The 72,089-nt window shown below is 43.9% G+C and overlaps 1 protein-coding gene and 2 pseudogenes across 2 annotated transcripts in view; 2 read left to right on the top strand and 1 right to left on the bottom strand.

The window, feature by feature from the left end:
- LOC147452916 (LEAF RUST 10 DISEASE-RESISTANCE LOCUS RECEPTOR-LIKE PROTEIN KINASE-like 2.1) overlaps positions 1-21,683 on the top strand; it is a 31,907-nt gene extending 10,224 nt beyond the window's left edge. The window contains exon 2 of the mRNA XM_086518470.1: positions 20,061-21,683. Within this exon, the coding sequence (XP_086374596.1) occupies positions 20,061-21,265 (1,205 nt within the window). The 3' untranslated portion in view covers positions 21,266-21,683. The remainder of the gene's footprint in view (positions 1-20,060) is intronic.
- A 29,888-nt stretch (positions 21,684-51,571) lies between these two features.
- On the bottom strand, positions 51,572-55,247 carry LOC147452915 (uncharacterized; annotated as a pseudogene). Its single transcript, XR_015188935.1, has 2 exons — positions 53,999-55,247; positions 51,572-53,807 (listed from the first exon to the last, which is right to left on the bottom strand). The product of XR_015188935.1 is annotated as an uncharacterized LOC147452915 (transcript).
- Positions 55,248-66,169: 10,922 nt separating this feature from the next.
- Positions 66,170-68,074, top strand: LOC147452914 (histone H3.3-like; annotated as a pseudogene).
- Positions 68,075-72,089: the final 4,015 nt, after the last annotated feature.

Below are 72,089 nucleotides of genomic sequence, written 5' to 3'. Positions count from 1 at the left end.
ACTTTGTCGAAGCCGAACGGTGACCGAGATGACCTCAGAATGAAATTCTGAGAATACCAAGCCCTATGGGCTTGCCCACAAGATTTGGGGCCGTGTCTTTGCCTGTCGAATTTCACTCCAATCTGAGCTGGTGACTCTAGCCTCCTGCAGTGCTGCCCCGAGCCTCGATCTGAGCTCTGATACCAGTTGAAGGAGTACGAGCGGAAGTGCGACGCGAGAGAGAGTGCGAGAAGAAGAGCACGACGATACGGTGAACTCGCTCTAGTGTAATGTGTAGAGCATAGTGAGTTCTTATTAGGTTTTTACAAAAGAATATGTGTACATACCTAGCGGCCCGCCCACTTACCTGGGCGACCACATTGGGCTTTATACCCCAACAAAAGTAATCCCCAAAATCTGCCCCTTCATTTACGTAGGAAAATCAGTCTTGCCATGCGTAGCCAAAAAGCAAAAGTGCCGTACGATGTTGACACGTCAGCAACCCGCAAATCGCGCTGCAAATCCGGGTATGCCACGTCAGCAGCCAGTCCGTACCGTAGTCCACGTCAGCATTTTTCCAGGCTCTCCGCGGGGCTGCTTTCAGTAGCAGGCAGCCACGTCATCATTTCTGCATCCTTGCCAGAGGTTGTGTGTGTACTAGGTAGCCACTTCACCAGTTTGTGACATACCCCTCTCTTGAAAGCATTGTAATCGCCCTCAATTACGTCTGCAAAACATACAGAAGCCATAAACTGTCTTAGCAGACACTGACTGTTAGTACCGACGCACTAGGAACACACATCTAGCACATGTACCAATCGACAATCACATCACACGTATATCACTTGACATCACAAGACATCACATGACAAATCACATTCAACATTCATTCGGATCTCAGACCATGATTTATCGTCAATGCAATTAGCAACCGCATCTAGATCCACTCTGGACCTCGTAGATGCCCGATTGACTAATCCCTATTGCAACCATGTCTATCGAGATCGTTCAAATCAAAATGCTGCAGTCATTTCGTCTATCTGTGCACTTAAAAACAAGTCAAGAACAAATCAGTTTCATTTTTTGGAATTCCAAAGTCATCCAGCAGAATAATGTTAGCTCTTAGTATCCTTGAAGCTCAAAGAGACATCAGTGACTCTAGTATTCAAAAATCGAGGCATCTGTTGACAAAGGAGCGGAGTAACTCCCCTCTTGTGCATACCCACTGCACCAAATCTCTGGCCAAGGTGAATTCGGGGTTCCATTTGGAATAGACTATGCTAAACCAAAAGCTTCAAGATAAAGTTTCAGATTCCGAGGAGTATCTGCTAGGTCCTCCTCTTCCATTCACTTCGCATCCAATCCGGAGTAGGTCTTGAATTTAACCAAGAACCGTCATTTCGCTTTCCACCATCCGGTTTTTTTGGTAAACTCTATCTCTTTTGTTTTCTTTCTGTGCGAATGTCTGTTCTGGAACGAGTATCTGCTCGTTTTCGTCCATTTCCGGTTGCTCATCATCAGGCACATCGCCTTCAAAAGGCTTCAAGAGGCTCACATGAAAAACATTGTGAATCCTCCAAGTATTCTAGCAACTTCAGTCCGAAGGAGACATCATTTATCTTTTCAGAAAATTTGGAAAGGTCCACACTGTCTCATGCTAAGCTTTCAAGAAAGCCGCTCCTTTCCCTTTTTTCTTTCTCTGGCGTGCCTTCTCAAAACGTAAGAGCACCCAATCATTCTCCTTCAATTTTAAATCGCGACGATGGCGATCTGCTACCTTTTCTGAGATTTCTCAAAAGCCTTCCGGACCAAGTCCCTCGTGGACTGGTCGGCTTCAAAGAAAAATCTTATCTTTCGTGCTAAGGAAGGGTGGAACCTTCGTAGCAAATTCAATAATGTCAAATGGCACCTTCCCCATTAAAGAGTTAATCGTGTTTTTGTAGGCATATTCCACCAAAGGTAAACACCTTTTTCATGTAGTCTTTGGATCCAACAAAGAAGACTTCAACAAATCCAGTACCATTGAATTAGCAATCGTTGATTGTCCATCAGTCTGCGGGTGGAATGATGACGAGAATTGCAACCACGTGCCTATGTTCTCCCAAATAGCCGTCCAAACAAACTTGTGAACCTGGGGTCCCTGTCGGAGACAATCGTCTCAGGCATGCCATATAATCTAAAGATCTGGGCCACAAACAGTCTCGCTAAATGATCCGGCTTGACTGTTTTCTTCATTGGAATTATCACGTGACACATCCCAACCCTATGTGTTCGTGGACAAGCTACACCACAACAAAGTTCAGTCAAGTTTAGATTAGCAGTGATCTGACACTTTTGTGAGTCTATTCGTAGACCGTGCATGCTCAGTCACTTAGCATAGATGCATATCCTCCGGTTGCACACAGCATGATCATCGGAATTCCCATAAGAATCCATTAGCATCAGTTAGGGGAATTTTCCAGTGCATTTAGCCTATTTCCCTATTTATTGGTATTTTCACTTATTATTTTTAAGTGACTTTCCTACAAAAGTAAGTAGGGAAATTTTGCTAAGTTTCTATATAAGCAAACCCAAGTTAGCACTTTCTGGCAGAAGAGGTAGCAGGAGCACCTTGCTCAACAGGCGACTTCTCAGCAAGACCAACCCCCGCGACTACTCTGGCGTTTTCTCCACAGAAGACCTAGCGTTTTTACATCAGATCAGCCTTGGCGATTTGTGCACAGCAGATCAGCCCCGGCGTCATCACGACACAGCAGATCAGCCTAGCGTTTTTGCATTTGCAGAACCCCGGCGACAGAAGGACCAATTTCAGCCCCTGGCGTTTTTGGATTTCAGCAGCAAATTAAGACCGGCAATATTCACCTAAAGTGTAGCAGATTCAGCCCGTAAAGACCATCAGTTTTCAGCCCTAAGAAACCTCTTTTTTCAGCCAAGAAAACGCAGCCAAAACAGTCATTTTCAGCCACCGAAACTGTCCCGAAATTCAACGATTAGAAGATCTCAGATTTCAGCCATCGTCGTCGTCGTCGTCGTCATCGTCATCGTCGTCGTCGTCGGCATAGACCAAGTTGCATAGTCCATTGCATACGCATTGTACACCTTGTGCAATCAAAGAATAGACCACTCTCGCCGACGAGAGTGGGGCCTTCGGAGGAGGGTTTTACAACCTCTCGGTGTCGTATCTCTTCTCTCTCCTTCTCTTGGTCTCATTCACTTACACGCACAAGATCCACTCACTTTGTTCGTGATCACAACACTCTCCATAAGACGGAAAGCTCTCTCTTTCCCTAAGAACTAAAAGGAACCTTGAGCAATAAAGATCACTAATTTTGAGAAAATACAACATTCATTCCGTTGCATTTAACAGGAATGAAATGAGCCTGCTTGCTAAATCTGTCAATAACAGTCCAAATACCATCGTGACCACTTTGTGTTCTTGGGAGATCAAAAATGAAATCCATTTCAATACTTTCCCAGGCGCTGGTGGGTATGGGTAAAGGTTGTAACAATCCATGTGCTTTATGCCTATCAAACTTGACCTTCTGGTAACCAAGCAACTGCGCACAAACTCGTCCACATCCTTCTTGAGTCTCAGCCAAAAGAAGTATCTCGCTACCCCTTTCAAGGTGGTAGCAATGCCACGGTGACCCGTAAAAGGCGGACAATGGCATCCAGTTAGAACCTTTTCCCTCAACGGCTATGTAACGCACAACATGGTTTTCTTCATCAAGTAGCCATCCCGAATGGAATAGTCCGCTACCATCTCTCCTTTCTGTATTCAACTGAATACATCTGCAAAATCTGTATCTGTGGCGTACTGATCGACCATATCCTCGAAGTTTCTATGATGTATTGCAGAAATAGCCAAAACCAACGGCTTTTGGGACAAAGTATTTGCCACCAATTTCTTTTCTTCCTGCACATGGACAATTTGGAGTAGAGTGTGACAAGATGTTTGCCCACCGCATCTGCTTTTCTGATAGCTGCTTCTGTGACAAGAAGTAACATAAACTCCCATCATTTGTGAAAACCGTAAAATCGGCTCCGAGTAGGTAATGTCGCCACTGAATAAAAGCATGGGTAGTCGCCAAAAGCTCTCTCACACATATATGTACTGTCAATTCCGGCCTTGAAAACAATCGGCTTTCATAGGCAATGCCATAGGCCTTCTTGCATTAAGACTGCATCCAGACTACGATCACAAGTATCACAATACACTTCAAACGACTTCTACAAATCCGGCAAAGTCAAAAACTGGTCTTGTAGTAAAATTTTGTTTCAATTCCTGAAAGGCGGTCACTTGTGTGGATCCCCACGAGAAAAGGACTCCTTTTTATTCGACAAATGCAAAGGGGTAAGCAACCTCTGCAAAACCGCCGGAAGTAAGAACATAAGCCCAAGAAGCTTCCAACTTCATGGACATTCTTCAAATCGAGCCAATCATGGATAATCTCTATCTTGGTCGGGTCCATCTACGCTCCTGCTGCTAAGACAATGTGTTTTGAACAGGTGTATTTCTGGGCTCGGCTCACACGGTAAGGTGGCCGGTTCGGTGATGTGATTCCAAGTATCAGATCAATGGTATAATCCTCAGGACGAGCTAGTGGCAACTCGCCTAGTAGGCCCTCTGAAAAGCAATCGGCATGAGTGTGGAGAAAATCTTGACGTTCTTTGTGTAGGTCAAAACATATTCGACCTTCATTCATCGTTCAGTTCTCTCCCCAAAAAAGTGACTAAAGAAATTGAAGTTCATCAAGTACAATCTCTGAGCCCTTCTTTGTCAAAGTCGTTATCTCGGCCAGGTAGTCAACCACGGCGTTGTTCTTGTGGTACCAAGGGATTTCAAGTAAAACGTCACAATCTCCCAAGAAAATTACGTAGAAATCCTCGTGCCTTAAACACCCCTGTCATTGCAAACGAAGTTTTCCAATGATCTGTGTCGTCCGGGTGCCACTCGAACTACCTCCTCCTATGGCCTCAGCTTGTCGGGCGTATTTTCAGATCGAGCCGCCAATTCCAAGTGAAAAGAAGTTGGCCTTGGCTCCTTCATCAAAGAAAAAGAGGGCATCCTGATCCTTTACTTTGCCCTAACAGCGGCAAAGTTTGTACTCATTCATTTGATTCGGTTCAGGTCCCACGCAATGTGGTACCAGTTTTTTTTTTTTTAAATTGCCTTTACGGCCACGTCCCTCAGTTGCTTTAGAACTTTCTGGCCTTTCTTCGTCCTGTTCATTCGGTGCCTTGTTAGGGCACTTCGCGGAGGTATGCCTAGTTTCCCCGCATTCAAAACACTTCTCCTCTTTGATATAGCTGATCCTCTCTCGACGAGTGAGTTGGGGTCGTGTATCCTTTCCTTTCGTTTCTGGGGTGCTCTTCTTCTTTCTACTTTCTTTTACCGAAGTCTGTTCAGTTCTTTGTATCACGATCTCATCTATGGGGTAGGTCAAACTGCTTGAGTGAATGGTAAAACCCCGTTTCACATGACTCATCAACTCCTGAATGGAAGCTGACTTTTGTTCTAAGCAGTGATCTCGGATCTCTGTAGGAAGACCCAAGGTAAACCGCTCAACCTGTTCTTTGAACGAGATCTTCTTAAATGAAGAGGTTGGTAGAAAAGTGCTCTAGAATCTCTCGCAATAAGCGTCCACTGTATCCTTCTTGGTCATCCGAAGATGGTTCCAAGCAGTTCGTATGTCGCGTTCATACTCTCGAGTCAGCCAAGAAGAAATAAAAGCCTTTTGAATCAAAGCATTTAACTAGCGCTGTCTTGTTTAATAGAAGCGTGGACCACCAAGTTCGAGCATTCCCCTTAAAGTAAGAGGCAGCTCTCCGAATCTTAGAGTGCTTTGAGTAACACCCTCCGAAGAAAGCGATGTCAAACTGCTGTATAAACGACAAAGCCTTCGAAGCACCTCTATAACCAGAAAACGTGTCAAATTTAATTGACTATTCACTTTCCTTAAACTCTTGAACTTTCTTGCTTTTGTCTTCCAGAAAGTCTTATTGGTTGGCTTTGTAAAAATTCTTCTTCTTTGCATAAAAGCTGCTATCATTCGAGTCCGAACTAGACGAGTCCTTTGTAGAACTGTCAACCACGGGGCGAGATTTAGGCTTCTTTGCCTTTTTCTTGCCCTTTCCAAAGCTTTGCTTTTTGCTTCACTTTTTTTTCCTTTTCTGTCTTCTTCGCTCGAGTCAGATGAGAAGAAGAACAGGGTACTCCTTCAAATCGAACACGCTTCTTCTCCTTTCTTGCCTTTTCAAATGTAGAGTGACAACCCAAATAACCCGGGAAGTCAGTGCCTTTCTTTTGCTTTTTGTCGTGCTTTTTAGCTTTGTTCTGCTTGTCAAAAAGCTAGGCAATTCGTGCATCAACTACCTCTTCTAATTCTTTCTCTGTATACTTCCTAGGAGTAGGAGGTTTCTTGAGAGCGGGTTTGCGGGGTGGTTTTGTGGTCTTTTGCCACTGTGTGTGCACCTCATCCAAAAAAGTATGGCTCATATATTTTGCCAATTTTAGGTCCTTCGTAAAATTAAGCATCATCTTTGTTGCATCGCCAATCAATTGTCGACGCCGCATCTCTTGACACTTTGCCGGAGTAGGCCGCCGAGGCGGCCGGACTCCTTGCATGAATCTTCATTGTGATCCCTTCCCGCATCTCCGGATGCAGAGGGCGTCGATTGATCTTTGCTTAAAGCCATAGGTGCTGTGTAAAAAGGATCGGATTTCCCGTAGGAGAAAAATCGGCCGTGCTTTGATACCACTGTAGCAAACTTGGACACTCCAAGTCGAGAATCTACCATGACACCACGAATAATCACTTTAAACAGTTCACAGTTCACAATTGATTCGACACTGGCCCGGCGGAGTTCTGTGCCTAGAGATATTGGCCCCAAAGACTGGCGCCCCTTTAGGTATTTCTTTTTGTATTAATTTGTGTTCAAAGTACAAGCGAGTAGCCAGGACTCACTCTCAGACTCTGCGTCCAGATGCTATGAGAAGTGAAAGCCCAAACCACTAATATAAAGGTTTAGGTTTACAAGGGATGCTAAAAGCAGAGCCCAAAAGCTAAAAATCAAAAGGTTTTAAAATAAAGCAAAAGCCCTCTGTCTCTCACAAGCTCTCTCTCTCTCTCTCTCTCTCTGTGTCTCTCTCTTGAGAGGAAAATAAAGCAAAAGAGTTCTCTATCTCTCTCTTTCCAATTTGCGTGGAATAAAGCAAAAGCAATCCCCAAAATCTGCCCCTTCATTTGCATAGGAAAATCAGCCTTGCCATGCGTAGCCAAAAAGCAAAAGTGCCGTACGCTGCTGCCACATCAGCAGCCCGCAAATTGCGCCACAAATTCCGGGTACGCCACGTTAGCAGCCAGTACGTACTGCAAGCCACGTCAGCATTTTTCCAAGCTCTCCGCGGGGCTGTCTTCAGCAGCAGGCAGCCACGTCATCATTTTTGCATCCTTTGCCAGAGGGTGTGTGTGTACTAGGCAGCCACGTCACCAGTTTGTGACAATCATTGGTAGGTTTGGTTATGGACAATGTGGTGTTAGGTCTACGGCTCTGGAGCAACTTGAATTGGTGCAGGAAAGGGAAGCGTGTGTGGGTGTCCAACTAGACTTTGTCAAAAGCATACAAGCCAAAGGGAGTAAACTTTCTTGTTGTGTATTGCCTTCACCCAAATTTCCACCTATTGAAATGAGCTCCTCAGATACGCATAATGTCACAAATTGGTGACGTGGCACCCTAGTAAGTTGTCCCAACTTATGGCCAGAGGACGAGGGCCCCCGGGGACACTAAATTAAAAGCCAGAGACTTGATGACGTGGCTGTCGTACGGATTTTCGCGATTCACGCTGGCTGTACGGACTTTCGCGTTTTACGTTGGCTATAAGGAATTCTGCGATTTCCGCTAGCTGGATTTTTACTGGCAGATTTTGGAGATGTTTGCTTTTGAGTTTGAAGCTTTTGGGGGACTTTGCTTTTAGAAACCCTATGTAATCTTTATAAGTGGCCTTAGGGGCTTCTCAGAGCATCTGGACGCAGAGTCTGAGAGTGAGCATTCGCGGGCTGAGTTGTACTATGCACGCAGATTAATATATAAAGAAATATTGAAAGGGGCGCGAGTCTTGACGCCAATACCTCTTGGCACGGAACTAAGCTGGGCTGTGTCGTCTTTTCTAAACTGTTTTGAAGTGAATCTTTGTTGTGTCGCGGTAGAATCTTGACTTGGGGTGTCCAAGTTTGTTACACGTAACATTTGTAGTGCTTGTGGATTGGTCATGTGCGATGAGGATGGTCTTTGCATGTTTGTGCTACCTTATGTTCATGCTTGTGCTACCTTATGTCCGTGCGTGCAATATTTAGTGTTTTGCTCACCTAGCTACAAGCAAGGAGACTTACGTGGCTATGGGATGCATGCAAACCATCTCACATTTTACATGGTCTTTGGTAATGCTTGGCCATATTGGTGCCCCTAGTTATGGAATGGAATCATGCACTACATCAGTACTTGTACTGCTAACTAGTGTTTCTCGAAAACTACCATTGAGTTTGATATGCATTCTATCTCTATGCTATAAGCTTGATGCATCTTACTTTTTCTTGTGCTGGGTACCTGAGTATATGCTGATAGGGTGGAAAGATGTATGTAGCATGGTACCAGCATTATGTTAGTCCTTGCTCTAATTGGTTACAGATAATAGATGTGCTTCCTGTGGCATCCTAGTAGCTTTTATGTGTAGCCTAGGATAGCTCCCAATGTTAGGCATGGAGTTCAAAGTTACCAGGAGCGCGGAATGGGAACCCCGAGGGGTCCGGAATGGAAACGGCGTGGAACGGGAGGCATAAAAACACCCAAATAATGCATTTTGTAGATCTGTGTGATTGAATAGAAGTAGTATGAGAGTCATTTGACTCTAATACTCACAAAAAACTTGATTTGAAGACCAGCATTCAACCTTACTATGGCAAACGTGTGTTGTGTAGACTTGAGAGCTTGAGAGAGGGAGAGAGGGAGGGGAAGAGCTTGAAAGTCGAGAGAGAGAGAGAGAGAGAGAGAGAGAGAGAGAGAGAGAGAGAGAGAGAGAGAGAGAGAGAGGGTTGTAGAGTCTAGTCTTGAAAGCTTGAAAGCAACTAGAGCTTGAAGAGTCGAGACTCAAGAGGGTAGAGCTTGAGCCTTGGCCCTTGAAAGCTTGTGTGCATTGTGAAGGTAAGGGGTGGGGAGATGGGCATTTAATAAGGGCGAGGCTCACATGATAAAACACCCAAATCTGAAAATCTGCCCATTCGGGGCCGTTCCGGTATCACATGCGTGCCCGTTCCGGGCCAATCCAGGCAATGAACACCCCTCGGAATGCCATTCCGGCATTCCATGCCTATGAGATGACATTCCGTGATAACATTGATGGAGCTACCTACTAACCTAGTATAAGAGATAGTAGTGTTGATAGTGTACTTACAAGTACACCTTGTGTACTTACAAGTACACCTTGGTAGCTAACAATGCCACCATGCTATCTACCACTAGGAGCTTGATAGATGGAGTTGATATCTTGGTAGCCACCAGTGGTACCTTGGTGCTTGGTAGCTATAAAGGTAGTTGGTAGCTAGCACTAGTATGACTTTTGTGCTCAATTGGTGATTAACAATGCTGGCTTGGTTGTGTTAGGTGTAGCGAAATTGAAATGGTGACAAGGTCTAGACTTTACACTTCCGCAAATCTTAACTTCTTTCCTTGCGGATTCGCTCGCTGCTGCTGTCCCGCCCCCACCCCCTGTGTTGCCTCGTGCCCCCTCCTCCCCCCCCCCCCCCCCCCCGCGCTCCGTCTCCCTCGCTGCAGCCCCGCCCTGCGCTGCCCCTCCCTGCCCGTGCTCAGCCCCCGCTGCCCCTCAATCCGCTGGCCCCACCCGCTGCCCTCTCCTCTGCTCGCTGCGATGCCTATCCCGCCCTCCCCCGCCTCTCTGCATTTACTGACCCCCCCCCCCCCCCCCCCCCCCCCCTTTCGTTTTCTTTTTCGCACGCCAGGATTTCTCCAGTCGATTGGCTATGGCAATGCTAGTTCTTTTACAATGTCTGCCGGGGTCCCTTTGCCGAAGATTTGCTTTACCCACTCTTTCTCCGCCACACCAGTAGACACAGATGGAGGCTCAAGCTCCGCCACAGAAGGACTCCACTGAAGCCCCTTTGCCTGACCCCGCTGAGTCCACCATTCGACTTGCTCTATCATCGACAGAGCAAGCGAGCCTAGCCACAGAGGTAGAGCGCTTGCAGGCGACTTCTGTCATCTGCAAGATCCTCGGTACCAGACCCAGCAGAGGAGAGCTGCGTGATCTTCTCCAGGCCTGCCCCCTTGCAGAGGTGGGCAAGATCTTGGATGTTCAGTTCCTCGGATGAGGCTACTACCAGATCGAGTTCGAGACCCCCGAGATGGCGTCCAAGGTCATCGCCATGAGTCCATTGACCATCCGAGCAGCTCGAGCCCACTTTCGACAGTGGAGACATGGTTTTGACCTTGCTTCGGATATTCTAGTAGAGGAGGCAGACATCCCCATCTCCGTCTGCTTTCTTGGTTTACGAAGGGAGTACCTATCACTTTTGTCCAAGATAGGCTCAGCGATTGGGAGTGTCCTAGAGACACCTTGCACGGTAGCCTCAGTAGCTGCCAAGGCGGCCGGCATTCCCTCACGTTTTGGTTAGGGACACTCACTCTCTCCCGAAGGTCATTCTTCTTCCTCGGGTGAGTGGGGGTTGGTTTCGACAGAGCGTGGAGTATTCGGGCCTCCCCGAACCAGTGCTTCATTTGTCGACAGGTGGACCATCTTGCGAAGGCCTGTCCATGGAGGAGGCCTCGACCTACGCCACAGACTCAGTCCAAGCCTGCAAGGGCTGGCCAACAGCCACAGACAGAGACACAGAGCACACATGCAGAGCCACCTTCCGAGCCTGGGGCTCCAGCGGAGAAGGGATGGCAGCAGGTTCGTGGTCGATGATGGGAGGGGCCACAGCAACAGCTTGGCACTCAGAGTGGTTCTCAGGCGCCTGCCCTGCAGCAGTGGGTTCTCACAGGGAACCCTTTCGATCCTCTTGAGCAAGATGAGGTCCCTGCTCCAGCCCCCACCTTAGCTTCACTCTTGACAGCCCCTGCTCCCCCAGAGTTCCCCTCCTCCTCATCATCCCCCCCTCCCCCCTGCCTCCTGCTCCCGCCGCCTCTCCCCCTCGTCCCTCTACCTCTGCCGCTCCCCCCGGCCCCTCCTCCCCCTGCTCCTACACCCCCCCCCCCCCCCCCCCCCCCCCCCCCCCCCTCCCGCTTCAGTTCCACAATCGACCCAGGGGGCAGGGCCATCTCCGGCTGCTAGGAGATCTCTTGGTAGCACCTTTGCCACGAGTCGCTTGGCGAGAGAAGCACAACCTTTCTTGCGACCCCCTCTACAGGTACAGACGTCTCCCTTTGTAGCAGTCCCTCGTGGTCTGACGAGCTTCGACATTCGGCGCCGATGGCACTTCTTTGACTACGACTTTACTCGTTTTCTCGGCGACCCCTCAACAGACCATGAGGCAACCTGCTTTAGTGGCTCACGCCTCTCGAGTCAGTAGCGCCCATATGGATGGGAGCCTTCACGCGACTGGAGGTTCTCATCTCTGTTCGGGCTTGCTTAGAGATTGTTCCTTCCCTATTTTTTGAGCTACAGAGTGAGGGACGCTTACAACGAGTTGCAATAGAGGCCCCGCAGGTGGAAGAGTGTTGTTTTCAGAGGATCCGAGTGGTGGGCATCTGTGGGAGGACTTGTGTCATCGATCTTGACCTAGCTGCTCTTGAGACTGGACATTGGAGACTGTGGGCTTGGGAGTGTTGTCCACTGGCACGAGTACAGTGGGATCCTGGAGAGTGGCTTTGGAGGGACCCCGTCTCTTCTGCAGACCACCCAGGTTCCCTTTCTTTCAGTAAACTGTTCGACTGGAACGTCACATACTTGCAGCACAGAGAGAGGCTGCAACACCTCATTGGCAGGAGGAGGGTCTCACAACTGAGTTCTTGGCAGCTTTTTGGGAGAGGTTATGGGACTCCAGACTGCCGAGGCGAGTCACTTTGTTACAGTGGCACACAAAGCTACAGTAGTTGGGACTGGCTTGTGCATAGTGGTCTCTTGTCCGCATGCACAGCTTGTGACCATCTTGTGGAGAGTCAGTGTCACTGTCTTTGGGACTGTCCCTTGGCACAGCAGGTGTGGTTGCATAGAGCAGTAACACTCAGCACAACGGCCCTTTTCATTTGGGTGGCCCTCCTTTAACTTAAATTCGGGTGGCCTTAATGCTCAAGACTTTGCCTAGCTAGCACGGCATCGTACTCGGCCTTTATGTGTTGACCGGCCTTACTTAATGGGCGACCACTGTAGTTTTTGGGCGGCTAGCTCCACTTAGGAGGCCATTGGATGTTTATGGAGCGGCCATCAATTTCCATCATAATTGGCATATATATGACCAAGGCATTGCCTTGAAGTTTTAGCAGCCCATGACTCACAGTACCATAGTGAATTTTATTGCCCAATTAATGTCTTGCACGCTTGCCTCCAAGATACAAGCTTACGTGATTGCATTTGGAGAGTTGTCCTCTCTTTGCATCTGCTGAAAATAGCCAGCTTCTTGGCCCTGCCTCTGTTGGTTATATCCCGTGATCATTGCATTCCAAGAGACGACATTCCAAATACGAAGCTCTTCAAGCACTTATTTCCCTCTAGGCATTGCCAAGAATAACCTTTAGGGTACATCTTGGCCAAGCATTGCCAAATTACCATTTTTCGCATACATATCGTCCATCGTAGTGCTGAGCACAACTCTGGAAGCATACCCCGTTATCACTGCACTGCAGGAGATGACATTTCGGGCAAAATGCTACTTATTGGCCTATTATGAGTACCACATTCCAGATCCTGTCGAAGTCCGAAATCACCAGATTGCACACTCCCTGATGCGACCAAATTGGTACGGAATTGGCCCCTGAGGAAACTTAAACTGCCAATATCTTGGCAACCAGAGCTTCGATTGCCAATTTGAAAAGACCGACCTCCTCCACAAGACGAGCACTTCAAGCCCATGCATTCACTTCATCCCTAGTCCCTCATCTGTAATTGTTCAATCTGGTATAGATCTGCAACCAATCCCAACTTCAAACTGGCATAACTTCCTCATCGTAGCTCCAATTGATGAGCCGTAAAGACAAGCCCGTAGAGCACCTTAGAACCACAATTTTAATTGTAGACTTCCATTTTTAGTCACCTCAGATATACCCACTTTAGCATAAAAAACATAGGTTCTTGCCCTTTAAAGCCGCATCTGGCATACATTTAGTATCAAACCTTGCCTGTTATCAAGTCTTAGCCACTGCTCAATATACATATAGGCTTCAAAGAAGATAAACTTGCATCCCCTTGCCCTTTTTCCTATCATGGAAGCGGAGCGGCACGACATCGGAACGGAAGCATTTTTTTTTATTGCTTCTAATGGTGATTTTGGGAGCCCCAAAGGGGTGCACGAGGGCCACGACTCTCCAGATGAGTATGTACATGATAGAATCGCAATAGCCGCTTCAACATATATCACAATATGTACATGATTGCTTCTATTTCCATGTATCAAAAGGTGTCAAATGTGAAGTGAATGTTTTTATTTCACATTGTGCACGTGCCACGGCACGACATCCACCCCCTTTGAACCTGCACAACCTTCGGTATGTGCCACAATAGTATTTGTTATGCACTAAAACTCATGGTCAGACACCACATGTTCGATTTCTCCCTCAATCTGCATATAGTAGACCCGTCATCCTTTCACTATGTTGTGCATCAAATGGATCAGCATCCCCTCTTCTTTTGAACAATTTAACCCTTTTTCCTACAATGGAATTTTCATTTATGTCCCATCCAACTCAAGCAAGGTTTAAGTTGCATTTTTATGCACATGCTTGACAACATAAGGGTCAAACCATCTTTTTGCAAGCTTCCTTATTGTAGAGTCGTGGTTTTCAAGGCTACTATCATACACCAACACCGATCACCTTCTTCAATGGCTTTTGGTGAGCCTATGTCTCTTGTCAAATCTGTCTTTTTTTTTCAACCTTGCATCTTTAAGTCGAGCTTTTGCAAGCTCAATGTCTTCAGGCCTTCTTTCCAATTGACACAAGACTCCACAAAACCTACTACATCCGTATACATGCCTTTCCACCAATATCGTCTTTTCACTTTGGCAAAAGTAGCCCATACACCTGGATGCCCAACATATAGGCTTTCATGAAGCTCTTTGATAATTTTGAGCTGAGTAGGCTTTTCACATACTACTCACAATGGAGTCCCGTCTCTCTTCTTTTAGGATGTTTCCATAAGTAGCCATACCTTAAGAAAGTATCCATATGCTTTCTTTCTGATCCTTTTGAATTGTGCTTCAGTCCAACCAGCCCGTCCTTGTAAAATACTCAGGTAGCGACATATGAGCAAGTATTCATCCTTGTAAAACTCCTCTGAGAAGGACTCAAGTGAAGATACAATGCATATATCATCACACTTTGCATGAGAAGTTGTGTAGAATTTTGTACCTACATTTTCTCCTTCATCAATCATACCATCCTCATCTTCATACCTTGCCGTTGAAAGCATATCTGCCATTGAATTATCTTCTCCTGCTATGTGACTAAATTCTGGGTTCAAGGACTTTATATAAGCAATTCACCTAAGCATAGCTATGTCAGGAGTAGAACAACTTGCAATCATCCCTAGAGGTGGTAAGCAATCAGTCTCCACAACTATGGATGCTCCAATCAAGTACTCTATGTCACACCTTAATGTTGTAACCACTACCCATAACTCCCTTCTTACGTGTGGATATGCTCTTTGGCGAGAGCTTAAAACCTTGGTCCCAAAACTCACCGCATACATTTGTTTCTCTTCATTATCTTGTCTTAGTGCCCATCCTATCCTTGTTGGACGAGTGTCCACTGTCACAATCATTGGTCTTCCACACTCATAGTTGACCTTCCTCAAAGTTGGTGAAGACAACATCATTTGCTTCAACTTCCTCATAGCGTTTACATATACATCGTTCTATTGGAACCTTTGGATTTTTCTTAGCAATTAATAAAGAGGATCTGCGACATGTGCATAATGTGGAATCCATATGAGATAGAAGACACATGCGCCTAAAAATCTTCTCAACTCCATGATATTTATGCACGATTCTTTCATCCTTTGTATTGCATCCACTTTAGTTGGACAAGGTCGATGGCCATGAGGACTACAAAGATGCCCCACAATCAATATTTCTTCAACCCCAAACATTGACTTTTGTTTAGATAAGGTAAGGTTTACTTCTTCCAGCTTTGTTAAAATTCTGTCACAATCATTAATGTGGTTTGCCACATATTTATGGCACCCCCTTGAATCTAGAGCCTTATCTTCTTTTGGCTATGTCGCATCCTTTTCTTTTTTCGGAGAAAAAAGATCCTTCATTAGTTCATGAAACTGCCTATAGGGCTACAACCACCTCTACAACAGAGGGCTACAACAATCATGATGGGGAGACTCTCCCAATGAAAAAACAACATATGTACAATGAGGCTAAATCAAGAGATGGGAGGAGGGAAAAGCCACACAGGTGGACGGTAATGCCATCTGAGCACACCTTGGACCATCGTGAAAAAAGGCCGAGGGCGTCAGAGTCGAAGGAAAGCCTCTGTGCGCTCCCGCATGCGGTCGGAGCTGCCCTGGAGTCTCTCGAACTGTCCTCTGAGAGTATGGATCAGCTCTAGCTAAAGATCCCGAACAGTCTATGCTGGTGGTACAGCGCGAGCCTCGAAGATGAGGAAGCAGCGGGCCCGCAAGATGAACCAGAGTGTCAGGCCGCATATGAGCTCCCAACACTCCTCTCTCTCACTGCATCACTCCTGTGGAGTAAGCTATGTAGCAGGTTGGAGTGTAGGTCGATCCCCCTGCATCACTATCCTGCTGGTGCAGGATAGCTCAAACTGAAGTGCGGGGTCCGTGAGAGTGGACCAAGCACCTGCCCCCCAAGTGTACTACTGAGCTGTGGAAAGAGCTGGCATCAGCCGAAGAACACGAAGCCAAACTTGTTGTGCCAAAGGACAGTCCCCCAAAGATAGTGACACTGACTCTCCACAAGATAGTCACAAGTTACACATGTGGCCGAGAGACCACAATGTACAAGCCAGCTCCCAACTGCTGAAGCTCGGTGTGCAACCAGCCATTGGAACAAAGTGACTCGCCTCGGTTGTCTGGAGTCCCACAACCTCTCCCAAAAAGCTGCCAAGAACTCAGCTGTGAGACCCTCCTCCTGCCAGTGAGGTGCTGCAGCAGGACGAGTTTCTCTCTGCGCTGTCAGTATGTGACTTCCCAGTCGAATAGTGTACTGAAAGAAAGGGACACCTGGATGGGCTGCTGAGGAGAAAGGGTCCCTCCAAAGCCACTCTTCAGGATCCCACTGTACTCGTGCCAGTGGACAACTCTCCTTAGCCTACAGTCTTCAGTGGCCAGTCTCAAGAGCCGCTGGGTCCGGATCTATGACACAAGTCCTCCCGCAGATTCCCGCCACTCGGATCCTCTGAAAACAGCACTCTGCCACCTGTGGGGCCTCTACTGTAACTCGATGTAAGCGTCCCTCACCCTGTAGCTCGGAGGGTACAGTCTCTGAGCAAGTTCGAACTGACATGAGAACCTCCCGTCGCGTGAAGGCCCCCATCCATCTAGGCGTTGCTGGCTCGAGAGGTGTGAGCCACTCAACTGGTAAAGGCCTCCGAGATGTCCTGACACATGCTCTGCACCTCTCTCATGCCCTGTAGCTGGATGCCTTGAAGCTCCTCTGATAAGCTTGAAAACTGTAGCCAGTCACCTAAGTGCGTGTTGGACCCTCTGCCATGGGACCCCAGGAAACATGAGGTGGACTACCAACCAAGTGGCCTCTGTGAGTGCTAACCATGGGGTTGCAAACAAGGGGCAGTCTTAGGTGCTCCTCTGTGCAAGTAGGCTGATGCTGCTCCAGGCCTCGTCGCAGTTGCTCCCAAGATCAGAGCAGAGTCACAGCGAAGTGGTCCTCTAGTCTCCTGCTCAAGCCAACTCTGCGCATCTCCGTGAAAATCCATCTAGACGAAGGTCGCCAGGGGCCTCCAGTCTGAGGCACCCTAGCACTAAGCCACTGAAGCAAGAACTCCTTTTAAGGATCCTCTCCTGGAAGAAGTCCTCTGACAATAAACTTCCCTAGAAGGGCTCTGTTGTGTTGTGTTGTGCTGGGTCTATGATCCCTAACCCTCCTTGAGAACAAGGAAGAATGATGACCTGCCATGCCACTTTGGTCCGGCCTATCTGAGTGTCACGCCCTGACCAAAGGAAGTTTCTGATTAGCATCTCTATCTGGCGGATGCAAGAACTCGAAAAGATCCAACAAGAAGTGATGTACCACATAGTAGCCAACAACATTGGTTGGCCACTACAACTCTGGCTGCGAGAGAAAGTTGTGCGGAGCTCCAATATAACAACTTTCTCTTGATAGACAGGAGGAGGGGAATCTGCTGCTCGGGAGACAAGTCCAAGCCAACCTGACAGCCCAAGTATCGAACTGCAGTCCCTGGGGGAATCCACCTGAAACCCTCACCTGGCATCCAATCAGGCGTAGGACCACTACCAACTGAGAAAGCCACTATCTTTCTCAAGTTGATCAGTGTGCCTGATGCACAACAAAAAGTCTCAAGAGCCCGCTCACACTTGTGAAGGTTGGTCTCCTGGCCATCCAAGTACAAGGCTCAAACTCAGTATCCAATAGCTCATCTCCCCGAATAGGGAGCGCCAAGCCACGTAAACCAACGTGCTGTGAAACCAAAAACCTGCTCATCGCCTTGGCATAGAACAAAAAGAGGAAAGAGGCAAGAGGGAAGCCCTGTTTGACCGAATGTATGAGCATGAAACGATTACTTCTACCTCATGACAAAAGTACCTGACTGTGCGCCCGTCTGTATAGAGCTGACACACCTTTGATCCAATAATCTGAGAAGCCCATCTTGTGTAGAGTGCCCTCCAAAAAGTCTAAGTCAACTCTATCGTAGGCCTTCTCAAAATCAAGGAGAAGAATCACCAGATCCTCACCACGGAGCCGAGCGAGGGCAGAAGCCTCCCAAAAAGTAAAAATGTTGTCAAGGATACTACGCTCCTTGACAAAACTTGTCTATGTCCCATGTATAATGCTCTCTAGAAGTGGTTGAATCCTCAAACTCAGAGCCTTGCAAGAATTTTGTAGGATGAGTTGAGGATGGTGATGGGTCGCCACTATCAAATCTCATCCAAGGAGCCACCCTCCTTAGGAATGAGGTAAATCAGGTCCTCACTCATGCTGTCAGGCATCTCTCTTTTCTGCACACCCGTGACCCGATTGAGGCCATTGTGGGCTTGAGCCCATGAGCCCTATCCACACACTCTCTCCCGTGGTTCACCATCTTCACCTACGCTCTGCTTTTACCCGTGGGCTGCTCCCGAGGCCTCCACTTTGTCAAGGTTTGAAGTTTGAACTTTGCACTGTGCAGATGGGCCGAGTTAAGCATCCCGAATGGTAGTATGTAGAACAATTGAAGCCTTAAAAGAAAGGGCAATTTACATGTAAATGCAAGTATTGTGGGCATACTTGAGACGGAGGTCCCTCTCGTATTCATGCACATTTATTGTCCATCTCTGGCCATGGTGTAGGCCCATGTGAGAGTGTGCCAGAGGTCGTCAAGGAGGTGGTCAAAGATTGCATGTAGATGCAAAGAATGTTGGGAAGGACCCAAATGCATATGTAGATGCCTTGGTGGATGATTTTGGAGGTAATGCCTCTCTATCTCAAGGAGGTGCCTCAGACTCAATGAGTACACATGCATTAGGGAGTGCACATGTAAGTGCCACTGGGACTTCGGCTTCCAAATCAAATGTGGGGTCCTCAAGTAAGAAGAGGAAGGTTGCACAAGGGCCTTTGGCAAGTGCATTTAGCTTGCAAGCACGCAAGCAAGTAGATGCCTTGCGCAGGTTTTTTAATGCAGAGGACATTCCTAAATGGAAAGTGCGGAGTCCTTTCGTTTTGGAAATGGTGAAGGCAATTGGACAAGTTGGTCCATCTAATGTGCCTCCCACATACAATGCTTTGCGTACCATAGAGTTAAATGATGAGGTCAAATGCATTGGTCATGAGATCATGGGTGTGCGCGAGAAATGGACGAAACATGGATGCACAATTGTATGTGATGGATGGTCTGACACTAGACACAGGTCTATCATTAACTTTCTTGCATGCTCTATACATGGTTCTGTGTTTTTGAAATCTGTGGACACATCTGGGGAGACAAAGACATCAGAATTTATTTTCAAGCAGCTTAAGGATGTGATTATTGGGGTAGGACCCTCCAATGTTGTGCAGGTATGCATGGACAATGCAACTAATTGTGTTGGGGCCGGGCAAATGGTGGAAGAGAAATGGAAACACATTTTTTTCACTATAGGGTATCAATGGTCCATGTCAAAAGGTTCAAGCGGCATTCATCTATTCACTACTGTGATCATGATGTGCACTGTATATATGTGATCATGGTGTGATCGTGATGCATGGGAACTATGCACAAACATGGTATGAACCATGTGTGCAATGGGATTACTTTTTACTTTAAAGCTGCCACCTCCACCTAGTCACGAGTGTTGGTGTAATGGTAATTTCTTGTCCTAGCAAGGTGGCTAAAGTGAGGGATTTCCTTCCCAAGCATCATGAGCAGTCGATCCCCTGTGGAGGTGGGAGTGTCAATTAGTGCCTTGGCTATGCAGAGATACATTGTGTCCTCCAAGAGACCGTATTGTGAGGTTTTAAGTAGTATCTTGGAATTCTTTGACTAAAGATATATTGTCTATTAGTCTTTTTGGCTATAGATATTCTTTTTATTAGTCATGTGGCTATGTATATATACACTCTTCATTTTGGCAGCTTTGAGAGACACACACTACACAGGTAAACTAGCTTCAATCGTGTGCTAATTCTTGTTATTGAACTACAATTCAAAGTTTTTTTACTGAACTGTAGGTTGTTTGGGTGTGCTTTCGTGCAATAGAATTGGGATTGCAGTTGGACTAACAGTCGTGAGTGCTTTGTTGATCATTCTTACCCTCTGCTGGATTGTCAAGGCAAAATTATTGAAGAAACCGGAAGAAGTTATCACATCCAAGCATCCATTTCCATACCGGGATCTTGATAACCTCACAGAGCGTCCAATTGAGATGTCATACTCCTCCCTTGTATCTGCAACAGACAACTTCATCAATACTTTAGGTGAAGGGGGCTTTGGTGTCGTATACAAGGGATCGCTGACAGCTGGCGTGCACATTGCTGTCAAAGTTGTGGCGGTGGCCTCAGAGCACAGAAAGAAACATTTTCTGACTGAGGTGGCTACAATAGGAAGGATTCATCATGTACATGTTGTGAGGTTGCTCGGCTTTTGCATGGAAGAACAGCGTAGGATTCTGGTTTATGAATATGTGAACAATGGCTCTCTTGATAGATGGCTGTTCAAGCACGAAAACGATCCATTCATGTTCTTGTACTGGCAGCAAAGGTACGACATTGCATTGGGCATTGCAAAGGGACTAGGCTACTTGCATGAGGAGTGCAGGCATCGGATCATACATCGTGACATTAAACCGCAAAACATACTTTTGGATCAGCAATTATGTCCCAAGATTGCAGACTTTGGGCTCGCCAAGCTAATGGCCAGAGATGAGTCTCCAGCTGCAACCTTGGCCACAGGCACGCCAGGCTACATTGCACCGGAATTTTGGATGGCAGGCGAGGGCCAGATAAGTACAAAAGCTGATGTTTACAGCTATGGCATGGTGTTACTGGAGCTGATCAGTGGGCACCAAAATTTTAAGAATGGTTCCTGCTTTCCCGAAGAGGCTTTTGAAGCAGCAATCAATGGTGATATACAGTCTATTATTGACGTTAAACTGGGTATCACCATGCCAGCCGACGATGAGCTTCCAATTTCAAACACCATGGAGGAGTGGCAGCAGGTCCGGACAGCTTTATTTGTGGCCCTCTGGTGCATTCAAGACCGTCCCATGAATAGGCCTCACATGAGCGAGGTTGTGCTGTACCTCGAGGGAAAAATCGCAATTGATGAAAATCCTCCCCGACCAGCAATTGCCTCCATCCTACTCAGTCTCTCTCGTCCACAATCGTGTCATAGCAATCACCAAGGCCTTGCCATTACTCCAGTGAGTGGCCGGTGAGACGACTGACTGATCTTCTAGCTGCCCAGTATGTCAACTGAGTTGGTGGTCAAAAGACGCATCATTTCTTACAATCAAGAGTGCTGGTTAAGAGTCACGAAACATTTCTAGAGTACCTTGTATCATATTCTAAGCGGCCTAGCTGTCCTTTCACAAAAGGTTTTGAACAATTCTCACAATAATTCCCACATTTTGACTTAACATTATGAGCTTTTGCAAGGGAGGCACGACATACCTAGCTAGGTACGAATCATCGGTCCCTTGCCCCCAATCGTACCTAGCTAGGTATGCCGTGCCTCCCTCTGAGAAGCTCATGATGTTATGCATTGTATGAAAAACATTGAAAAGGCTCCCTTTTCCTACATGAGAAAATTTCTAAATCTTGTTGTGTTTGAATCTTCTATGAGATGCATCCGGATTCCATAATCGCATAGGACAAGCAAAACCATCGCTGTGCTCCATTTATCATCAGCAATAAAGCAAAGGAAGATCACTTATGCCAAAACTCGGTTGTATCGATTCTAGGCTAATCAATTGTCTCCCATTCTTCACCGTCTCTTGGAGTGAGATTTAAAATGTCCACCATGCAAAAGAGTTTAGGAATATCAAGCGGGCAACCTCCTTAAAAGTAGTAGAGCTACAAATATCAACATTTTTCCTTGTATTTAGGAAATTTCAAGGAAGCTAACGGATGAAAGCTCGAGCACATGACCTAGATGGAAAAACATAGTGTCTTGCTTTAAGTTGAAAAAATCATAAAAGTTTAGTAAAGTAACTTCTCATCAAAATAAGATTTTGCATAGATTTCACGACAAGAATTCGAGTTTCATAACTTAGTTCTTAGATCACATATTTATTATAATAAAAAATAAAAATGTTGAAAATGTTGAAAGAGGAACATTTTGGTCTTTCAAAGCTTCTTTCGTTGACATGAGAAGGTCATGGGGCAAAAGGTCTATGATATATGTGCAGGTCAAAATCCACTAACTAAGCCTTTTTCAAGGTTTTAAACTCAGGCATTTAACTAAGCCTTTTTCAAGGTTTTAAACTCATAGGCATTTTGTAATTTCAGCTCATTTAAAAAAATTTATGGGACACAATTTATTGAAAAACAAACATTGCTATGAAAAACCAATGAAACTATGTGCTTAGATTCCCGAAGTGTGTCCATATAAGGTATTTGTTTAGATAAACAAGAAATAAGAATTTCAACATGTACAGTTTTTGGGATATGACATAAATCATCAAATGTTGGTTGCATACTCGCTTGGATAACCATCAAATAACATCATTTTAAGTAATGGATTGCAACATACTAAGATGCAAATTTATATGAGCTAAATGTTTGTGTGGTTGTTGATTGAATTCACAAATGTTGCATATTCTACCCACATAAATATCTACATTTGATTCTAGTCGCAATGTTTTTCTTTTCACACGAGTTGCAAAAATGTCAAGCACATATATAAGTAGTTACCATGGATTATTCCATGCACCCTACTTAGGTATAAATTGTCCTTTGACCTTAGGTAAGCTAGGGTTGTGCTTGAGGTGGAAACCCGGCCCAAGCTTGAGGTGCTTGTAGTGCCTGATAACTGAGATGCTTGAAGTACTTGATGATTGAGATGCTTGAGGTGCTTGTCATGCTTGAGATGCTAGGGTTGTACTTGAGATGGGAACCCAACCCAAGCTTGAGGGGCTTAAGGACCGAGCTTGTGTTGAGAACTTGGCCCAAGGTTGAGGGGCTTGAGGTGTCACAAAAGTCAATGCATATCCCTACAAGGAGGGGGAGAGCCACGCACGTAGGGAGGGTGGTTGCTTGACCACTCTCTCTCCCAAAGGGCACCAGGACAAATGTCAAGCCACTAGCTAGGTTACCCTCAAGGAGTGTCCAAAGCCTATTGGTTGGCCTTCCAAGGGTCCAATGTTAATTAAGTAGATTAATTAATTTTTTTTTGCATTTATCAAGTCCTCTCTCTCAAAGGAGAAACAGAGACACTTTCCACAAGCCTACCCTTGTTGCTTGATATGCTCCTTGTAGGTGATTGGCTAGGCCTGGGAAGATCCAATGAGCTTCAAGCTTGTGCTAGAAAAGGGGGTCGGCCAAAGCAAGTAGGGGGCATGCTTGGGGGGTATAGTCTCCCACACACACTCACACACTCTCATTGTGTTAATTGCAAAGTGCATGAGCTCCATCTCCTTCTCAAAGCTAGTAGATAAGTTGAGAGCCTACACAAACACTCTTGGCTATGGAATACAAATCTAACCAAGAGCCATGATTCAATGCTTAAGCTTTCCATCTTCTCCATCTTCATTTTACTATGCTATTATGTATGCTAGCAAGGAGAGTGATGATAAGTGAGGAGCTAATCCTTTCTCCTATGAAATGTTTCTTCTTCCTCTTCCCTACCCTCATTCCGCGCTAGCTCTCTCCACCTTCGAAGGTGTTTAAGGTCTTGGGAATGAGGTTTGGGATAGTTAATGTTTTTTGCAAAGTTTATGTTATGCTTGTGGTGCATGAATCTTTCCATCTTCATTGCATCACCTAAGTGACAAGAAACACAAAGATTGTATTGTACAAAGTATCTCTTGACGGGAGAAACTATAATACAAATGCCTATTGGAAGGGGGACCGGTTCCACATAAATCGAGTCCTCAACTGTTGTCATGTTGTCTAAGCTCTCTCTCTTGCAAAAGTATTGTTCATGCCAAGTTAACTAAGTACCATGTTTATGTTCTACCATCAATTAAGTTCACCCTCCATGCTCACAAAGTAATCTCACAAAAGTGCTTTATCCAATTTTCTAATTCCGCTACTCTCAAAGTTCATAGGCCATTTCCATTACATTGGTATCAGAGCATTTGGTTTCTCTTTTCTTGCTTAAGAAGAGAGGTCCTTAAGTAGCTTATAAATGGTTGATTTTGTTAATTGTAGTAGGGTAAGTGGTATTGGGATCTATTATCGGTTTTGTTGAGCCCACTATGTGGGATATGGTGCACACCTCGAGAGCTTTGGTCTTAATAATGCAGTCTTTTTCGACTTGCCTATGGATTTACCCCTATTGAGCCATAAGAAGTTCGAAGGGAGCTAGCCCTTGGAAACTCTGCAATATTAGACCCACTCCGCTACTCTCTATAAATAACCAATTTGAGCTGTGGGTGTAGATACTTTAGTGCCGATTTTCAAAGGATAAGCTTTTGAATTGCCAAAACCTACACTAAGCAAGTACTCAAATTTTTTGTTAACATGGCTGACAATAACCAAGAGGGTAAACGAACATTTATAAATTTGATTTTTCACATGAAGGTACTAATGATGATGTCCCCATGTTTGTCAATTATCTTGATACTAGGTTGCAGCAAGCTATGGGCAATCCTGCTTTGCAAGCCAAAGTTACTCAACATCTTTGCGCTTATGGTATTACCCTTCCTCTCCAAGAAGAGAGAGAGCTTAGGAGGCCTCTTGAAGAGACCCCCAACTCTCTTCCATATGGGAGGAGGAATCCAAAGAGCAAGAAAGTAATGAAACTATAAGTTCTTTCAAAGATGTGGCTCCACGAGGACGACGGTCTAGGTAATCCCAACTCTTCCCAAGAGGAAACATTCAACCCATAGTCCTTCTCCTTGTCACTCCAAAAAGAAAGAGAGGAAACAAAGGAAGAAAAGGGCAAGAAATATGTCACCTCTTCTCCTTCTTCTTCACCTTCCTCCTCTTTTGACGAAAGCTATGCATTAGGAGATTTTGGAGGTCTTTTGGAGGGCCTTTTGGAAGAGAGAGGAAAATAAGCTCCTCCAATGAGAGAAGAGCCTACGTTACGTAGAAAAATAGTTTGATATTAACAAAAATATAAAAGGTGTCCCTCTTCTCATTTAATAATCTAGTGGTCCTTGAAGACGATCACTCTCTTTCATTTAATGCGAGCACCTTTTTCAAAAGGTAGATGCGGTGCATTTGATACGGCTTACGTCATCACTAGAATTCAAAAAGTTACAAAACTATCAAGTGGTGGAAGATTTTGAAACTTTTGATACTGTCAATGCGTCCGGAACGCCCAAATATCCTAAAAATGAATGTCCTTGCCTAGCTCCGACATCCAAAGAGGCAAAGAATGTCAAAAACCCCTAAAAGAACATTTTACTAATGGCGCGCGAGGGGGCATTCCAAAATTTTGGAATGCCTCATCGCGCGCCGTTAGTAAAAAGCCCCTTTTTTCCTCTTTTAGAGAGCTTTTTGAGAGGAAAATGTCAAAAAATATCTAAAAAGGCCTCCATCTATCATATAGGTTTTTTCTTCATCATCTTAGCACGCACACCCATTGTTACAATTCTACAAAGTGCATTTTGATCACACACACACACACACAGACAGACAGACAAATATAACATACACACAAACACACAGAGACACAAATATAACATACACACACACACAGACAGACACACACAGAGACACACACTCACAAACACACAGACACACAAATATAACATACACACACACACACACACACAAACACAAAGAGCCCCTCTCTCTCTCTCTCTCCTCTCTCTCTCTCTCTCTATACTATAGGCGTGCGTAGAGAGGCACAACCGGTGTGCATGTCTCTATGCGCGCCTTTAGTATTGTGCATCCACCAGTGTATGTGTTTATGTGTGTATGTGTGAGTGTTATAGAGAGAGGAAGTAAGGCGGGGGAAAGAGAGAGAGAGAGAGAGTCTTTCTGTTACCTTATACTAACGGCACGAGGAGGTGGTTTTTGAGGTCAAAACATGCTCCACGCGCGCCGTTAGTAATGGGAGTCTCTCACTCTCTCTCTCTTTAAATATGCTAAGCTATAGAAAGGAGAGGGAGAGGGAGAGGGAGAAAGAGAGAGAGAGAGAGAGAGAGAGAGAGAGAGAGAGACATAGAGAGCATGGTGCAAAAGTGCAATAGAGAAACATGGGTAGGCTTTTTTGAAAGATAATTGTCCAAAAATCACGAAAAGGAGCTTTGTACTAACGGCGCGCAGAGGGGCATTCTAGCATTTTAGAATGCCTCCTCGCGCGCCTTAAGTAAAAAGCCCATTTTTTGGGGTTTTTTGACATTTTTTGCCTCTCCGGATGTCGGAATGAGACAAGTAGACATTCGTTTTTAGGGTATTTTGGCGTTTCGGATGCATTGGTGGTGTCAAAAGCCTCAAAATCTATCACTATTTGACAGTTTGTAACTTTTCAACTTTCAGTGATAACATAAGCTGCCTTGAATGCGTCGCACTTGCCTCCTGAAAAAGACGCTCACATTAAATAAAAAAGTGACCGTTTTCAAGGACGATTGGGAATATAAATCTACTTTTTAAAGTGTCTAGTTGTCCTTTTGGACGTACTCACAAGGTGCAAGTGCATTTTAAAAAAAGTTTCTAGAGAGAGAAATACAATTTCTTACAAGGCCCTCCAAATGACCTCCGAAATTTTCTAATGGCTATGCTCCTAGAGAATACAAGAGGGGAGGCAATCGCAAATCATACCGTGCATGGAAAATGTCACAAAAGGTCAAGAAGTTCAAAGAGGGAGGAAAGAGTATCTCTTTTCTCACCTATGATGGCATCTTTGGTGCCACCGACAAAGTGTTGGCCTTCATCCAACAATTTGATGCGGCCTTTGGAGGCGAGGACTTCACGAAGTCCTCTATGGTATACCATGTAGCTATGCACTTCCAAAAATTGGCTCGTCAATGGTGGGCTAGCCCCAAAGACATGTAAAACTCTACGAGTTTCCATCATGAAGTAATTCCTTGCAAACGATGCAAAGGAAATAGTGCTCATCGAATGGCACAATTTGAGGCTTCTCTCTCGTGAGTCTATCCACAAATATGTAGACAACTTTTGGGATTTGCATCTCAAGGCTACTGTCTTCAAAAGATAGACTTTGTCGAGCAAAAGCAACAATTATATGTGGGATTACGTAAAGAGATGGCCGAATACGTCAACTCTCAACAGCCTGGTTCTATCACCGAAGTAATCCATCACACCATGGTTGCTTTGCACGTCCATTTTTAAGAAGGGGCTAGACTGAATGTCAAGCCCATGAAAAACAAAGACAAAAATGATGCAAAGGAAAAAATCAATGACGAAAATTCATCCCAAGGAAATTCCAACAACAACAACAACAACAATCGGTCCAAGGAGAATGGAGTTTACAAAGGTAAAAACAAACTTTCTCCTGAAGAGCTTGAAGATTTTTTGCAAGGACCATAAATGTTTTAAGTGTGAGGAGCAAGAACATGGCTATCATTCTTGCTCCAAGAAAAATGCTCGCTATGAGACTCTTAGAGCTTCCACCATCGAGCTCCAAAAGAGGATGCTCATTGCAAAGGATCACCTCTCTCATATGCTTGGGGAAAGGTAAGGGAGCATGTTGCCTTCATGTTGTTTGACCCTGGCTCTACTCACAACTTCATATCAACGGAGTTGGCCACCAAGCTAGTAATTCAAGCTTTCAAGATGGGAGATGTCGTTGTAATTGCCGATACTAAATTCAAGGGACAACGAGTCTCCGTTGCTCCCTTGATTGGGAAGTGGATGCTCCATGTCCAAAGCTATGTCGACAAAGAAGTCTTTTTCGGATGCTATCCTAGGGGCACCATGGCTCAACCGCATGGCTGCCAACATGAAGTCCCCTGAAAGGAGAATCTACTTCACCTACAGGGGAAAGAACATGTATATAGATGCTACTGAGTTTGGTCGTCCTATACCACTTGTAAATTCACCTGCTTTTGATAAAATCAATGAAGATCTTAGTTTCTGCGTACATGTTTTTTGTAAAGAGTCCCTAAAAGGTCCCAATGTTTCATCAAATGTAAATGGTAGGAATCAAGAAGAGTTAGACTTGGAGGAACACAAGCAACATCTCCAAGTGATTTTTCAAGCATTGAGGGAGAACAAGCTTTTTCTCAACCAAAAGAAAAGAAAATTTTTCCTTCAAGAGATTCAATACTTAGGTCATATTATCTCTCAAGATGGTATTTGGATGGATCCATCGAAGTTAGAGGTAATAAAAGCATGGCCTAATCCATGGAATCTACATGAGCTAAGAAGCTTTATTGGTATGTGTGCATACTATAGATGCTTCATATCTAAATTTTCTCAAATAGCAGGACCATTACATGACTTAACAAAGAAGAACGTTAAGTATTCATGGACTGCTAAGGAAGAAAATCCTTTTGACATGCTCAAAGAGAAGCTTATCTCCCAACCAGTCCTTGTGCTTCCGGATCTCTCAAAGCCATTTAGGTCCAATGTGATGCGTGTGGTGATTTCCTTGGAGCAGTACTGCTTCAAGAAGGGCATACCATAGCATATGAGAGCCGAAGGCTCAATATAGATGAACGCATCTTAGGTATTTATGAGAAAGAGCTTTAGTTGTTCTACAAGCCCTAGACACATGGAAGCACTATTTATTAGGGACTCCGTTTATTCTACGAACCGACCACCAAAGTCTCAAGTACTTTAAGACATAAACCAAGCTTTTCGATAAACAAATGAGGTGGCCAAATTTTCTTGCAATTTAATTTCCATATTGCTCACATTGCTAGTAAGCACAACCAAGTGGCCAATGCACTTTCACAAAGACCAAAAGTTAATGTGGTGTCTATAGCAACTTACGATGATCTATCTTCTATGATAGATGAGTATGCTACTGACTCTGACTTTAGAGACATAATTCCAGCCCTTGCTTTGGGGAAGAAAGAGGAATCATTCACCTTGCAGAATGGTTATCTTCTCCATGGCAATAGGCTATGTGTTACACACTCCCTTCGTGAGAAAGTCATGTATGAATCCCATGCTCCTCCCTATGCGGGGCATAGAGGCATTCAACCTACTCTCCGAGGAGTAGAAACATACTTCTATTGGCCTACCATGAAAGTGGTCATACAAGAGTATGTTTCACAATGTTTAGTATGCCAAAAGACCAAGTATGATAGAGGGAAGCAACCTGGATTACTCCAGCCATTGCCTTTCCCAAATTCATCGTGGGAGAGTATATCCATGGATTTCATCTTTGGATTACCCAAGTCTATCCATGGGAATACGAGAATATGAACAATAGTCGATAGATTTAGCAAGCAAGCACACTTTATTCCTATCAAAAAAACTATTAAGGCACAATCAATAGCAACTCTGTTCATATCATAGATTTTCAAACACCATGGATTACCAACATCCATCATGTCAGATAAAGATCCTAGAATGACTAGTAATTTTTGGAAAGATCTCTTTGAAAATCTAGGAACGAGATTGAATTTATTTTCGGCCTATCACCCACAAATGGATGGCCAAAGTGAGATAGCTAATAGTACGATACTCGATCTACTAAAGTAGATCAATGCTCAGAATGAAAAAAGTACTTACCTCTTGTAGAGTATGCGTACAATAATACTGTACATACATCTACAGGAAAAACACCTTTCGAAATCATTGAGGGAAGACCTAAAAATCCCTTGCAACTCAAATTACATGGGAAGATCTTCGATGCTGATGAGTATAGCCGTGATCTACAAGAATCTTTTCAAAAGATTAAGGAGGCTATATCCATCTCTCAACAAAGGAAAAAAGGTGCTACTATTAACAAGCACAAAAGGGCCTTAACGTTCAAAGAAAATGATTGGGTCTTACTTATGTTTCCCAAGGCTCGATTGAGGCAAACGACGAGCAAAAATCCTCTGGGCCATCAAAAGTATTATGCTAAACTAGCAGCAAGTGTTACCATATACATGTGGTAGTGATGTGTGTGAACACACTAGGACCGTCGGGGCATTTTTTCGCTCTTTAGGAGGTTTTCTTCCACGTGCATTGTATATACGACCATCACTCTAGGGCTATCTATCTTTACATCGCACACTACGTAACACACTCTCAGTTGTCTGCCTTGAGCTTCCTTCATCTTCTCCAAGCTGTGTGGGCATTTCTCTGCAACCCTAATTCCAACAATTGGTATCATATCAGGTTGCATCCTCCCGGGCTTAGTCGCCAGTAGCTCCAGCACACGCTTACTCACTTTCTTCGATTTCAGTGAGCTTTGGCGAGCGTTCGCAGGTCGACAAAAATTTCAGGAGAGCTCATAGCGCTCAGTCTGCTCAAATTTTTTATTCGGACTCATTTTGGCCTCTGTTTCCACTACAGGCACGTCTGCACAGGCAATTTCTTCATTTGATGAAAAATTTCTGTCAGTGCCGTTTTCTGCATAATAAGTCCTATATAGTCTACTGCAGGTTGTGCTATATAGCATGTGCTAGTCTCACTCAATTTCTCCTCACTTCGAACAGTTTTCACATCAAGTGCAAACATTTTCCATGGCTGACAACAACGTAGAGGTGTTCAAGATGTTTGCTGTTGAGGATAGGTTGGATGGGGACAATTACCCTATGTGGGCTTACATGATACAACATGTTCTTATGTCAAAGGGCGTCTGGAATATTGCGCAGGGCATTGATGTACGCTCTGGTTCTGAGGATGTAGGTGATGTTGAGGATGTTGCAGATCTTGCTACAAGGATTGCTCCTATTAGAGTTGTTTTGCCTATGGCAGAACAAGCTCATTGGGAGGATGTAAAGGATGCGTAGGCTCATGCATTGATTGTGTTTTCTATGAAGTGCACCATTACTCCTCACATTCGTTCAACGAAATCTGCAAAAGAGGCTTGGGATATTCTAGAGGTCTTTATACAAGCCGCAATGAGGCTAAAATTGCTTTGCTGCGTAAAGAGCTGGAATCAAAGATTATGCATGAGGAAGAAGATATGGACATTTTCCTTGCTAGTGTCAAGGATATCAATGAGCAACTTATTTCTGCAGGTGAATTCATTTCAGACAGTTCCCTTGTGCACACTGTTCTTAATGCCTTACCAGACTTTTGCTAGGACCTATTGCCACTCCCATGGAAATAGGTTTAAGATTGAGTCTTCATGATGCTGGCGATCCTATAGATGTCACTCTTTACCAAACTTCTATTGGATGCCTCATTTATGCATGCAACACGAGGCCGAACATTCAGTTTGCAGTCTCACAGGTCATCAAATTTATGCATAGCCCAGGGTCTAAGCATTGGCAGGCTGTGAAGAGGATTTTCTGCTACCTTAGTGGCACTTTACATCTTGGCTTGTTTTATCCCAAAAGGGGATGATTGCCGCCACACTTACATGCTTTTTCAGACTCAGATTGGGCTGGTTGTTTTGACACGCGAGTGTCCACAAGTGGTTTTTATTTCATGCTTGGCAGTTCATGTATATCATGGTTGAGCAAGAAGCAACCTACTATGGCCACTTTGAGTTGTGAAGGTAAGTACATGGCAGTCTTCACAACTACGGTTGAGTGTGTATGGCTTAGACGCCTTATGGATGATTTGGGTGTTGGACAGGATACTGCCAACACTATCTATGCTGACAGGCAGAGTGCATTGGCAGTTGCGAGGAACCCAATTTTTCATGCTCACACAAAGCACATTGAGGTGTATGACCACTATGTCAAGGAGAGGCTCTCAGCAGGAGAGATCAGCTTGGCTTATGTGCCAACAAAGGACAACCTTGCAGATCTTTTCACAAAGGCATTGTCTTGTGAGAAGCTCGAAGCTTTTTGCAAAGATTTGGGCTTACTCCCCTTTGTGGACTGATCATGTCCTCAGGGCATGGAATTTCCCTTTACTCATGTGCCAGCTCTCGTTCACCGCATCACTCTGGGGGGATTATGCTACCATATACATGTGGTAGTGATGTGTGTGAACACACTAGGACCACCAAGGAATTTTTTCCCTCTTTAGGATTTTTTTTCCCCCGCGCATTGTATATACACGCATCACTCTAGGACTATGTATATTTCCATTGTACACTAAGTAATACACTCTCAGTTGTGTGCCTTGAGCTTCCTTCGTCTTCTTCAAGCTGTGTGTGTTTCTTTGCAACCCTAATTCCAACAAAAAGATACTATGGCCCTATCCAAATCTTGAAGCCCATCAATGAGATGGCTTATCAACTCAAGTTACCCAACCATTGGCTCATACACAATGTTTTTCCTGTGAGCCTACTTAAGCCCTACAAGGAGAGACACCAAGTGAACTAATTATTGAAGACCCTCCCGAAATTGAAGACCAAGAAGAGGTGCTACAACCCGAAGGTATCCTTTGGCATGAAGACAAGGTACTACGACATGGTAAGTTTATCAGATGGTATCTTATTAAGTTCAAAAATTATCTTTTTGAAGATGCTAGATGGATGCAAGGAATACACCTTAAGGATAGTATGAACCTTGTCAATGCTTACCATGCCACATTAGAGTAAGACAATGTACAAATTGATTTTACATGACCACTGTTTTTGTCTTATAAGACTAGTTCTCTTTTTATTGTGCACAAATTTAAATAGTATGCGCGCTTAGAATCATGTTTGTGATGACGACGTCTCTGAAACACCAAGTAGACTTTGTCACTCTACTTGGGAGAATGAAAGGGACTAAAGAGCAGACATGCTTGTGGAAGCTATGTCTCCCAAGTACCAAATGGATTACTCATCCATCTTGGAAAGATGTCATAGGGTAAAAATGAATCCTCTACCCGCTAAGCAACACTGACGAATGACTAAGGCTTTATCTCTTCTACCTCATAATCAAGGACAATGATTTTAAGAGAGAGGTAATGTCATAAAATCTAATATCTAACCAACCCAAATGATTTTATCATATTAAACTGATCATTTAATGTCGAAGAATAAACGGGAACAAGAGCTAGAATATATACATGTGCTTACCGATCTATCTCAACACATGGCCAATGGCAAAGGGGTCCAAATGAGAGATGGTCTGTCAAAGAGTAAGGCTAACCAATGGAGCATAAATACCTTAGGGTTAGCTTCATTGAAGACCTCCAATACTTCGTGTTAAAAGTCCTTTGACCTTGGGTAAGCTAGGACTGTGTTTGAAGTGGGAACTCAGCCCAAGCTTGAGGTGCTTGTCGTGCCTGATGAATGAGATGATTGAAGTACTTGATGATTGAGATGCTTGAGGTGATTGTCATGCTTGAGATGCTAGGGTTGTACTTGAGGTGGGAACCCAGCCCAAGCTTGAGGGGCTTAAGGGTCGAGCTTGTGGTGAGACCTGGGCCTAAAGTTGAGGGGCTTGAGGTGTCACAAAAGTCAATGCATATCCCTAGAAGGAGGGGGCGAGCCATGCAAGTAGGGAGGGTGGTTGCTTGACCAATCTCTCTCTCCCAAGGGGCACCCCTTGCTCAAGAGGCAAGTAGGACACATGTCAAGCCCCTAGCTAGGTTATCCTCAAGGAGTGTCCAAAGCCTATTGGTTGGCCTCCAAGGGGTCCAATGCATATTAAGTAGAATTAATTAATCGTTTTTGCATTTATCAAGTCCTCTCTCTCAAAGGGAAAATGGAGACACTTGTCCCAAGACTACCCTTGTTGCTTGATATGCTTCTTGTAGGTGATTGGCTAGGCCTGGGAATGTCCAATAGGCTTCAAGCTTGTGCTAGAAGAGGGGGTTGGCGAAAGCAAGTAGGGGGCATGCTTAAGGGGTATACTCTCCCACACACATTCACACACACTCTCATTGTGTGAAGTGCAAAGTGCATGAAATCCATCTCCTTCTCCAAGCTAGTAGAAAAGTTGAGAGCCTACACCGACAGTCTTGGCTATGGAATGCAAATCCAACCAAGAGCCATGATTCAATGCTTAAGCTTGCCATCTTCTCCATCTTCATTTTACTATGCTATTATGTATGCTAGCAAGGAGAGTGATGATAACTGAGGACCTAATTCTTTCTCCTATGGAATGTTTCTTCTTCCTCTTCCCTACCCTCATTCCCCACTAGCTCTCTCCACCTTCGAAGGTGTTTAAGGTCTTGGGAATGAGGTTTGGGATAGTTCATGTTATGCTCGTGGTGCATGAATATTTCCATCTTCATTGCATCACCTACGTGACAAGGAACACAAAGATTGTATTGTACAAAGTATCTCTTGACGGAAGAAACTATAATACAAATGCCTATTAGAGGGGGGACCGGTTCCACATAAATCTAGCCCTCAACTGTTGTCATGTTCTCTAAACTCTCTCTCTTGCAAAAGTATTATTCATGCCAATTTAACTAAGTACCATGTTTATGTTTCTACCATCAATTAATTTCACCCTCTATGCTCACAAAGTAATCTCACAAAAGTGCTTTATCTAATTTCCTAATTCCGCTACTCTCAAAGTTCATTGGCCATTTCCATTACATTGGTATGAGAGCATTTGGTTTCTCTTTTCTTGCTTAGTTAAGAAGAGAGGTCCTTAAGTAGCCTATAAAGAATTAATTTTGTTAATTATATTAGGGTAAGTGGGGCTGGGATCTATTATCGGTTTTGTTTAGCCCACTATGTGGATTATGGTGCACACCTCGAGAGCTTTGGTCTTAATAATGGAGTCTTTTTCAACTTGGCTATGGATTTACCATTATTGAGCCATAAGAAGTCCAAAAGGAGCTAGCCCTTGGAGACTGTGCAATATTAGACCCACCATTTAAGCCGTGGGTGTAGATACTTAAGTGCCAATTTTCAAAGGCTAAGCGGAGTAACCACTAAGGTATTGAATTGCCAAAACATACACTAAGCAAGTACTCAAATTGTGTTAACATGGATGACAATAACCAAGAGAGTAAAATGAACATTGATAACTTTGATTTTGCACATGAAGGTGCAATATTGATGCCCCCATGTTTGTCAATTATCTTGTTACTAGGTTGCAGCAAGCTATGGGCAACCCTGCTTTGCAAGCCGAAATTACTCAACAACTTCATGCTTATGGGATTACCCTTCCTCTGCAAGAGGAGAGAGATATTAGGAGGCCTCTTGAAGAGACCCCTAAAAGAAGACTCTCTCCCATATGAGAGGAGGAACCCAAAGAGCAAGAAAGTAATGAAACTTTAAGTTCCTCTGAAAATGTGGCCCCATGAAGACGGCGGTCTAGACGATTGCCAACTCCTCCCAAGAGGAAACATTTGATCCACAGTCCTTCTCCTTGTCATTCTGAAAGGGAAGAGAGGCATTAGCAAAAATATGAACCCTCTAGGGGCCCTTTGGGATTAAGGTTAATTAGAGGTCAGCCAATGAGAAGAGGGTGGTAGACACACTCTATGCCCTCAAAAATGTAGGGGGACAATGTAGCTTTACACTTCTTAAATGGGCTCTTACCTAGTGAGAAGGTGGGGTGGGGGGGGGGATGGGCCATATGGAACCTCCAACTTCCCTTCTTTTTGATCCGGTTTTGAAAAAATCCCAAAAATTTCAAAATTTCAAATTTTTTAAAACTCAAAATTTATCTTTTTAAAACCCCCCTAAAGCTATTTTATGGTCAAAAAAGCATTTTTTGACCTCAAAAAGTCAAAACGTGCACCCAAAAACCCTAAAATTCAATTTTAAAAAAAAACTTTGAAAAATCTTTTCTTACTATCCAGAGCTTCCCCAAAAGCAGTCCTTAGGCAAAAAGTTATTTTCTCTCTCTAGAACACCTTTTCCAATCTCTCCTTGGTTGCAACCATCACACTCATCCTCTACTCCAACACTCTCCCTCTCTCTACACCATCTCCATTGCTGCAGCAAGGAAGCTCCTCTCTCCTCCCCTGCCACCTTCCATTGCCACACCAAGCAAGGGTTATCCACCTTCTCCTCCCATTGCCACGCCAAGCAAGGGTTATCCACCTTCTTCTCCCATTGCCACAAGGGTTAACCACCTTCTCATATCAGTTTATCCCACCTACATTGTAGCAACAAGCAAGGTCCTGCTCCTCCTCCTCCTAATTTTCTTTGCTCACTCATGGCCAACTCTACTTCACAAAGGCGGCCAAATAATGAGGTCACAGCACTTGTATGCCACAACACTAGAGGTATAGATGATGAGTGGGTGCCACAAGAGCTCACCAAAGGTGCTTGGCTATACATGCAACCATCTGCTATTGGCCCTCATCATGTGCGGAATCGTGCAAACTTGGATCTTCATTGGAAAGGAAAGCTCCTTGGCTTCAAGAACCGCAAAGACAAGGGGACCGTAGCCATTGTGCAACATATTTTCTCAATGTCAACCATGCAATTGCAACAATTACCTCAATTTCCAATACATTGTAAGTACATGTTTTGAGAATACAAAGCTAAGTGTGAAATCACAGTGTAATGTAATTATGGTTTCATACTTAAGATTTGTCATGCATTTATAGTCATATTTCCATCCACGTTGGTGAAGGAACAACCACTACATAGTCTCTCCGACACATTCAATGCTATACATGCAGATATTGGAGAAACAATGTTCCCACATTTTTGCCCAACCAAACTGGTTCAAAGAAGGATTTTTTTCTATTCTCACTCCTATATTGTCCCTACTTCTACACAAGCGTTTGGAACGCTTGAACCCATCAAAGTAACTTCCTTATTAAGTATGGAGTGGCCGGTGCCAGATTTGTGGTCGGTAGCATCTTTCAAGCAAAAGGTGATAATAGATGTCCACAACTCTTAGAAATACTCTAAAGCTTCTAGGTCTGTGGGCTTGAGTTGGTGTTTGTCTATTCATTATTTTGTGCACGTTTTTAAAGAGTTTGGATTTGTGGAGACTACCACAATGCTTGTATGTAAAGATAGGCATTACGAGGAATTAGGAAGGCTTTTAGAAGAGGACTGGGGTTTTGTGGAGGGCATGCACAACGGGGACCGGTACCATTGTAAGGTTGGAGCTTCAGGTATTGAAATGCGCTATTTGAAATCCCGCACCTCCTTGTACATACAATTTCACTATGATCGTTGGATGTGCAAGCTTGGAGTGTGGACTCCCTTACAGAGTGTAGACGGTGCTATTGCAGGCTTTGACATTATAGTGAAGATGCCCAAGGATGCTTTGGAGGCAGTCCAAGTGAACAAGCATTGGACTCTTAGTAATGTGCGAGAACATTTGGTTATTATGGGTTTTACGGCCCTTCAACAAGCACAATTTCGTTTACAAGGTCACAAGGTGAGAATCCTTCCACCACATTTTCAATACATCATGGTTTGTCAATCATTGGATGCTTATTGTAATGAATGTCCGCAGATTGGGAAGAGAATGGAAGACAAATTGAAGGTCGAGGAGGACTGGGAGATGGATGGAACTATGCTATTAATCTTTTAACTTTGTAACTCTTGCAATTTTCAAAAAGATCGCCGATGTAATCAACATGATTTACTTCGGCAAATCATGTCTTTGAATATATTTTTTTGCATTGAGATGAGAAATCATTTTTTGGTGAAAGTGCCTGTTTTTTTAAATGTCTTTAAAAAAGGGTCCATTATAAAAGGGGGCCCCCCTAACTCATTCACTATTTTCACTTTTGCAACTCTTGAGCTCCTCCACTCTCTATCTATACCCCAGGCTAGACATGGATGCTTCCACAGCCTCTGCATCTGCACCCCCATCCACCCCTTTGTCACGCTTCATCCTCTTCCTCGAGGACACCAAATACAAAGGGAAGATGGACCTCCACACCTTTTTTGCTCGTCTCCCTGACCTTGAAGCCACAATTGTCCTTCACATGGATGCATTTGCTGAGATTTTTACGTTCATGGAGGAGCACATCATAAAATATTCTGTATCTATCTCCCCATATGCAGGGATCTGGGTGCCTTGTGATCTTTTGCGCTATATACACAAAGGTGATTGCCCATTCTCCAAGCGGTTGCAATGATTCCAAGAAATTGCCACCGATGCAGGCCATTACTTGGATGAGAAAGCCCCAGGGGTGTCAACGCTCAAGAAGCGCAAGTTGGGGGTGGAGTACCTTTCTCGGCTCGCAACATTTATCTTCTTGGTGAGCAAGGAACCTGATTGGAGGAGCACCGCTTACCACACCTTCAGGTTGGGTCCTTTATCAAGGACACCAAGGAGCAGCAGGTTATCCCCATGAACCTTGCAGCGGAAGAAAGACACTCCAGATCGAGTACCCCAAGGGTCTCGAGGAAGTGGTTGAGAAATCCATAGTTGTGGCTGGCCCTAGTGACACTCCAGTGCCACTACCACTGACGAGTGTGGCTATCCCAGAGGTAGAAATCAGTCACTTCTCCTCAGTGGTAGTGGATGGGGAGGAGTATGTATTTATGCATGATTTTGAGAAAGCATTTGGCCTACGCATGGATGAATGCTTGAGCGTGCTATGCAACAGCACCAAATGTCCCTTAGACATTACGCCAAATTCCCTGGAAAGCAAGCTCTTGCCAGTTGGGGACTCTGTTGCTGACACTATTGCAGTTGTATGTGCGGAGGTCCTGGTAGTAGAGCAGTTGCACGTGGCTAAGGAAGAATTCCAAGCCACGCAAGCCAAGGTTGAGGCTGCTAGGATGCCTATGCCATTATGCAACCTCCCATCTGATGATCCAAAGCTCGTATCTGCGGTGCATGGGAGCATTGACTTGGATGCAAAGGGCAACAGGGAGGAGGACGACAAGGAGCAGGAGGTAAACCGTATCCTAATTTTCATGTTACTATTTTATCCTTCATCGTCTTTTTTCTCAACCTTCATCGGTTTATGACAGGACGTCGTGGAGCTTGATGATTTTGCTTCAAGGACGGGTAGCAAGCGGACGGGCTTTGGACCTTAAGCTTCCCTTGTGCATTACTTGAGCAAGTTTTTGTGTTTGAGTACCATTGCTCAAATTGCGCATCAAGTGTTCGTAGTGCGTAGATCCCTTGTATGCACAATATTTGGCACTGGCTTTAGTGGTAAAGTGCTTGCCCATATAGGGATACATGCTTCCATTGGCTCAACTGACCCAAAGGCCATAGCGCAGTCCCTCTTGACTGGGGAGTTGCCTTACGTGCAAAATAGGCGCTAGGAATTGGTCAAGAAAAGTATGAACTCCTCAGATACATGATGTAAAATCACCGTTTTGGAAGTAATAAAAAATATTTGGAATTGTGTCTCTATCTTGCAAATTCTTCTAAATGTGATTTGTCAATCTTGAAAATTGTTGTAATTTGTGGTATGTTTCAATAAGCTGTCTTTTTTGCTTGAAGTAACAACACAATGGAAGTTGGATGCACATGATACTGCGTCTATTATGTTTTTAATGATATGACTTTGCAATTTCAAGTTCTGTATGTAATTTCAGTTAATTTAAGTTAATTTAGGTATTTTAAGTATCCTAGGGGATAGAGATGCCTACCAGGAGCAAAAAAAAGGCTGGCCACAAGGGCACGCAAATGGCCCATCTACCAGTTTTGGATGGGCCATTTGTGCGCCCTTGTGGCCAGCCTTTTTTTTGCTCCTGGTAGACATCTCTACCCCATAGGATACTTAAAAAACACAAATTTATTGAAATCAATTGGTTTTGCATCATTAATTTAGATGGAGCCTTGTGGCCACCCTTTTTATGGAAATTTCAGCATATGTTTACACTCAAGGACACTAGAAAAGGTGAAATCAATTCTGAATTTAAGTTTCCAACACACTATCACCTGCTTTAGCTCTACCTAGTACACCCCTGCACAAAAAAGCCCAATTACATTGGACATTTCAAAAATTCAAATTAATGTTGCATAGACACTTGGTTTCACAATATGTTAACTTTTTTGATATCCTATGGGGAATTCAAAGCTTGAAATGGCCAAAAAAGGGTGGCCACAAGGCTCCATCTAAAATAATGATGCAAAACCAATTTTTGTGTTTTTTAAGTACCTTGGGGGGTAGATAAGCCTACCAGGAGCAAAAAAACGGATGGCCACAAGGGTACGCAAATGGCCCATCCAAAACTGATGGATGGGCCATTTGCGCGCCCTTGTGGCCAGCCTTTTTTTTGCTCTTGGTAGGCATCTCTACCCCCTAGGATACTTAAAATACCTAAATTAACTGAAATTAACTGAAATTACATACAGAACTTGAAATTGCAGAGTCATCTCATTACAAAGATAATAGACACAATAGACACAATTGTTGATCATATTGTCATTGGAAAGTAAAAACATTACAAAGATAAAGTTGTGCAATACAAAAAGAGGGGTAACTTCGGCTAATGCTCGAAGTCTCGTCGCAATTGACGTGCAAGCTTCATATCTTTTGGCTGTATTGTCACTCGCTTTGCATGAATGGCGCATAGGTTGGTATCTTCCAACACCGAAATGATGTGGGTCTTTGCAGCTTCTCGAATAGCCTCTAGCACTATTGCTTGCATTCTATACTGATTTCCATAGCTTTGAAGCACCTCCTTCACTGTGCGAGCAAAGGAGGCGCGTCGAATCAAAAGCTCCGTAGTCTTCTGGTAGTGGCGGATTTTTGCAAATGCCCTTGCTATTTTTCGGCGCCTTTGTGGTTGTCTTGGGGGCACTTGCACATGAGCTGGCGGGCGGCGTTTAGGCTTCTTGAAAAACTTAGGCTTGCGCCTGTTTACATGCTTAGGGGTTGGTTCTGCAGCCTCTTCTGATTCATTCTCTTCCCTTGGCTGCCGATCTTGTGGTGTGGGGAGAGCTCCCGGGCCTTGAGGCAGTGTCTTCCCCCCAACGGCCACCCGGTGTGTGCGCAGTATTTCATCTTGCAACCATGGTGACTCACTCTCTGATTCAGTGTCTGTATGGACCACCCGAGTCCTAGATGGTCCTGCTTATGATTGGTGGCGCGATGGCTGCTCCTTATCGGACTCTGTTGTTTGCTGGCCCTGTTCTTCTCTCTAGCACTGGGCACATTGCTTCATTCTTTTTCTAGGTGTTATATCTTGAGGAGGTGGAGATTCAATAGCCCTCGATGACTCTGGTGCCCTACCACCATGTCCACTGCCAGAAGAGTTCCTAAAACAGCCAGGTGTTCGTGGCTGTTTTCTTGTGCCTTTAAGCAATGCCGGCTTCTCACATCCTTGGAGGGTGTTTTTGTTGGCAGGTGGATGCTCTTTCCCGGTTTGTTTGGTGCACGCCATTTCGTTGGTAAGAGCTCACCTGTTCTTAAGAAATGAGTGGTTTATGAGAGCATGCAATATTTATAAGGCCCCATTTAAAAAGGGCCCTGTTCACACTAATTTTGAAAAAAAAAAACTATTATTTTTTAAATAAACATGTGGCTAAGATTTGGAACCTGCGTTCACATTTAGTGACTCGCGCAGTATTCACTTTGATCCTTGTCGCACTCTGCATCACCCCCATGCAGCATGCTTGGTGGGACCTTGCGACATTTGCCACTTGTTGCTATGCTCTTGACGACTCCATTTCCGCACTTCAATAGAAATCTTGGATTGCCGTGCACGCTCCATTGTGAGCTTACGAGCAAATGTTGTGCGAAAAAACCAGTTGAACATCTCCTCCAAATAATTGGATTGCACCATTCCACCACCATGTCGAGTATTTTTGAAGTACACTCCCCTTGCTCGATAATGGGACTTCTCCATGCCTTGAGTGCTAAAAATTTCAAGCGATCCATACTTGCGCATAAAAAATGCACCATGCGCAAACAAGATATGATGTTCACATGAGTAAACGATCCACATTATTTAATAAAAACAATCCCTTGTAATAAATACACCACGTAAAATGGCTAACCATGTAATGTGTGATGTTATTTTCACCCCAAGAAAGGGTGAAGACCTTGGTAAAATCCACTAAGGCTTCTTGAAATGATTGGCGCTGTTCTTTTGTTGTGTTGTTAAGGCCCATAAGCTTGACCATTTTATCAAAATGTGCCCAAACTTGCTTGCGCTTGTTTGCAAGCTCGCCATTTGAATCATTGTTAGTAGTAGCTTTGCATAACTCCTTTCAAAGCTCCCAAAGGTTACCTGCCTACTGGTTGGAGCTGTTTTGAGCATCATATCGACTTGGATTTCCTTGGAAAACTTTCTTCAAAAACTGTCTAGCTTTTTGTCCACTCATTGACACTTGTTGAGCAATTTCATGGGCCTCCCCTGTGTTCTTTGCAGCAACGATTGACACATTTCCACTGTGACAGCCAATGGAATTCAAGATCGCTTCCTGGGACTTTTCCAACAGCTTCATTGTGAAAGCATAGTCAATGTGGAGCTTCAATAGCCTATCAAAAATGCGCATGAATGCGTGTAATGTACAAAAATGTACATTCGATAGAGGAAATAGAAAGATTGGATTCCAAGCATGGTCCTTTCGATCACGGTCTGGGGCATTGAGCATGGGACATCTCAGAATAGATGCTTCCCATTCTCTACCTTCATCTCCAACATCACGACAATCTAACCCTTGTTCTCCATGCCCTTGCCATGGAAGCATGGAACCGACCTTTGCAGTGCTCTTATGTGATTTTTATCCATTAGGTTTGTACCCTCGAGTGCAAAATGGACAAGGCATGAGAGAAGAAGCCCCTTGTTTGCAGCCAAGCAAACACTTTATGGTCTTTAAATCGCCACCTAAGTATCGCTCCACATCGTAACTACCAAAACCCTCAATCTCCAACTTCTGACCTGCAATTTGGGAGTGTATTACTTCTGTGATCCATGGAGTTCTCTCAAAAATCCATGAAAGTACTCCATTGGTCTCTTTGGGCACCTCAATAGCACTCAACCACCAAATGTCTTTCTCTGATTGCACGCTACAAGATGGGGTGGGAGATGGCTCGACTGAATCCCTTCGCTTGGTTTGCAGAAGGGCCTCGTTCATTAGAGTGACACTTAGCATTTCTAACCTTCGGCCTTTCACTATTTGACACTCATCGAGTTTCAACACAAAAGCGACTTTTGTGCCAAGCACTACAAAATAAATAGTGCAAAGACCTTAATCTTCAGAGTCTATGATAAGAACAATACCAAAGAAAAAAGTAAAGTGTGTCACCTTCTTCAGGTAACTTGTAAAATCTAAGCATAGCTTCTTGAAGCCTTCTAAGATCCACGAAAATATTGTTCCACATTGTGTAAGGAAAGCCCTTCTCCGAAGGTCTTATGGATTTTTTCTTACCTTTTCCCTTGTCTTTGTTGCGCATGAAGCATAAAGGGAAGTTGGCATTGTGTCCTCAATGTGTAGGTATGTCCCAATGAGGGAGAACACATCTTCATTTGTGTCCTTCTTTGCGAGCTTGAACTTGTGAGGAACGGGAAATAGGTTTTCCACAATGCCATGTTCTTTGAGGGCATCCTTTAGGAGTTGAAAAATAGCCTGATAGGCTTTGGTGCTGATTCTAGCCTCATCACAAGCTTGTTTCACGTAATCATCACTAACCACATTTCTCAATTTACGCATCAGGTCCTTGGAGACTACATCCTTAATGTGCTTACCTCCAGGTGATTGTAAGATAGAAATCACATCCTGGGTATTGAGACAACTAGTGAGAAGGTTGACTCGATCATCTTGTCTTGTTCCACCACATGCCTCCTTGATGAAGTTTCTAGCAATATATAAACATAAATGTTAGAAAATAGTGTGAAGTAATAATGCATCATGCAAGTAAAGACCAAATCACCTTGTGGCTGTAACTCGTCGTTTGCGTGCTCCTCCCGAATGTGCAAGAGTTTCAATGGATGAATATGTGCGTTTGCGTTTCCTTGCACCAAGGGGTGTTTCTTTCAAGTATGTGATGGTGTTGGTAAGCTTCTGGATGTGGGACTCTTTTTCTTGCATTTGTTGTTCAAGAGTTTTAACCACCCTCTCCGAAGAGGCAACACTCTCTTGTAATGCCGTCGTCTTGAGGTCAAGAGCTTGACATTCGTGCATCCACATGTGCAAAGAAGCACCTGCACCCATACACAACCGCTTGCAATAGCCTAACAAGCCTGCTTCTCCCCTCCCAAGAAATTGAAGAAATGTAGAAAGGCTATTAAACGGTGGATGGAAGCGGCTTATAGGATCGTAAGGGTACAAATGGCCATCCACCCAAATGTCAACATTGGTCTCACAAGCGATGTGACATTCCTGTGATGAACTTTGATCACCCTCACTAGTGGTATTCAGTGCAAATGCCATGGGTAAGCGAATATGTATGCTTTTGGTGTGTGGAGTACGTGGTGGTGGAAGCAAACCATTTGTGATGTCCGTGAGCACCATGGAAGTTGTTACGTGAGGAAGCAAATGATGAAAAGATAGAGGGGGAAGGGTAGGGAGGTTGAGGAAGATGGGAGGAGAGAAGGAGGGACGGGGGGGAGGGAGAGATTGGCGAGGAGGAGGAAGGTAGGGGCAGGGAGGGAGAGGATCAGAGGGAGAGAGGAGGGAGGAGGAGGAGAGAACAAAATATTTTTTACTTTTTGGGAGAAAAGATTTTTGAAAAAATGGACTTTCTAAGCTTGTGGGTTAAAAAATGGGTCAAAAAATGATTTTTGGATATGTATATATGTTGGGAGGGAGTTTTAAGTAAAAAACAAGTAAAAATGACTCTTAGTGACCCACGTTTTTGCTGATGTGGTCACACCCCTATGCTTCCTTCACTTTAAAAAAAGCTAGAGAGAGAGAGAGAGTAACCCCTTAGGTCCACATCCTACATTTGTCTAAAAAAGAGCTAGAAAAGCCTACTCAAAACTACCTTCTTCAATGCCCTTGCCCCCTAAACCCCACACAACATTAGCCTTAATCCCTAAAAATTAGGAGTCCTTACAAGGCCCATGCAAGGTCCATATTTCTCCTAATGGAAAGAAAGGAAGAAAAGGGCAAGAAAGATGTCACCCTCTTCTTCTTCTTCTTCACCTTCCTCCTCTTCCGACGAAAGCTATGGCTATTCTCCTAGAGAATACATGAGGGGAGGACATCGCAAATCATTCCCTACATGGCAAAGGTCACAAAAGCTCAAGAAGTTCAAAGAGGGAGAAAAGAGTATCTCTTTTCTCACCTATGATGGAATCTTTAATGCCACCGACAAAGTATTGACCTTCATCCAACAATTTGATGCGGCCTTTGGAGACAAGGGCTTCACGGAGTCTTCCAAGCTACACCATGTAGCTATGCACTTCCAAAAATCGGCTCGTTAATGATGGGCTAGTCCCAAAGACATGTAAAACTCTACGAGTTCCCATCATGAAGCAATTTCTTGCAAGCGATGCAAAGGACAAAGTGCTCACCAAATGGTGTAGTTTGAAGCTTCTCTCTCATGAGTCTATCCACAAATATGTAGACATGTTTTGGTATTTACATCTCAAGGCTACTGTCTTCCAGAAGATAGACTTTGTCGAGCAAAAGCAACCATTTGTGCGGGATTACCTAAAGAGATGGCCGAGTACGTCAACTCTCAACAGCCTGGTTCTATAACCGAAGTAATCCATTACACCATGGTTACTTTGCGCGTCATTTTTCCAACAAGGGGCTAGACTGAATGTCAAGCCCATGGAAAACAAAGACAAAAATGATGCAAAGGGGAAAACCAATGCCCAAGATTCTTCCCAAGGCAATTCCAACAACAACAACAACAACAACAATCGGTCCAAGGAGAAGGGAGTTAACAAAGGTAAAAACAAACTCTCTCCTAAAGAGCTGGAAGCTTTTTGCAAAAACCATAAATGTTTTAAGTGTGAGCAGCAAGGACATGGCTATCGTTCTTGCCCCAAGAAAAATGCCCGCTATGAGACTCCTAGAGCTTCCACCATTGAAGCTCCAAAAGAGGACGCTCATTGCAAAGGATCACCTCTCTCCTATACTTGGAGAAAGGTAAGGGTGCATGATGCCTTTATCTTATTTCACCCTGGCTCTACTTACAACTTCATATCAATGGAGTTTCCACCAATTTGGGCTTTCAAGATTTTGAGATGGGAGTTGTTGTAACTGCCGATACTACTTTCAAGGGACAGCGAGCCTCCGTTACTCCCTTGATTGGGAAGTTGAGGCTCTGTGTCCAAAGCTATGTTGACAAAGAAGAAATTTTCATCTCTCCTCTCCACCATGATGAGGATGCTATCCTAGGGGCACCATGGTTCAACCGCATGGATGTCGACATGAAGTTTCCTGAAGGAGAATCTACTTCACCTATAGGGGAAAGAAAATGTATATACATGCCAGTGAGTTTGGTTGTACTATACCACTTGTAAATTCACCTGGTTTAGATAAATCAATGAAGAGTGAAATTTTTGCATACATGATTTTTGTCAAAGAGTCCCTAAAAGGTCTTAATGTTTCATCAAATGTAAATGGTAGGATTCAAGAAGAGTTAAACTTGTCTAACTTTCTAAAAGGATTCCAAGATGTGTTCATCGATCATATTCCTATGGAATTTCCTCAAAAATGAGGGGATGATGACCGTCAAATTGAGCTCCTACCAGGAATCTCACCACCTAGAAACCCTCCTTATCGAGTTTCCCAAGCTCAACAAGAGGAGATCATGAAGCAAGTTCAAGAATTGGTAAAGGGATGGTGAGGCCTAGCTCCTCTCCCTTTTGTTCTCTAGTCCTTTTAATGAAAAAGAAAGATGGTACATACCATATATGTGTGGACTATCGAGCACTAAACCATATCAATATCAAAAACAGGTTTCCCATGCCTCGGGTAGAAGATCTGTTTGATAAGATACAAGGATCTACCTACTTCAGTAGGATTGACCTTAAAAGTGACTATCATTAAATAAGGATAGTGGATGAAGATCTCCTAAAGACCGGGTTTTGCACAACATTTGGTCTTTATGAATATCTAGTCATGCCTTGCCACGCTTAATCAATGAATGAGAAAATATTTAGATCCTACCATAAATTCATTAGAGTGTTCTTTGATGATATCATCATCTACTCCAAGTCCTTGGAGGAACACAAGCAACATCTCCAAGTGATTTTTCAAGCATTGAGGGAGAACAATCTTTTTCTCAACCAAAAGAGAAGTGAATTTTTTCTTCAAGAGATTGAATACTTAGGTCATATTATCTCTCAAGATGGTATTTGGATGTACCCATCAAAGTTAGAGGTAGTAAAAGCATGGCCTAATCCAAGGAATCTACATGATCTAAGAAGCTTTATTGGTATGTGTGCATACTATGGATGCTTCATATCTAAATTTTCTCAAATAGCAGCACCATTACATGACTTAACAAAGAAGAACGTTAAGTATTCATGGACCGTGAAGGAACAAAATTCTTTTGACATGCTCAAAGAGAAGCTTACCTCTCCCAACCAGTCCTTGTGCTTCCGGATCTCTGAAAGCCATTTGAGGTGGTCCAATGTGATGCTTGTGGTGATTGCCTTGGAGAAGTCCTGCTTCAAGAAGGGTATACCATAGCATATGAGAGCCAAAGGCTCAATACAGATGAATGCGTCTTAGGAATTTATGAGAAAGAGCTATAAGCTGTTCTACAAGCCCTAGACACATGGAAGCACTATTTATTGGGGACTCCATTTATTCTACGAACCGACCACCAAAGTCTCAAGTACTTCATGATGCTAACCAAGCTTTCCAACAAACAAACAGGTGGGTAAATTTTCTTTTGCAATTTAATCTTCATATTGCTCACATTACTGATAAGCACAATCAAGTGACAGATGCACTTTCACAAAGACCAAAGGTTAATGCGGTTTCTATAGCAACTCACAATGATCTATCTTCTATGAGAGATGAGTATGCTAATGACCTGACTTTAGAAACATAATGTCAGCCCTTGCTTTGGGGAAGAAAGAGGAACCATTGTGACCTTCCAGGATGGTTATCTTCTCCATGGCAATAGACTATGTACTGACCATTCCCTTCGCGAGAAAGTCACGTATGAATCGCATTCTCCTCCCTATGCGGGACATAGAGGCATTCAACCTACTCTCCAAGGAGTAGACACGTACTTCTATTGGCCTACCATGAAAGTGGACATACAAGAGTATGTTTCAAAATGTGTAGTATGCTAAAAGAACAAGTATGATAGAGGGAAGCAACCTAGAATACCCCAACCATTGCCTATCCCAAATTCACCATGGGAGAGTATATCCATGGATTTCATCTTTGGATTACCCAAGTTTATCCATGGAAATGAGGAAATATGGTCAATAGTCGATAGGTTTAGCAAGCAAGCACACTTTATTCCTGTCAAAAAAAATATTAAGGCACACCAAATGGCAACTCTCTTCGTATCACAGATTTTCAAACACCATGGATTACCAACATGCATCATGTCAGATAAATATCCTACAATGACCAGTAATTTCTGGAAAGTCTCTTTGAAAATCTAGGAACAAGATTGAATTTCTCTTTGCTCTATCACCCACAAACGGATGGCCAAAGTGAGATAGCCAATCTTACGATCTCAATCTACTAAAGACTTATGGTACAAAAATAGATCAATGCTCACAATAAGAAAAGTACTTACCTCTTGTAGAGTATGCGTCCACAATAATATTGTACATACATGTGCGAGAAAAGCACGTTTTGAAATCATTGAGGGAAGACCTAAAAGTCCCTTGCTACTCGAAGTACATAGGAAGACCTTTGCTGCTGATGAGTATAGCCGTGACCTACAAAAATCGTTTCAAAAGATTAAGGAGTCTATATCCATCTCTCAACAAAGGAAAAAAGCTGTTGCTGACAAGCACAAAAGGGCCTTAATTAACACTAGAATGGTAACAGGACACTGTTAAGTGACCAATTTGCTTGAATTATTTGAAGAGTATGAAAATGAATTTCTAGGTGCTATATATCCACAAAGCTTCCTTATGAGTGAAAAAAACTTGACATTTTTTTGGAGTGTCGATCTCACAGTTAACCTTACTCTTGCATAATGTGTGAAAAACGGGTCCTGTTTTTGGCTTTTTTTCAATTTTTGGTAACTATACCACTCTTTACTTCATGTTTGTGAGGTTTAGATGGCTAGAGGTTAGGCATTCATAGTTATCAAAATGTTTTGATGCTTGCACGGAGAGCTAAGTGTTAAAATTGAAAGTTATGACCAACTTACAAGAATTACATAATCCTGGTTTTTTGGTCAAAATTAGCACTTTTATGATTTTTTTGGTGGCTTTCTTGATATCCAAATTCAATTTTCATTGTGTAAATGTAATGTATAACCTAAAGCTAATCTTTCTTGAGTTTTGGGGGACCTAATATACTATATAGCATAGTATATGATGATGGTTGAGTTTTTTTATTGCTGAAGAATACGATACATTTTAGAGTAGCAAGTATAACTTTCTCGATATTGCTAGTTTCTTAGGCCAATTGTGTGTATTTTGTAGGTAGTAACCATATCTAATCATAGACTACAAACTTGGCTACATATTGAGCAGTTTCTATGGTTTTCTAGAGTCATAATGCTAAACCCAGTTTTTTTCATGTTTGCTATATTTAGCACTTTATCATTGCCCCCAAGGTTCCACTTAGTAAGAGATCCATTATTATCCTTTTGACATCCTCCATGGCTCATTTTGAATCCAAAGGCCCAAAGGGAACTAAGAAAACATGTATATAGTATCTGTATTGAGCGTGACTATAGAAACTTTGATAATAGGTCCGCAAAATGGCAAAAATGCAACTTTTTTGTACCTAATTTTTTTGTCCAAAAGAAAATTAATGAGGTAAAAGCAACCATATGTTTTGATCACCAACCCATTTGAAGTTAACGGGGCATTTTATCTCATGTCCTACAAAAATCTCCACTCTAATTTATATGCAATCAACCGTAAGAAATTGCTGTTTTGGGCAAAATGCACTGGTCCATCAACTTTGGAAGCTTGTAGTGACCAAGGGATGAGAAAACTTATAAGTTTCTCATTTTTTCCATATGTAGTGATTTTGGAATCTTTTTCCAAAAACCTGAAAGGACACTTTTATGTCCTGTTAGGTTACCATTCTAGTGTTAACGTTCAAAGAAAATGATTGGGTCTTACTTAAGTTCCTAAGGCTTGACTAAGACAAACGACGGGCAAAAATCCTACGTGTCATCAAAAGCAATATGCTAAACTAGAAAAAATATACTGTGGCCCTTTCCAAATCTTGAAGCCCATCAACGAGATGTCTTATCAACTCAAGTTGCCCAACCATTGGCCCATACACAATGATTTTCATGTGAGACTACTGAAGACCTACAAAGGAGAGCCACCAAGTGAACCAATTATTGAAGACCCTCCCAAAATTGAAGACCAAGAAGAGGTGCTACAACCCGAAGCTATCCTTTGGCATGAAGACATGGTACTACGACATGGTCGACGATATCTCATTAAAGTCAGAAATTTGAAGATGCTAGATGGATGCAAGGAATACAACTTAAGAATAGTATGAACCTTGCCAATGCTTAGAATGCCACATTAGAGGAAGCAAATATACAACATAATTCTAAATAACCAATGTTTTTGTCTTATAGTACTAGTTCTCTTTTTATTGTGCACAAATTTAAATAGTATGGACTCTTAGAATCATGTTTGTGATGATGACGTTGGAAAGGGGGAAAGGGGAAAACCACCAACACATAAACTTGATGCCTCTATACAGCTCAGTGATATCACGGCACCCCTATCCCCTAGCAAACACACATCCAGATACACAACCTGCAAACAACCGAAATTGTTGATGCCGTTTTCTCTTGCCGCAAGTTGTGCCCTTCACCTTCTTTGCCCTGGTCACGATGATTCTCCAATAGCTCTTCTCTGCCTTGTTTAGGTTTATTTAAAGACCCCTGGCGGCCTCCCTTCCCTTGTAGCTCTTGTCTTCATGTGCAACTGCCCGCTCTGCTTCAAAACCCTTCACATCTCTCGACCAACCTAGCAACTTTTGCTTGCAAGCCTCCACCCTCGGTGTCAACCTTCCACAGGCTGCTCTCGGCCCTTGGAGTCACATGCGCAGCCCCTTCTACTGCTTAGTTTCCTGTAGCGGCTCTGCAGCCGCCTCTTGTCTGCCACCTCAACTGGCGGCCCCTCAGGCCCTCTCCTCCTTCCTTTGTATCGCTGCCCTGCAGCCCTCTCTCAAGGCGGTCCTCTCCTTCCACTAGCCGGCCCTGGCTCTCCACTGCCGGCCCCAATACCCCTGCAACCCTTCTCTACTCACCACCAACTGCAGCACTTCTTTAAGCTCTCTCTGGCGGCCCTACTGCAGCGCCTTCCTTCAACAATGTTTCCTCCTCGGCTCTCCCTGTCTCCTGCACACAAGGCCTCAGGCCCTTGCCATACAACCCATGGCGGCCGTCGGCTCTTCCTCTGCAACGCCTTGCAGCACCTCCCTCTCACTGGCCACCCCCGCCACCTCGACTCTCCCTTATCAAAAGCCCCCGAGGCTCTCCAAAAACCGTGCTCCCCTTCGGGATTTCTCCCTCCTCATGCCATCCCTCGTCCCTTCAGCTGCCGTGTCGCCTTCCCATGCAAGCCCCTGGCGGCCTCCCCTCATGCAAACCATCCATGTGGCGGCCCTTTCCCTGCATAGCGAACTCGTCGACTGCAGACAGAAGCTTCGTTTTCTTTTTTGCCTTTTAATAACTTAAGGCCGGCGCCATGCTTTTAATAACTTAAGGCCGGCGCCATGCTTTTTTTACACCTTCGCTTGGCGACCGGTCCCATGTTGACAAACGCTGATGTCCGAAAAAACACCTTGTTTGCCCTTTGACCACACTGCCTGCACACCCACAGCATGACTTCGATCTTGGAGCTCCACCACCTCATAAAAAATGTGACTAGCTTCTCGCCACGTTGCCAATGATCAGAAGCAAGCCAGAGGATCACTTTTCGTGCCGCCGACCTCCTGATCATAAGCTGTTACCCATCCATCTTGAAGCATCACCAATTTCAGACCTTGTCCAAGCAGTGCAAGTACTCAACATACATAGCATGGTGCCATTCCGTGCAAGAATATCTGACCGCTTTAAAGGACCCGAGCGACTGAGCCTGAAAACCCCTGTTGGTCTTCTTCAAGAAACATTTGGCATACACATCACTGTGAAACCTGCTCAAAAATGCATTTGATACCTGCCACCAAAGTGCGATACTATCATCCTGCATGATGCCATACTCTTGCTGCTAGCTTCTCCCTATGTCGACACAAAGTGGCTGTACCATCATTGCCCACCCCCTCGTTGAACATTCATGCTCAACCACAATATTATTTAGGTAAAATAAGTATGTATAGAGAGAATGATAAAAATAGCTACATAGACTGCATAGGAAAAATGATAATATAGAGGCTATATAGATAGGTTAGATATAGAGAGAAAAGCATCTGCTATTGCATCACCCGCCAGTGTCAAATGGAAAGCCTTGAGCTTTCCCAAGCATGGCATAGAGTCCACCTGGATCAAAAATAAAACCATGGCCGTGGCCATCCACTTGTAAAATATGCCCATTGCAGAAGCTGCTCTTTGCACTTGTAGGCCAACAGACAGGCCATCCTTCCAGCTCTTCATAGCATGGAGCTTCATCACCCTGCATCCATAACCCTTGCTGCCAACCATAAACATGCTTTTGCTCACTTGAAACACATGTACCATAAACCTCTATCATGCCATCTGCTATAGAACCGCCTGTAGTATAGTTTTTTTCAACAAAACTTTGCCACTGACACAAAGACACCTGTAAAGCAACCTCCCATAACACATGTATCCATAGCATCACATAAAAAAACAAGGCCCTAACATTTGCCTCCACCAGCTGCATAGCCAAGAAAACCTGATCCCTTTGCAAACCTGTATCCCAACCCTCTGTAAACGGCACCAAAACCACCTTCTTATCCTCAAGAGCATGACCTGCTAGAACAACAACCTGTTCTTCAAAGACCTCATCACCTGCAAGGTCGGTGGCACCTTCCTCATTGCATGGAGCCTCTCGCTCATAGGCTGCACCTGTATCAGCTTCCATAGTCACCTGCTGGAGCTAACTCTCCACGAACACACACAAACTCTGAAACTTGATCGTGCACCTCGACATGCCCCTCAAGGCAAGGTTGCCCTACCCCCTGCATAGACAAATCAAGTGAACATACCTCCGCTTCTGCTTCTATCTCCTGCGAACCATCCTCAAAAACCTGCTCTTCAATTAAGTCTGATACACCATCAAACCATACCTCTTCCTCCAATAGGGACTCACCATGAGATGGCTGCTCGACTGGCAAATTCACACAAGGAATCTCCACACCTGCACTATGCGTCTCCTCGACTTCCAAATGGCTGACAGGCAACTCACATACACTGTTCTCCACTTCATTCACATAAAAAACATCATAGGTCTCATACCTGGAAGACCAAGATTCTGTCTCCCACATGCTATCTGTGTCCAAACTGCTACTAGATCTTTGAGAGCTGTCAAACTCCTCTTCTGCACTTGTCAATTCTTGCACCTTGGCTGTCAGCCTCGTTGCTGGCTCTAGACCTGGCACCTCTTCTTGAAAAACTTTTACGACCTCGCTCTCTTGAGGAAGCAAACTGGGTGGCACCCTGAATATGCTTCGCTGCACCTTTTGAGCCCTGGTTGGCACTTCGTCTAGATCTTCTAGCTTGGCATCATCTTCACGGGCTTTGATTACATGCATATCAACAAAAAAAGGAGCTTTTACCTCTTGATGCTCATCAATCTGCTTGGGCTTAGGTCCACCGGCTGTCGTGATTGCCGACTGTAACAATCCTGCCTCCATCTTCTTCTTTATCTTTCGACTCTTTGCTCTGGCAACTCTAACAGCTTCATCATAAGTGCTTGGATCTTCATACTCCACCCTCTCTCAACTCTTTGCTCTGGCAACTCTAACAGCTTCATCATAAGTGCTTGGATCTTCATACTCCACCCTCTCTCGAACATAACGATGCAAGCATGATAGAAACTTTTCCCGCTTAAAGAATCCCGCATTGGTTGCTTGGGTAGCAGCCACAAAATCCCCCCAACAAGCTTCAAAATTATCAACAAAAGCATCGAAATTTTCACTTACTTCCTGCTGCAAGGCTTTGAGCTTTGCATCTGCTTCCGCAGCCGACACCACCTTCCGATACCTTTGTAAGAACTATTCGCGAAATCCGAACCAATTCTGCTTGTGCACCTCTTCTAAGCCATCCAACCAAACCTTTGCTTTACCTCGCAGCACCAAGGGTAGAGTCTAGAGCTTCGCTTCATCACCTGGCATCTGCAATACTGACAGCATAAAAAGCTCAAAATCGGCAAGCCAATCATCTGCATCCTCATCTCCTTTGAACACTGGACCAAACTCCTGCTTCATTTTGACTGACGAACACCTTGTTAGGAAGCAATCAGTGGGTCCTCAGTGGGGGCACCAGAAGATGGAAAGGGGGAAATGGGAAAACCACCAGCACATAAACTCGATGCCTCTATATAGCTCAGTGATCTCACAGCACCCCTATCCCCTAGCAAACACACATCCAGATACACAACCTGCAAACAACAAATTTTTGATGCCGTTTTCTCTTGGCGCAAGTTGTGCCCTTCACCTTCTTTGCCCTGCTCACGATGATTCTCCAATAGCTCTTCTCTGCCTTGTTTAGGTTTATTGAAAGACCCCTGGCGGCCTCCATTCCCTTGTAGCTCTTGTCTTCATGTGCAACTGCCCGCTCTGCTTCAAAACCAACCCTTCACATCTCTCGACCAACCTAGCAACTTTTGCTTGCAAGCCTCGGCCCTCGGTGTCAACGTTCCATAGGCTTTCCACAGGCTGCTCTCGGCCCTTGCAGTCACATGCGCAGCCCCTTCTACTGCTTAGTTTCCTGTAGCGGCTCTGCAGCCGCCTCTTGTCTGCCACCTCAACTGGCGGCCCCTCAGGCCCTCTCCTCCTTCCTTTGTATCGCTGCCCTGCAGCCCTCTCTCAAGGCGGTCCTCTCCTTCCACTAGACGGCCCTGGCTCTCCACTGTCGGCCCCAATACCCCTGCAACCCTTCTCTACTCACCACCAACTGCAGCACTTCTTTAAGCTCTCTCTGGCGGCCCTACTGCAGCGCCTTCCTTCAACAATGTTTCCTCCTCGTCTCTCCCTGTCTCCTGCACACAAGGCCTCAGGCCCTTGCCATACAACCCATGGCGGCTGTCGGCTCTTCCTCTGCAACTCCTTGCAGCACCTCCCTCTCACGCACTCACTGGCCACCCCCGCCACCTCGACTCTCCCTTATCAGAAGCCCCCGAGGCTCTCCAAAAACCGCGCTCCCCTTCGGGATTTCTCCCTCCTCACGCCATCCCTCGTCTCTTCACCTGTCGTGTCGCCTTCCCATGCAAGCCCCTGACGGCCTCACCTCATGCAAACCATCCATGTGGCGGCCCTTTCCTTGCATAGCGAGCTCGTCGACTGCAGACAGAAGCTTCGTTTTCTTTTTTGTCTTTTAATAACTTAAGGCCATGCTTTTTTTACACCTTCACTTGATGACCGGTCCCATGTTGACAAACGCCGAAGTCCGGAAAAACACCTTGTTGCCCTTTGACCACACTGCCTGCACACCCACATCACGACTTCGATCTTGGAGCTCCACCACCTCATAAAAAATGTGACTAGCTTCTCGCCACGTTGCCAATGATTAGAAGCAAGCCCGAGGATCACTTTTCGTGCCGCGGGCCTCCTGATCATAAGCTGTTACCCATCTATCTTCAAGCATCACCAATTTCGGACCTTGTCCAAGCAGTGCAAGCACTCAACATACATAGCATGGTGCCATTCTGTGCAAGAATATCTGACCGCTTTAAAAGACCCGAATGATTGAGCCTGAAAACCCCTGTCGGTCTACTTCAAGAAACATTTGGCATACACATCACTGTGAAACCTACTAAAAAATGCATCTGATACCTGCCAAAGTGCGATACCATCATCCTGCATGATGCCATACTCTTGCTGCTGGCTTCTCCCTATGTCGACACAAACTGGTTGTACCAACGTCTCTCAAACACCAAGTAGTCTTTGTCACTCTACTTGGGAGAATGAAAGGGACTAAAGAACATGCTTGTGGCAGCTATGTCTCCCAAGCAACAAATGGATTAGTCATCCATCTTGGAAAGATGGTGTAGGGTAAAAAGGGATCCTCCACCCACTAAGCAACATTGACTAATGACTGAGGGTTTATCGCTTCTACCTCATAGTCGAGGACACCTATGATTTCAAGAGAGAGGTAATATCATAAAATATAATATCTAACCAACCCAAATGATTTTCTTATATCAAACTGATCATTTAATGTGGAAGAATAAACGGGAACAAGGGTTAGAATATAGACAAGTGCTTATATAAATCTATCTCAACACAGGGTCAATAGTAAATGGGTCCAAATGAGAGATGGTGTGTCAAAGAGAAAGGCTAACCAATGGAGCTTAAAGACTCTAGGGTTAGCTTCATTGAAGACCTCCAATAGTTTGTGTTAAAAGTCCTTTGACCTTAGGTAAGCTAGGGCTGTGCTTGAGGTGGGAACCTGGCCCAAGGTGCTTGTCGTGCCTGATGATTGAGATGCTTGAGGTGCTTGTCATCCTTAAGATGCTAGGGTTGTACTTGAGGTGGGAACCCAACCCAAGCTTGAGGGGCTTAAGGGACGAGCTTGTGGTGAGAACTGCGCCCAAGGTTGAGGGGCTTGAGGTGTCACAAAAGTCAATGCATATCCCTACAAGGAGGGGGCGAGCCATGCAAGTAGGGGGGGTGGTTGTTTGATCACTCTCTCTCCCAAAGGGCACCAATTTCTCAAGAGGAAAGTACGACACATGTCAAGCCCCTAGCTAGGTTACCCTCAAGGAGTGTCTATTGGTTGGTCTCCCAAGGGATCCAATGCTAATTAAGTAGAATTAATTAATGTTTTTGCATTTATCAAGTCCTCTCTCTCAAAGGGGAAACAAGGGCACTTGTCCCAAGCCTACCCTTGTTGCTTGATATGCTCCTTGTAGGTGATTGGCTAGGCCTGGGAAGGTCCAATGAGCTTCAAGCTTGTGCTAGAAGAGGGGGCTGGCGAGAGCAAGTAGGGGGCATGCTTGAGGGGTATACTCTTCCACACACATTCACACACTCTCATTGTGTGAAGTGCAAAGTGCATGAGATCCATCTCCTTCTCCAAGCTAGTAGATAAGTTGAGAGCCTACACAAACACTCTTGGCTATGGAATGCAAATCTAACAAAGAGTGATGCTTCAATGCTTAAGCTTGCCATCTTCTCCATCTTCATTGCTATGCTATTATGTATGCTAGCAAGAAGAGTGATGATAAGTGCGGAGCTAATTATTTCTCCTATGAAAGGTTTCTTCTTCCTCTTCCCTACCCTCATTCCTTGCTAGCTCTCTACACCTTCGAAGGTGTTTGAGGCCTTGGGAATGAGGCTTGGGATAAGTAATGCTTTTTGCAAAGTTTATGCTATGCTTGTGATGTATGAATCTTTCCATCTTCATTGCATCACCTAGGCCGCAAACTATAATACAAACGCCTATTGGAGGGGAGATTGCCGGCTCCACATAAATCCCGGGGAGGTCACCTAAGAAAAATGTAACCTATCACGTGAGTTCAACAGAAGGGTATTTAAAGTTCTTGAAACTTACAAAAATATATATATAGGACATTATTTTTTCAAATTTGAAAAAAACTTACAGATTTTAAAAGAAAAGGGTACATTATATTCCTAACAAAACTAACAGATAAGGGGTTTTACAAACATGTCTTGATCGCACGTGATATGGTAGTTTTACACATAGTGAAACCCCCGAGACATAAATCCGGTCCTCAATTGTTTTCATGTTCTCTAAACTCTCTCTCTTGCAAAAATATTATTCGTGCCATGTTAACTAAGTACCATTTTTATGTTTCTACCATCAATTAAGTTCACCCTCTATGCTCACAAAGTAATCTCACAAAAGTGCTTTATCTAATCTCCTAATTCCTCTAGTCTCCAAGTTCATACGACATTTCCATTACCTCACGAGTTCCTGAAGGTCCCTTACGGCCCTATCTATGATCAACAAGATAGTGAACATCTTTTATGCAGCCTTTGCTCCACTTATCCGCCTTCAATCTCGAGCTACTAAACACGTTATCTCAGAGAAGGTTCAGAACTATAGGGTGCCTCCATGCTGCCTTTATTGGAGGAAGAACCTCCACTACAAAAATCAACTACGCATCACTCTCAGTTTCTTATAATGGATGATGCTTAGTTTCAATGTACCCTTCAATGGTTGCCTCCCCTCGTTATTAAATATTGCCACAATTTTAAAAGGTATGTGTGGTCAAAAAGCGTTATCATGTTTCAGCAAAGATCCACAACCGTTGATCTTGAATGTGAAGTAGATTTAAACTCAGTTAAACTTCAACAAATATGAACTTTGTGTGAGCTTGCATGTGAACTCTGCAAGCTACGTGTACTACATTTTGGTGGTGTGAACTTAACAAAAACCCGAGAAAAACTTGGTGTGAACTAGGATCACAGACATGCCAAAACTATTGAATATAATGCTATCATTTCCCTTGCTTAACGGCACACACACTTACGTAGTGGTACAACATTCTTCGTGAGACATGGAGGTCATGAGGTCAAACCCCATTGGATCAAGAACAGTCTAAGATACTAGATCCCCTCCAAAAAAGGAGATGCCAAATTGTGCCATGGGTTGCCTCCTATGATTGTCCTATACATGCATGATAGTGTTGTTTCAACCAATTGCACTAATAGTATTAGCAAGATGAACAGAAAAATCCTCGAATAGGAGTCACACCTTCATTCTATGACTTTAATGTAAAAATACACTCTAGGTATGTGCCGGGAAGGGGGGGGGGGGGGGGGGGGGGGGGGTTCCATTACTTTGATTCTTCATTTGAGGTTAGGAGAGTGACTTTGATTTCCAAACAATTAAATTAGCCTTATGTTGTAAGGTTCCCTCGTGTCTTTTTTGTGGCGCTTTTGTAGATGACCTCTCTCCCATCCCCTCCTAAAATCTATGCAGTAAAGCCTACTAGATAGGGGATGAATGAAATGAGCATATGCTTGTGCACAGGGAGGAAAGTACCTACGTTGAAGCATTGACACTGTGCTTGCTTATCAATAGGGAAGAATGAACACAAGTAGCTATCATGAGAGAGAGAGAGAGAGAGAGAGAGAGAGAGAGAGAGAGAGAGAGAGAGAGAGAGAGAGAGAGAGAGAGAGAGAGAGAGAGAGAGAGAGAGAGAGAGGAAATACCTACAAGCCTCTCTTTTCGCACTATAAGTTCACATCCAACCAAGCTAGTTAGGGAGAATGAACATTTGCCATTAGCTTAGACGGGCTAATAAGGCTGGGTTCACAAGGTGGCCAAAAGAGGCAACCCAAAAGTGCAAGTTCCAGCCAAAAGTCATTATGTAGAGGCTCTTCTACTGCCCCCTTGTTCACACTACCTGGTGGAAAAGAGAAGCTGAAAAATGCTGAAATAATATGAAAAATGCTAAAAAAATAGATTTGGAGTTATTTTGCATGTGTGGCAAACAAGTGGACAACTTTTGCATAATGTGGAGGATGGAAGGTCTTTTTGGGGGGGCTGGAAGGTCTTTTTTGGGGGGGTTTTGAAAGAAGGAAAGGAAATTCTCTATGGTGGGTTGGCATGAGATTGTGTTGCTATCATCACATGGTGTGAAACCCTTTGCCTCCTTGTCTTATAACCATTGGTTGCTTTTGAGTACTCCTCTTTTGCTTCTGCCTATTCTGAACTCAAATGTCTTCCTGGGAAAACTAAGGCATAGTGGGTGTTGTGGCAAACACTTCTCTTGCCTTCCAAGACTAGGAACATTACAATGTCTCGTGTCTCTGCATGGGTATTGTGAAAATAGCCCAACCAAAAGATAAAACACTAGGAGAGCCAACTGTCGCCATAAACCTATGTTTCAAAACATCGAGCAATAGATTCTAGAACCATGTTTTGTAAATGCAATCACTTTGGCATCTTTTAAAGAATCAAAGGAATGAAAACCCTTCTTTATGTGGCATTAAGGAATTAGTTTGTGCTGGATAACAAGATAAACTCTAAAGGAAAGAGGTGGTGGTGGTGGTGGGGGGGGGGGGGGGGGGGGGGGGGTATAAGAAAGGAATTGAGGGGAGCATGGAAACTGGCATGGCACGAGTAATAAAACACAAGGTATAGCAATGGACAAGGTGCTGCATGTCCACGCCACACAAAGAGCAGCACGACAGCTGGACAAACTGAAGTGGTAAGGGCTCCATATCTTTTTTTTAAACTTGTGTCTTCATAATTAAGACAATGTGAGGTAACCGCTCGTTTGTCTTCGGGCAGCGCTCCAAGAATGTCGCCGTCTGCCAGCTTGGGTTTGATTCGAGTGGGACAACCTTTTGAAGGCCTGGAGTTTTAGGACCCAAACGGTTGAGTGAATCGGATCTTGGAAGATTCCATGAAATGCAAACTCCAAACCAAAGTGACAAGTTTATATCCTAAAGGCATCCTAATCTTTGGAATTGAAGCAATACTCACATTAAAAAGCTGAGAAATCAAGGTGCCAAATAATGGATGTAAAGGAATCTTGCAAATTAGTAGGGGCAACAAAGTAGAGTGTACTCTATGATGTGGTTACAGAGTTGGATTAGATAAAATCTCCCTTTGACCTTGAAAATGGCAGGGGAGATTAAGCATCGGGAAAGGATCATTTTGGGATTTGAGTGGCTTTGAGAAGAAATGCAAAAGAGTATCTCTAAGCTATTGGGATTGTGGCCTTTGGCCTATATCGACAATTGGTGTGAAAACCATTTCTTCTACAGCCAACAGTCTAGCCATCATATAAAGCATATGAGGGCACATGGCTTAGCACACATGACATGGTGAGCTACACAAGAGTCCAAAATCTATTCCTGATCACTGTACCTTTCTCCATTTTGTGAAGTCACCCTTTCCCTTGACCATTGGTAATGAGGCATATGTGACCCTTGGAGCTCTATTTAATCAAGTTAGATAGAGAGGATGAATAGAGAGATGTAGAATATTTTTAGATTAGGTGTATACACACTCACTCTCTCTTATACACATACACGTGCACACACACACATTTATATATGTATATACATGGATACATATACACTATTAGACCTAAGTAGGGGATAGTGGTGCCAATAGTCCAATGGCACCTTTTTAGATATCATCACAATTTTAATCGTGGTAAAACCAAGGGTACATTGTGATAATCCATACATGAGTGGATCTCTATCACAACACCATGATTAAAAAGGGCTATACCCGAGAGGAAGTATTCAACCATCGAGTGCTATGCTCCCTTACTTAGTGCTTACACATAAATACACACACTCACATAGATACGTATATACATGCATACATATCTACACATTCGCATATGGATATATATACAAAGGTGCATATATACACTTATAGTTAAATACATAGACAATGGCCATAATATTAGAAATAAGTAGGGGCTAGTAGTGTCAATAGTTTATTGACACCTCTTTTATCCTCACAATCTCAATCATTGTAAAACCAAGGGTTTGTTGTGGTAATCCATACATGAGGGGATCTCTATTGTAATGCCACTATTAAAAAGACACTATACTTGAGAGGAAGCATTCAACAATTAGGTGCTATGCTCCCTGACGTAGTGCCTACATACATGCATATATACACACACTCACATATGGATTACCTACACAGAAGTATATACACCAAAAGTAATACTATACAAATCTATCTACACCCTCTCTTTTTCTCTCTCTAATCATGCCAATATCTCTTTTCTCTCTCTAGTCTCTAGTCTCTCTTTCTGTCACTCTACATCTAATATGCACGCCTCTACCTCTCTACCCAAGTTAGGTAGAGAGGGCCTAGAGAGAGGTATAGATGGAGAGGGCACAGAGAGAGGGTGTAAATAGAAGTAGATTACATAGATACTAGGTGTAAAGAGATGGGTAGATAGATCATTATCCATCTATCTACCTCTCTCTCTACACCTAATCTACACATCTCTACTTCTCTACCTAATCTACACACCTTTACTTCTCTACCTAGTCATGGTAGATAGAGAGGGTGTAGAGAGAGGTAGAATATGTGTATATTAGGTGTATACACACACTCACTCCCTCATACACACACCAACACACACATATACGTATATACATGCATACATATATACACACACATAAATATGTAGAGAGAGAGGTAGAATAGGTGTAGATTATGTGTATACACTCTCACTCTCTCTCTCTCTCTCTCTCTCTCTCTCACACACACACACACACACACACACACACACACACACACACACACACACACACACACACACACATATGTATATACATGCATGCGTACATATATATATATATACACACACTCATAGAGATACGTACACATATGCATACATATATAGACACACACTCACGTAGAGACATATATAGATGCATACATACATACTTTTAGACATAAGTAAGGGCTAGACGTAGTGCCAACAGTTTAGTGGCACCTCTTTAGATATTATCACAATGTCAATTGTGATTAAACCAAGGGTACATTGCAGTAATCCATATATGATTGAATCTCTATCGTAATGCCATTAAAAGAGACTATATTCAAGAAGAAGCGTTCAATCATCAGGTGCTATGCTCCCTTACTTAGTGCCTACATACGTCCATATATACACACACTCATATGGTATATGGATACATATCTACACACTGACATATGGATTACCTACACCTAAAAGTATACAACAAAAGTCATCTCCTATACATCTCTCTCTTTTCCTCTCTCTAATCACGCTAATCTCTATTTTTCTCTCTCTATACTTTCTCTTTATATTTTCTTTCTTTCTCACTCTCTTTCTCTCTCTCTCTCTCTCTCTCTCTCTCTCTCTCTCTATCCCACTTCTCTACCTCTACCTAATCTTCCTCTCACTTCTCTCTCTCTCTCTCTCTCTCTCTCTCTCTCTCTCTCTCTCTCTATCCCACTTCTCTACCTCTACCTAATCTTCCTCTCATTAGGAGAAATATGGACCTTGCATGGGCCTTGTAAGGAATCCTAATTTTTAGGGATTAAGGCTAATGTTGTGTGGGGTTAAGGGGACAAGGGCATTGAAGAAGGTAGTTTTGAGTAAGCTTTTCTAGCCTTTTTTTTATACACAAATGTAGGATGTGGACTTAAGGGGTTACTTTCTTTCTCTAGCTTTTTTAAAGTGAAGGAAGTATAGGGGTGTGACCACATCAGCAAAAATGTGGGTCACTAAGAGTCAAAATTTGACTTCAAAGAAAAAAAACTCAATTTTACTTATTTTTTACTTAAAACACTCTCCCAACATATATACATATCCAAAAATCAATTTTTGACCCTTTTTTTAATCCACAAGCCTAGAAAGTCCATTTTTTCAAAAAACTTTTCCACCAAAAAGTAAAAAACACTTTGTTCTCTCCTCCTACTCCCTCCTCTCTCCCTCTCCTTTCCCTCCCTGTCCCTACCTTCCTCTTCCTCCCCAATCTCTCCCTCCCCCCCCTCCCCTCTTCTCTCCTCCCATCTTCCTCCCTCTCCCTCCCCCTCCCCCTCTATCTTTTCATCCTTTGCTTCCTCATGCAATAGCTTCCATGGTGCTCACGAACATCACAAATTGTTTGCTTCCACCACCACCTACTTCTCACACCAAAAGCATGCGTATTCGTTACCCACGGTGTTTGCACCGAAGGGGCATATAAGGGTGATCAAAGGTCATCACAGGAACGTCGCGCTGCTGGTAAGACCAATGTTGATATTTGGGTGGACGAACATTTTTACCTTACTATCCTATAAGCCGCTTCCATCCATCCTTTGCTATCCTTTTGACATCTCTTCAATATCTTGGGAGGGGAGAAGCAGGCTTGTTAGGCTATTGCAAGCGGTTGTGTATGGGTTCAGGTGCTTCTTTGCATATATGGAGGCATTATAAGAGAGTATTGCCTCTTTGGAGAAGGTGGCTGAAACTCTTCAACAACAAACGCAGGAAAAGAAATCCCACATTATGAAGCTTGCCAACACCATCACATACTTGAAAGAAACACCCCTTGGTGCAAGAGAATGCAAACACATGTATTCATCTATTGAAACTCTTGCACATTTGGGTGGAGCACGCAAACAATGAGTGACAGCCACAAGTGATTTGGTCTTTACTTGCATGATGTATTCTTACTTCACACTATTTTCTAACATTTATTTTTATTGGTTACTAGAAACTTCATCGAGGAGGCATGCGGTAGAACATGCCAAGATCATCGAGTCAACCTTCTCACTAGTTGTCTCAATACCCAGGATGTGATTTCTATCTTACAATCACCTGGAGGTAAGCACATTAAGGATGCAGTCACCAAGGACCTTATGCATAAATTGAGAAATGTGGTTAGTGATGATGACGTGCAACAAGCTTGTGATGAGGCTGGAATCAGCACCAAAGCCTATTAGGCTATTTGTCAACTCCTAAAGGATTCCCTCAAAGATCATGGCATTGTGGAAAACCTATTTCCCATTCCGCACAAGGTCAACCTCGCAAAGAAGGCCACAAACGAAGATGTGTTCTCTCACATTCGGACATACCTACACATTAAGGACACAATGCCAACTTCCCTTTATGCTGCGTGCACAACAAAGGCAAGGGGAAAAGGTAAGAAACAATCCATAAGACCTTCGGAGAAGGGCTTCCCTTACACAATGTGGAACAATATTTTTGTGAGCTGTAGAGGACTTCAACAAGCCATGCTTAAATTTTACAAATTACCTGAAGAAGGTGACACACTATACTTTTTTCTTTTGGTTGTGTTCTTATCATAGACTTTGAAGTATAAGGTCTTGGCACTATTTATTTTGTAGTGCTTGGCACAAAGGTCGCTTTTGTGATGAAACTCAATGAGTGTCAAATAGTGAGAGGTCAAAGGTTAGAGAGGCTCAGTATCACTCTAATGAATGAGGCCCTTTCGCAAACCAAGCGAAGGGATTCAGTCGAGCCATCTCCCACCCCGTCTTTAAATGTGCAATCAGAGAAAGACGTTTGGTGCTTGGGTGCTATTGAGGTGCCCAAAGAGACCAATGGAGTACTTTCATGGATTTTTGAGAGAACTCCATGGATCACAGAAGTAATACACTCCCAAATTGCAAGTCAAAAGTTAGAGGTTGAGGGTTTTGGTAGCTATGATGTGGAGTGGCACTTAGGTGGGGACTTGAAGACCATAAAGTGTTTGCTTGGCTGCAAACAAGGGGCTTCTTCTCTCATGCCTTGTCCATTTTGCACTCGAGGGTACAAACCTAACGGAAAAAAATCACACAAGAGCACTGCAAAGGTCGGTTCCATGCTTCCATAACAAGGGCATGGAGAACAAGGGTTGGATTGTTGTGATGTTGGAGATGAAGGTAGATAATGGTAAGCATCTATTCTGCGGTGTCCCATGCTCAATGCCCTAGACCGTGCTTAAAAGGACCATGCTTGGAATCCAATATTTCCATTTCCACTATGGAATGTATATTTTTGTACATTACACGCATTCATGCACATTTTTGATAGGCTATTGAAGCTCCACATTGACTATGCTTTCACAATGAAACCATTGAAAAAGTCCCAGGAAGCGATTGAAAGAGTGGAGGCACTCTTGAATTCCATTGGCTGTCACAGTGGAAATGTGTCTATTGTGGCTGAAAAGAACACAAGGGAGGCCCATGAAATTGCTCAACAAGTGTCAATGAGTGGACAAAAAGCTAAACACTTTTTGAAAAAAGTTTCACAAGGAAACCTAGGTCGATATGCTGCTCAAAACAGCTCCAATCAACAGGCAGGTAACCTTTGGGAGCTTTGGAAGGAGTTATGCAAAGTTACTACTGACAATGATTCAAATGACGAGCTTGTAAACAAGTGCAAGTAAGTTTGGGCACATTCTGATAAAATGGTCAAGCTTATGAGCCTCAATAGCACAACAAAAGAACAACGCCAATCATTTCAAGAAGCCTTGGCAAATTTTACCAAGATCTTCACCCTTTCTTGGGGTGAAAATAACCTCACACATTACATGGTAAGCCATGTTACGTGGTGAATTTATTACAAGGGATTGTTTTCATTAAATAATGTGGATTGTTTACTCATGTGAACAACATATCTTGCTTGCGTATGGTGCATTTTTTATGCACAAATATGGATCGCTTGAAATTTTTAGCATCAAGGCATGGAGAAGTCCCATTATCGAGAAAGGGGGGTGTACTTCAAAAATACTCGACATGGTGGTGGAATGATGCAATCCAATAATTTGGAGGAGATATTCAAGTGGTTTTTTCACACAACATTTGCTCGTAAGCTCACAACGGAGCATGCTCGACAATCCAAGATTGCTATTGAAGTGTGGAAATGGAGTTGTCAAGAGCATAGCAACAAATGGAAAATTTTGCAAGGCCCCGCCAAGCATGCTGCATGGCACCAATACAGAGTGTGACAAGGGTCAAAGTGGATTCTGCACGAGTGACTACACGTGAACGCAGGGTCGAACTCTTAACGACATGTTCATTTAAAAAATAATAGTTTTTTTTCCAAAATTAGTGTGAATAGGGCCCTTTCTAAATGGGCCCTTATAAATGTTGCATGCTCTCATAAACCACTCATTTCTTAAGCACAGGCGAACTCTTACCATACCAAATGGCACGCACCAAACAAACCACAAAAGAGAATCCGCCTGCCAGCAAAAACACCCTCCAAGGATGTGAGAAGCCGCCATGGCTCAAAGGCACAAGAAAACGGCCGCAAACACCTGGTCGTTCTAGGAACTCCTCTAGTAGTGGGCATGGTAGTAGGGCACAAGAGTCATCGAGGGCTGAAGAATCTTTACGTCCACAAGAAGAAACACCTAGATGAAGAATGAAGCAACGCGCCCAGCGCTGGAGAGAAGAAGAGGCCCAACAAACACTAGAGTTTGATAGGGAGGAGCCGCCACGCCACAAATCACAAGCAAGACAATCCAAGACTCGCGTGGTCCATACAAAACACTGGATCAGAGACAGAGCCACCATGGTAGCGAGCTCATATACCGTGCACACACCGGGTGCTCGTTGGGGGGAAGACACTGTCTCGAGGCCAGGGATCTCTCCCAATAGCACAAGATAATTGGGAGTCAAGGGAAGAGGATATATCAGAAGAGTCTACAAATCCATCCCCTAAGCATGTGAACAGGTGCAAGTCAATGTTTTTCAAGAAGCCTAAACGCCGCCAGTCACCACATGTGCAAGTGCTCCCAAGACAACCACAGCGGCACCGAAAAATAGCAAGGGCATTCGCAAAAATCCGGCACTACCAAAAGACTACAGAGGTTTTAATTGGACGCACCCCCTTTGCTCGCACAGTGAAGGAGGTGCTTCAAAGCTATGGAAATCAGTATAGAATGCAAGCAATAGCGCTAGAGGCTATTCAAGAAGCTGCAGAGGTCCACATCATTTCGGTGTTGGAAGATACCAACCTATGCACCATTCATTACAAAGTCATCTCATTACAAAGATAAGGGTGTGCAATACAGAAAGTCAGCTAATGCTTGAAGTCCCGTCGCAATTGACGTGCAAGATGCATATCTTTTGGCAGAGCCACTGTGGCAGCCAACTGATATACCCCGCACACACCGGGTGCCCGTTGGGGGGAAGACACTACCTCGAGACCAGGGACCTCTCCAGACATCACAAGATAATCGGGAGCTAAGGGAAGAGGATGAATCAGAAGAGACTGCAGATCTAGCCCCTAAGCATGTAAAACAGGTGCAAGTCAAAGTTTTTCAAGAAGCCTAAACGCCCGCCAGCCAACAAATGTGCAAGTGCCCCAAGACAATCGCAACGGCGCCGAAAAATAGCAAGGGCATTTGCAAAAATCTGGCACTACTAGAAGACTATAGAGATTTTAATTTGGCGTGCCCCCTTTGCTCGCACAGTGAAGGAGGTGCTTTAAAGCTATGCAAATCAGTATCGAATGCAAACAATAGTGCTAGAGGCTATTCAAGAAGCTGTAGAGGCCCACATCATTTCGGTGTTGGAACCTATGTGCCATTCATGCAAAGCGAGTGACAATACAGCCAAAAGATATGCATCTTGTACGTTGATTGTGACGGGACTTCGAGCATTAGCCAAAGTTACCCCTCTTTTTGTATTGCACACCCTTATCTTTGTAATGAGATGACTTTGCAATGACAAAATGATTAATAGTTGTGTCTACTGTGTCTATTATCCATGTGTTTTGAGTTTATTGCTTCTGAACATGAAGAGTTGAATATAAATCAAATATTAACTTTTTGGGTATCCTATGGGGCAGACAAGCCTAGAAAGTGCAAAAAATGGTAGCCACAAGGGCACGCAAATGGCCCATCCATCAGTTTTGGATGATCTATTTGCGTGCCCTTGTGGCCACTATTTTTTTTACACTTTCTAGCTTTGTTTACCCCATAGGATACCAAAAAAGTTAACATATAGTGAAACCAAGTGTTTATGCAACATTAAACTAGATTTTTCAACCGTCCCATGTAATTGGGCCTTTTGGTGCAGGGAACTATTAGGTAGAGCTGAAGGAGGTGATAATGTGCTTGAAAACTTAAATTCTGAGTTGATCTCACCTTTTCTAGTGTCCTTGAGTGCAAACATAGGTTCCATATGCAAAAAAAAGGGTGGCCACAAGTGCGTGCAAATTGGCCATCCAAAATTGATGGATGGGCCATTTGCGCGCCCTTGTGGCCACCCTTTTTTTTGCACTTGGTAGGCTTCTTTGCCCCTGGGGATACTGAGAAAATATAGATTAAGTGAAAGAAATTTTTTTTGCAACATTACTATAGAGATACCACTTCTTTTCACTCAGATGTGTTTTATACTTTCCCCAGAATTAAGGTAAGTTGAAAGGCGTATCATGTGTCTCCAACTTCCGCTGTGTTGTTACTTCAAGCAAAAAAGACACAGCTTATTGAAACATATCACCAATTATAACAATTTTCAAGATTGACAAATCACATTTAGAAAATGTATAAGATAGAGAGACAATTTGAAATATTTTTTATTACTTCCAAAAAGTTGATTTTACATCATGCATCTGAGGAGTTCATAATTTTCTTGACCATTTTCTGGCGCCTCTCTTGTGGGTAAGGCAACTCCCCAGTCAAGAGGGACTGCACTATGGCCTCTGGGTCAGTTGAGCCAATGGAAGCATGTATCCCTATCTAGGCAAGCACTTTACCATGGAATCTAATGCCAAATGCTCTGCATACAAGGGATCTACACACTAGGAACACAAGATGCGCAATTTGAGCAATGCTGCTCAAACACAAAACCTTGCTCAAAGCTTCCAATGACCATGTCATAATTTGGCCTTGAGGAGTAAACCCATTATGGAAAATAGAAACATCTCCAGGGGGGAGTTGTCCTAGGTAACGCGCAAGGGAAGACTGAGGTACAAAGCTCGTCCGCCTACCACTTGTTCTTGCTGCAAATCATCAACCTCCACGACGTCCTATCATAAACCAATCAAGGTTGAGAAAAACAACAATGAAGGATAAAAAAATAACATGAAAATTAGGATAGAGTTTACCTCCCGCTCCTTGTTGTCCTCCTCCCTGTTGCCCTTTCCGTCCAAGACAATGCTCCCATGCACTACAGCTACGAGCTTTGGATCATCAGATGGGGGGTTGCGTAGTGGCATAGGCATCTTAGCAGCCTCAACCTTGGCTTCTGTGGCTTGGAATTCTTCCTCAACCACATGCAGCTGCTCTGCTACCAGGTCCTCCGCAGTGGTCCACACACACTGTTATAGAATTGATATCTTATTATTTATTGCAGCTGTGACAGGTGGAAAAGGCTTGACCGAGCTAGGCCTATGCATACAAAAATATATTTCATGTATTATTAAAGTGCTCTTTATGAGCTTCGGCCATTTATGACCGGCCGGCCAGTTTGTACTCAATTTGACCATTCAAGAAATCTATAAATGAAATACGTGCAAGAGGGAAATGGTCACTCTTGCACGGGGGGATATTGCACCCAGTGTCTTATTCTTCTCTCCTCTCCACTTCTTCTCTCTCGCCGTGCTGGTGTAGCACTCCGCTCTAGGAGGTGCGCTTGTACGTGCGTTGTCTTTCTCTTTCTCTCTCTTTCTCTCTCTGTTCACTTATGGCCTCGATTCTGTGTGCTACGAGACTCGTCAGCAGAAAATCAAGGCCATAAGCGGAGAGAGAGAGAGAGAGAGAGAGAGAGAGAGAGAGAGAGAGAGAGAGAGAGAGAGAGAGAGAGAGAGAGAGAGAGAGAGAGAGAGAGAGAGAGAGAGAGAGAGAGAGAGAGAGAGAGAGAGAGAGAGAACGCACGTGCAGGCGCACCTCCTAGAGCGGAGTGCTACACCGGCATGGCGAGAGAGAAGAAGTGGAGAGGAGAGAAGAATAAGGTAGACACTGGGTGCAACTCCCCCTGTGCAAGAGTGACCATTTCCCTCTTGCACGTATTTCATTTATAGATTTCTTGAATGGTCAAATTGAGTACAAACTGGCCGGCCGGTCATAAATGGCCGAAGCTCATAAAGAGCACTTGAATAATACATGAAATATATTTCCGTATGCATAGGCCTAGCTCGGTCAAGCCTTTTCCACCTGTCACAGCTGCAAGAAATAATAAGATATCAATTCCATAACATGCGCTACAATGATGTTCATCATCTCCCTCGGTGGTTGCAAGGTGTCCTGTATGATTGCCACTCTTCTGCTTTTGCAATCATCTATAGAATGTTTATTCCATGTTTTGCTTGAGTGGTCAACCTTGAGTTCAAACCTCATCGAAAAGGTCTTTCATATGACACAACACCTCAAATTCTTCTTCTATTGTTTTTTCTTTAAATAGTTTCTCTCTTTTTGAAAGCCATTAGGCGATCTCACTATTGAAATCCTTACTAACATATCATTAGTAGCAATTTCTTATAATAAAATTATTTGAATTAAATAACTATGCATAAATATGAGCAGCTAAATCGTAGACAACTTGAAATGTGATAAAAAGATGCAACCTATCTAGAAATGATAAAGAGAAAAAGAAATAAAAAATAGGTACACCAATAATGATATCATGAGAGAACTTATCTTTGATAAATGGATGTGTTAACGATCTGCATAGCCATAAGTTAGTTCCTGTCTTCCTTTGTTGCTCTCCACAACCACCATGCAGTCTTTCTCTCGCTGGTCTACTGGCGGGAAGTCCCTGTTTTTATCTCTCTTACTTTCTCTCTCCAACTACATGCGGTTCTATGGCTTGCATGGACGGCACTGAACACAATCAGCCGCCCCTGGTCTACCCACCTCATCTCCAGTATCACGTAGTGTTTGGTGGCACCGTCAACTAGCCTTGATCTCTGCACTTCCATACCAACCCTCTCTCCCTCCCCTGTGGCCACAACACATAGTCGCACTCTCTCCCTCTATCTCTCTCCCTGTCACGTTCAAAGGCCACCTCTGCATTGGTTCCTACTCTCTCCCCTGCCAACACTAGACGCTACCCTTAATGTTGAGGGCGCAATTCTCATGCAACCACCCACAAAGTCTGAGGTGCAGCTTGCTCTTTTTGTAAGTGGCTAGCCTATAGTACTCTCACGGGTCCATGCGCATAGCTGCTCGCATGTGTTCTGTAACTCACCATTAGAGAAGTCCAGCACTCGAGTGTAGTGGTTGCCTTCAGCCAGATGATCAGGATATTCATGATAATGAAGATGATGCTGGCGATGATAATGCAAACGTTGAAACATAGGGACGCTGGTACAATAGACTCTGTCCAAGGAGTAAAAGCGATAGGATATAGCTGTTGCAGCATAGCGCGTTCTTCTTCTCTTCTCTCCTCCCTTCTCTCTTGCGTGCACTCCGTTCTAGGAGGTGCGCCTGCACGTGCTCTCTCTCACTCTCATTCTCTCTTTGTTCATGTGCAACATTGGTTACGTACTCGTGGATGTGCCAGGTATACCGATTTGTGCTTTTCATGGATTGCAACGTGTTATTTACGTATTTTGCAGGGCAACCGCGCTTTCCGTCTGTAGCAGTGGTATCATTGATTCTTTTCATTGAGTAGTTGAGTGCAAATCTTTTGTAGTAGTATGGTGGAAAATAC

Source organism: Adiantum capillus-veneris, chromosome 8 (assembly GCF_014529385.1).
Source record: "Adiantum capillus-veneris isolate H3 chromosome 8, ASM1452938v2, whole genome shotgun sequence".
NCBI classification, from domain to species: domain Eukaryota; kingdom Viridiplantae; phylum Streptophyta; class Polypodiopsida; order Polypodiales; family Pteridaceae; genus Adiantum; species Adiantum capillus-veneris.
The sequence above is the reverse complement of the archived record's forward strand: the minus strand, read 5'-3'. Positions and strand labels throughout refer to the sequence as shown.